General features: G+C 31.9%; 6 protein-coding genes and 1 pseudogene across 8 annotated transcripts; 2 read left to right on the top strand and 5 right to left on the bottom strand.

Annotated features, from left to right (window-relative positions):
• The first annotated feature begins 1,185 nt into the window (after positions 1–1,185).
• LOC118051862 (plant cysteine oxidase 4) lies at positions 1,186–4,694 on the top strand. 2 transcript variants are annotated; one of them, XM_073412346.1, is made up of 5 exons: positions 1,186–1,337; positions 1,897–2,254; positions 2,385–2,548; positions 2,685–2,832; positions 4,170–4,694. In XM_073412346.1, the coding sequence occupies exons 2-5, from the start codon at positions 2,155–2,157 to the stop codon at positions 4,451–4,453; spliced, it is 696 nt and encodes a 231-aa protein (XP_073268447.1). In that variant the 5' UTR covers positions 1,186–1,337; positions 1,897–2,154; the 3' UTR covers positions 4,454–4,694. The 2 variants fall into 2 exon arrangements, with proteins under 2 accessions (XP_073268447.1, XP_073268448.1); XM_073412347.1 differs by having other exon boundaries at positions 1,294–1,431.
• Positions 4,695–15,414: 10,720 nt separating this feature from the next.
• LOC118051846 (uncharacterized) lies at positions 15,415–16,128 on the top strand. Its single transcript, XM_035062590.1, has 3 exons — positions 15,415–15,751; positions 15,865–15,945; positions 16,049–16,128. Exons 1-3 carry the CDS (start codon positions 15,415–15,417, stop codon positions 16,126–16,128), a joined length of 498 nt encoding a protein of 165 aa, XP_034918481.1.
• Positions 16,129–19,641: 3,513 nt separating this feature from the next.
• On the bottom strand, positions 19,642–23,961 carry LOC118051861 (uncharacterized). 2 transcript variants are annotated; one of them, XM_073412214.1, is made up of 4 exons: positions 23,624–23,961; positions 21,299–22,639; positions 20,181–21,164; positions 19,642–20,078 (listed from the first exon to the last, which is right to left on the bottom strand). In XM_073412214.1, exons 2-4 carry the CDS (start codon positions 22,487–22,489, stop codon positions 20,040–20,042), a joined length of 2,214 nt encoding a protein of 737 aa, XP_073268315.1. In that variant the 5' UTR covers positions 22,490–22,639; positions 23,624–23,961; the 3' UTR covers positions 19,642–20,039. The 2 variants fall into 2 exon arrangements, with proteins under 2 accessions (XP_073268315.1, XP_034918494.1); XM_035062603.2 differs by having other exon boundaries at positions 21,299–22,616.
• Positions 23,962–29,907: 5,946 nt separating this feature from the next.
• On the bottom strand, positions 29,908–34,469 carry LOC118051860 (low-temperature-induced cysteine proteinase). Its single transcript, XM_035062602.2, has 5 exons — positions 33,914–34,469; positions 31,339–31,574; positions 31,078–31,215; positions 30,491–30,991; positions 29,908–30,330 (listed from the first exon to the last, which is right to left on the bottom strand). Exons 1-5 carry the CDS (start codon positions 34,386–34,388, stop codon positions 30,175–30,177), a joined length of 1,506 nt encoding a protein of 501 aa, XP_034918493.1. The 5' UTR covers positions 34,389–34,469; the 3' UTR covers positions 29,908–30,174.
• Positions 34,470–36,198: 1,729 nt separating this feature from the next.
• On the bottom strand, positions 36,199–38,557 carry LOC118051859 (low-temperature-induced cysteine proteinase-like; annotated as a pseudogene).
• A 5,405-nt stretch (positions 38,558–43,962) lies between these two features.
• Positions 43,963–47,048, bottom strand: LOC118051858 (F-box protein MAX2 homolog A). The gene is made up of 2 exons (XM_035062601.2): positions 46,552–47,048; positions 43,963–46,397 (listed from the first exon to the last, which is right to left on the bottom strand). The coding sequence occupies exon 2, from the start codon at positions 46,179–46,181 to the stop codon at positions 44,100–44,102; it is 2,082 nt and encodes a 693-aa protein (XP_034918492.1). The 5' UTR covers positions 46,182–46,397; positions 46,552–47,048; the 3' UTR covers positions 43,963–44,099.
• Positions 47,049–59,421: 12,373 nt separating this feature from the next.
• Positions 59,422–60,893, bottom strand: LOC118051857 (peroxisome biogenesis protein 7). The gene has a single exon (XM_035062600.2). The coding sequence runs from the start codon at positions 60,644–60,646 to the stop codon at positions 59,690–59,692; it is 957 nt and encodes a 318-aa protein (XP_034918491.1). The 5' UTR covers positions 60,647–60,893; the 3' UTR covers positions 59,422–59,689.
• Between the last annotated feature and the right edge of the window lie 55 nt (positions 60,894–60,948).

Raw genomic sequence — 60,948 nt, 5'->3', positions numbered from 1 at the left:
ATATCGGTGGTCAACACAATGTTAAGGGTTGGGTCAACGTTTTTTGAACATAAGAAAAAAATTAAGACGGCACTAAGATTTTTAAAGAAGAAAAAAATTAAGGTTGCTTTTATATATATATATATATATATAAGGCAACCTTAATTTAATAAAATGAAAAACAAAGCATACCTAGGTGAATATTTTAAACCTAGATTAACATTCCAAAATCATGACCTGTGAAATCTCATACATGGGCTTAATCATGAAGCCCAATTACCAACTAATTTAATGTTGAATACTAAAATAAAAAAAAAATTAATCTAAAAAACATGTCAAAGTAAAAAGATAGCAATAAAAATAATAAGAACCTACCCTAAAAGAAAAAAAAGAAAAGAAAAAAGAAGGATGAAATCACAAAAAAAAAATCAATTTTATAAATAATCTCAAATTAAAAAAATAGCAATATAAAGAATGAAAACTAAATCTGAGAGATAAAACATTAAAGAATGATGAATTTGAAAATAATTCCTAATTTGAAATAATGTTATTTTTTTTTAAAATACAATTAAGAGAAGAAGGGACCATACATAAAGGGAAGAGAAATCGAAGGGTTGCTGTGATTTGTTAAGGGGGAGCAAATAAATCGAGGTGTTAAGAAAAGAAAAAAAAATCAAGAATAGAAGGTATGGAATGTTTTCTCTATGCTATTTAGAGTTTTTGTTGATTAGAAAGTAGTAATTAATAATAAATTAGTAATTAGTAATAGTAATAAAGCCCATGGTTAGTTGCAACCAGGCATATACATATTAGAATCAAACCACACCTTAAGTCCATGACCCCAACCCAAAAGCCAAATCCTTTCCTTACCACTGACCTAACCTACCTTGCCTTTTCTCCATATGTCAAAATACACACGCTAGATAGTAATTTACTGCATATATACGTCCAACATTTTTATACATGTTATTTATTTCATATTTTATATTTAAAAGCAGAATTTTTAAATTTAGCTCCTTAATCGACCGATCCAAAGTTTGAATCAACTCTAATTTTTTATAAAATAAAATGATATTATTTTAATTAAAAAAATAAATAATTAACGAGTTGTAGCTAAATTTTTAACTAAATTCGGTGCAGTTCTAATTCTGAATTAACCGAATTATAAATCAACTCGAAAGATGGTACAGTGAAACTATGCTTAACAGAGGGAGGTGTGTCATCGGTGAACAGAGATGGTACATTGAATTTTTAACCTCGTGGGGCATTTCGTAGCATCGCCGCATCATTACTTGAAAGTTGAAAAAGCGAAGTTACCCAACACAACACGATACATCATATGATGACAGTTTATGCGGGTTAGTATCCCTCACCCCTCTCCATTTCTCTGTATCAGATGATTTTTAATTCTTTGTTTAAACAATTTCGAAGAACCTTCTTTTCCCTTTTCCGGTACTGTCCTCCCTCTCCTTCTACCTGCCCATGTATTTGCTTTTGTGATTTTGATCTGGGATTCTGAGATTTGGGGTTCTTTTTATCGAATATTTATGCTGTTATGTCGATTTTGGGGGGTTGTTTTTGAGCTTAACCATCGTTTTTTGTTTGTTTATATTTTGTTGATTTTTATTTGAATCTAATTTGGGGTTTAGCTCTTTTTAGTTGAATTTTGTTTGATGGGTTTGATTTTTTTTTTTTTTTTTTGTGTGGACAAGTTATTTTCGTACTGAATTTTCACACCATTTCTGTTCTGTTGCAAAAACATGTATGTAAAAGAGTAGACTTTAATGGAATCTGCTGATTTTGTTCTTAGATATTTTTGATAATTTTTTAGGTTTCTCAGGGAACAAAAAATAATATTGTACTAATATCGGTTTATGTAATTGGGACATCTTTGTTTTTTAAATGTTGGTTTTCTAGGTGATATAAGCTATCTGAGACTGGGCTTGATTAACCACAATGCATTTATATGGCTGTCCTTTCGGTTCGCATAAGACTGGATTTCGGAATTGTTGTAGAGAGAGAGAAAGTTGCTGCTGGATGCTTGCTTGTAAACTAGAGCAGACCAAGCTGTTTTTTTGATTTGGATGCTCTATTTTCAATACAAGATTGGTGATAGATAAGTGGTTTTTCCAGTTTAGATTGATTTAGTGGGTTAGCTGCTACATTCTTCGCATCATGCCAGTTGTTCAAAAACTGTATGATGCCTGCAAAGAGTCTTTCTCGGCTACCGGTCCCGTATCAGAAGAAGCTCTTGAAAGAGTCCGTGCTATTCTAGGTTTGTGGATATTTTATTTTCCTTTTTGCATATCAAATTAGCTCATTTGCTCTTAACATAACTCATTTTTTTAATCCACTAATTTGGTTTAAATTCATTATCTTAGCACTTTGATGTTTTGTTGTGTCAGATCAAATGAAGCCTTCTAATGTGGGTCTCGAACAGGAGGCACAGTTGGCTCGTCAATGGAAAGGTTCCATAAATGGCACCAATGGACGAAAAGGGCGCAATGGGAGTCTTCAGTACCCACCTCCTATCAAATATTTGCATTTACATGAGTGTGACAGATTCTCTGTAAGTGATTATTATCACCAAAGACTTTAAAGTTCTATTTGAATTGTACTTTGATTCATGTAGCGATATTGTCTCCAACTGTATGGATTGCTCATGCTAGTGAAATTGAATTCATGGACTTTGGACTTCGTTGCAGATAGGGATCTTCTGTATGCCACCTTCCTCCATCATTCCACTTCATAATCATCCTGGAATGATTGTGTTGAGCAAGCTTCTTTATGGCTCTTTACTTGTAAAGTCATATGATTGGCTTGATCTACCTGGGCATAATGATCCATCACAAGGTGCTCATCTTTATTTCCCTTCGTAATTTTGCTGGTTATGTTATGGAATTAGTTGTGGTGGATTTCAGTTTGACGTATTATCTGATATTGTATATTAAAAGCCAAATTGACTATAGTTGGTAGAGACTAAAAGCATATATTGGTATTACTGTGGGGCTAAAGCATGCCAATTGTATTGGTATGACACATTGCTTTATAATGCTAGTGTCTAGTGGTTTAGATGATGCTGTGTGTGTATCTAGAACTAGCCCCTGGCTGAGGTCCCACATCATGTTGAAAGATGTTAAGTGCAGTTGACTGATGATTTTAGCTTGTTGGTTCTTTAGGCCTTGTAAAGAAAGCTTATACATTTGGTCATATGACAATTAGATTTCTTCTTTTGGATTTGTAGAGCAAATTTTTATAGCACAAAAACTCATGCATGAAGGTGAGTGCAAACAATTGTCACAACCATTGACTTTTTGTGGTGTTTCTCTGCTTTTCTTTTTTTTTCACTCCTGCTTCATGCACAATTTTTAACCCAAATGGTATGATTTTGTTTTTTGATATATTGAAGACATGTAAGCCATATGTATATTGTTGCATTATAAATTTCCTTTCGGACCAGCAGTTTGGGCAACTGCTTGTGACTAAGCATCAGTTTGAATCTAGAACCATAGTTCGCACAAATTATATTAAAAAAATTAGTTGCCAATTTGACCACAATTCCAAACACATCCTTAAAGTCTGTTGAGCGAAAATGTAGGTTTTGAATAGTGAGTGTTTGGTGATTGTTTTAAAACCATGGTTTTGAAACCCAAGGCACATAGTTTGAAAATTCAATCCCAAGTTGTGTTTTGAGTTTCCTAAACCATGGTTTGCATTGAAATCATGTTTCCATTATTACAAGTGTCAAAATCAATGTTTTGAAAAAATTAGCAAACACATCCTTGGAATTCCAAACCTGGTCTGTGTCAGCTCTGCCACAACCTGGAACACACAGTAAAACAGCTTACATGCTCCGGGACAGGGGGTTCTTTTGTAAGCCAACAACTAATTCTAGGTGTTTGCTTTATCCATTTTAAAGTCATTGCCAACTCAAAGTATTGAATTCTCTTTACTCATTTCTTAAATTCTCATTCTCTGGGAAACCACTAACTTTAATGGTATTACAGGTTAAGTAGCATCTATGTATTTAGTGAGGAAAAATTAGTTGGAAAGCATATGTATTATAATTGCATATGAGATAACATTTCTTCCTCATTCATCCTGATAGAACAGTAATTTGGTTAAGCTTTTTTTTGGGTTGTCTTTTGCACCTTTCTTGAATGATCGAGTTTGTTGGTTGAAATTTACAGCAAGACCTGCAAGACTCGTTAGAGATTGTGAAATGACCGCTCCTTGTGGCACAACAGTTTTATATCCATCCAGTGGTGGCAACATTCATTGTTTCAAAGCCATGACACCCTGTGCTCTGTTTGACGTTCTTTCACCACCTTATTCCTCAGAAGATGGACGACACTGCTCTTTATTTCGCCGGACCCTTAAGCGAGAAACTGCCTGGTATAATTTTTTTTTTTACTTCTTTTCTGCCATACTCCAATTTAAACTTTTAAGCACTTGTAACCCCCCCCCCCCTTAAAATTGTAATCCTTTTTCTCCCCTGGCAGAAGGAACAGAAGAATTGTGTGGCAGTGAACCCTCCGAAATTGCTTGGTTAGAAGAAACTCAACCTCCAGAAAACTTTGTGGTACGGAGGGGTCTGTACAAAGGCCCTACTATTAGACGTTAAAAGGTTTTTCATTTTTTTTGGTCAGGATGTACAATACCATTAATCAGATTAGATGAACCAATGAAGAACCAAGGAATTGATTGCTGAAAAAGTTAGTTGTCAACTAACATGGACAGTAATAATCAGTTGTCGGCATTATCAAGGCATTATCTGTACATATTTTATGTATTGTACTGATAAATGGCAGATGGAAACCAGAAGAGAATGCGCTCCATTCATGTTCCTACATTTGATTGGTCATTTGTCTATAAATTAGTATTTAGAATATTTACCTTAGGCCCGTGTCTTTCCAAGCATAGATGATGCAAATCAGGAGAAGGATTCCCCATAGTTCCGTGATCAATGACTCCACGAACATTGGAGCTGTTATTTCTGCAATTCTGTTTCTTTTCTGTTTATTGCTTTCCTAGTAGGAGTTGGAGATTGGATGATTGGATTGATAAGGATGAAAATAATAAAGGCAGTCCTTATTTTGGCCATTTCATGAATTTGAATTCGAGTTTTCCTTGGAGTGATTCCAACGCCACATAGGGATTCTGTGTTTGCCTGCTCTTGGCTTTAGCGTGCGGTTGATCCGCTTGGCACAAATAGAACTTTTACTGTAAGGTTTATGCTAGCTAGATTGTTGCAGTGTTTGTGGAAACTTGGTGTCAGCATTTCTGTGATAAGATCTGTATGTAATGATTTATTGAATATCCTCTAGGCACCAGCTCGGATATATCTCGTGGGTGGGTGAGTAAATTGTGATGATACTTGAGCTTCAAATTCTCTGCAAATTGGAAGGCTGTTCATTGATTTTGAGGCCCCATAGGCTGCTGTCTCCGATCCTTGATACTTGACAGCATGGATCCTTTTTTCAACTGAGGGATCTGGTTATAGAGTAAATTGCAGGAAATCAGGACTAAGGTTTTGATTTTCAATTCACTTGTAATGTTGCGGTGTTAATATCTTTATTTTTATCTCTATTTTTTGGTTCTGACTTCTGTGCTCCCTGACGAACAACACCGCTGCTTTTCAATATCTAGGCCAGTCATACGGCGTTGGTGAGCTTTCCAGTATTAAGATTATTGAAACTGAGACTTTTCAATGCCGCCTTAATGACTACCACGTTTTGCATGCTACTGATGGATTTCTTGGTCGGTATTTAGACTCTGATTTTGCTACATAAACATTTACCGGCAATTATGGATGATAACTGTTTATTGAAAAACTTGTTAGTAAAACTTGTTAGTAATTCTATCAGTAGTAAATTAATCGGTAAATTTATAAATAGAAAAAACAAGTAAAAATAAAAATAAAAATTACTAGTATTATTTTGTCGGTAATTTATTTCATTGATGATTTATTTTTATATTACCGATAAAATTAACCTATTGGCGATGTATATAATGATTAGTGACATTTCATGTCATTTGTTTTCAACTTTTTAGAACTTTCTGATAGACCTAGTCCGTCTGTAATACTGTCAATAATGTGTTTAATATTTTTCAAAATTTTAAATAAATAAAATATAAAAAATAAAAAAGGAAGAAAAATTATCTTTTTATTTAATACCGGAAATACATCATACATATAAGTTCATAATCCATTTATTAAACAAAATAAAACAGTTTAGGAAAAATTTAGAACATATAAAATTAATGATAAAAAGCTATTTTATTTAAAATTGAAAATACATCTTACGAATAAGTTCATAATCCAATATATGAATGAAAGAATTTGTTTTTTGTATTTTTTGAAATATAGGCCAAATTCTCATAGCCTTAATAAACTAGTTATTAAATTAAAAATTACATGCAAAATAAGATGCTATAATATATATATATTGTATTTAGTTTTGAGAAACTTACCCATATGTAAAATAAAATAAAGATTGTATTTTTGAAAGAAAGATTTTTTGTTATTGTTTTTATGGAAAGAAAAACAATTCGTTTAATACTTAAAAAGAACCTCACATATAGGTCATAGTTTTAAATATTAAATATGCACGTGAGGGTAACAAAATAGGGAGTTAAATGCAAAATGATCTTTTAGAAATTAAAGATTTATTAAAAACTATATTAAGAACATGTTTGACAAGACGCAAATAAAATATTTTTGTCAAGGTTATTTTAACCATGATATCAATTCAAAATAAATTATCATTCATCAACTTAAAACGAACAACGCCAAAGATCCACATAAATTAATTTCACAAGCTTTGTTCAAATTGCATATTAATTCAAACGAAACAACATAAACCCAAACATGATTCATGCATCAATATTTAATGTAAGAAAAACAATCACAATCTAAAAAAACCTCATAATTCAACACAAATATTCAAATCATCTCAAAATCAATAACCCATCAAACCAAATTAAAAGTGTCCAACAATCCACAAATATACACAATAATAAGCATTTCTCCCAAAATTTCTTGACATTATAGCAATTTATCCAAAAGATATTTGAGGTCATGAATCGACCTTCCGAGGGTTGGGAATAGGTTAGAGAGGCTGTTGCAACCAAGAAACAGTACTAGACATGGAGGAACCATGGCGGAACAGTTGTAGCATGTCTGCTGCATATGCCACCATCACAAACGACACATGGGTTCACGTGCCACCTCAGGTGAGACCCAAAGAATGGGTGGATTTGGAGCAGCTTTCCCTCTTCTTACTTTGTAGTGAGTATCATTGTTACTTGCAACAAAGAAAACCACATAAACAATTGGTTTTATTTTCCTTCTTTCTTATTATGTTTTATTTTTATGATTCAATCTTCCTTTTGATTTGTTTCCATCAATTTGAGCAACTGTTGGTAGTGAAGAGGAAGAGATGTATTGCGATGTTGTGGTCGCACAAATTAATTACCATAATTTAAAACATAACACATAAGATAGTATAAAGCAAGCAAGGGGTCGATCCCACAAGGAAGGCTTAGTTTAGATTTTTATGCTATACATTATGCAATGGGGGGGTTTAATTTGTGATGATCTAAACTATGGAAGAAATTAAACTAGCAAAAAAAATAAATTGAAACTGAAATTTATCAAGAAAACAAACCTTGGTTGTAAGCACACATCCACCAACGGAAATTAGAACCGATCCTTGAAACCAAACTTCAATTTATACTTTGAATTTTTTTTTATCTTTTCTTTACGTTGGTTAATTAATGGATCGCCATATAACTAACCTTAACCAACAAACAATCACAATGTCCACATTAATGATTTAGTTCAATGGCAGCTCTAAGAACTAGATAAATTGATTAATCTGTTGACAACCAAGCTGTCCGCAGCTTGTGTTCGTTTGTTCGAGTGTTCTTTCTAAGTTTAATAATTTAGTTTCGCCACAATTATCAAGCTTAGTTGCTTCGTAAGTTCATATATTACAACTTCGGTTTTGATATCAAATTTAGTAATAGATTGTTTACAATAATAACTTAGAGTCTGCTCTATCAATCATCAATAACAATCATAGAAAATATGCATAGGAAAACAATCATACTCATTCAAAATATAAACTGAAAATAAAAGGAAGAATAAATCTTACGGTTCTTTAAATATGAAGGTTTGTTGTGTCCTTACAACCAAGAAAGCCAACTTAGCCTTGCATATCTATGAAACACTTACTTTTAAAGATAAAAGAAATCATTATTTCTGGTTTGTAGATATGAGAGTTTGTTTTTATTCACTTCTGGCTGCCACCTTCTTTTTTGCCCTCTTTCCCTTCTCCTTTTCTTTTTATGTGCTAAGAAACCCTAGTTTCTATTTTACAAAATAGTCCTCCCTTAAATTGACAATTTACGTTTAAGTACTTCAATAACTATTTTCCTAAAAAGAAGAAATAGCTTTGCATTAAATCTTCAAGCTTTAACTTAGAGGAGCTAAGTTGCTGAAATAAAACTTAGATACCGGTTTAGATGCTTTGAAACATGATTTGGACATGTTCCTTCACAAAACCTATTTGCTGGCAGAATTCAGTTGTCATTTTTGAAAATTAATATCTCCCTCAAATGACATCGTATTTTGCTGAAATTTGGAGCGTTGATAAGTCTTTAAGTCAGGAATCTAAACAAATTGTGTTTTCATCAATTGGACTTCTGCAAGCTTCCATATATTGAATTTTTTAATGGCCAAAGGTCAACATTGACAGATTACGAGATTTGACTTTGAAGGATGTGATTTTCATGATCTTTCTCTTTTTATTTTTCTTGCATTAAATTTCCAGAAAGGTATGGATATTAGCTTTTTAGTTCCATTGGAATCACTTCATTTCAACCTCTAGAACTCACGCTCTGTATAAAACATCAATTGAACGTCAAATCTGCCAATTACCTTCAATTTACTTCCTTTGTATCTTTTAGCTATGGCAGGTGTGGTAAGCTAATTGATATTGATGTTCATGGTCTTGATGAGGAGGAGATAATGATGACATTGGTCTTGAGAAAAAGGGTGGTTGTGGTGTTTTTTTTTTTAGTGCATTACAATGGTGTTGGAATAGGGAAGAGGTGATGGTTTATTTTGGGGTGATGGTGGTTGGTCACGATGGTGGCAAAAAGCTAAGGTGAATAGGTTTTTCAAAGAAAAAGGTTGTGGGGTAGGTAACTGATTGAACATGGAAGGAAATAGGGGGTCTTGGTTTTGGTTTAAAGAAGAAGATGAAATGCCAGGATTATTTTTGTGAGGGTGAAAGATGGAATGACTGGTACCTGTTATGTTTTTCTCTTGTGTGATTTCGGGTCCAAATCCTTGAGGCCTTAGGTATTAAATGGTGGAGAGGTTGATAATAGATGGGTCACATTGTGTGAGTTCGGGGAAGATTGTAGGTGTATTTTCTTTGTTTTTTTTTCTTTAGTGTTGGCGGATAGGCTTTTTGAAAAATAGATTTAAGGTTTTTTTATGTATGTATTTTTGGAGAGAATGTGTATACTGAAGAGAGTTTTGATATTTTTTTAAAAAGTTTGTTATTTTCAATTGCTTGGTTTCCAAGCAAGCTTGGTGACCAAGCAACTCAAAACTAAAATTGATGTCTAAAATTATTATACACTTAAAACAAAGAAGAAAAAAGGGTTTGAAAGCTTTAATTGGATATCCATGAGATCGAAGCATATGTAATTTAAACTCGTGGACAAGTTTTCTCGAACTTGGGAAGATTGATTTTTTTTTTTTTTCTATTATGCAATTTTATGTTAATAAATATAATTTTTTATTTAATCATTGAATTGTGATGAGATTTTGCTTGGAGATTCCAAAAGTCTTGTTTCCTATATAATTAAACTTTTTAGATATGAAACTATTCAATAATAAAATTTTAAATTATAATTTTTGTGCAATCGTTTTTTAATAGAACTTCATGTTTTTATACCTGCTGACTTTCTTATTTTACTTTTGTCTAATTCAGTTGACACTGATTAAAAGGATATGCTTCCTTTCTTAATTTTCAAGTTTCCAAACTTAGATCTAGCATTATAAAAAAATTATTAAATTATTTTAGATGCATTGAAATAGAAGACGCGCCATTAAGCTCATTCGAAAAAAAAAAAATACTTGGTTTCAGTTAATGGGCAATAGAATCCAATGATATCCTTTATCTTCGATAAAAAGAAAAGCAATCATGTAAAAAAGGGACGCCATGTGACTATTATATTCTTACTTTTTATTTGACCATCCTCTTTTTTTTTTTTTTTTTAATTAACATAATTATTTAAATTAATTTGTGTATATCTTAATTAATTCAATAAATCTTAAAATTAATAATTATATAAATTTATAGTAATCATTATATTAACAACTATAAAACTCAAATTTAAAACTTTAAAACAAAAATAAATTCTTTAATTTCAAATTCTTATCTACTAGTACCATCTTCTACACTGTTTTCTTTAGCCATCCTTGTCCAGGCGCTTCGTGAAACTGGAAGGCTCCTGTGCCAAAATCATTTGTCTTTTGGCTACATATGGCGGTTGCTAACATAAACTAAAGATTTATTTAAAAATTAAAACTATGGAGACTTCGATCAGAGAAAACAAGAAAATATTTTGAGTTGATTAATTTTTAAATTTTTTTTTTTACATTAGAAAATGAAGAAAAATTGAAAATAATTTTCGCTTTACGAAACTAGCTCGATCAGGCTCATAAAAAAACTTAAATTCACACACTAATATATGCATCTTTTATTTCCACGAGAAGTCTACATCAACGTCATGATCTCAGCACATTCATCAAATTTCTTTTGTCAAATGTTATGGAAACATGACTGGTTACCATTTCCAAAATGTTGAATGTGTTGAGAAGAGATTTGTTCGAATGCAAAAGTCCTACCAAAATTGACGAATGCATTCTGCTGATAGTATTTCTTCATCGACCGACTAATTATTTTTGGGTCAGATATCTCATTAAAATAGTATTTGAAATGTGGTTGTAATTATATTTTTTAATTTTTTTAATTTAAAATTAATTTTTTTATATTTTAAACTTATTTTGATGTGCTAATATCAAAAATAATTTTTTTAAATAAAAAAAATATTATTTTAATATATTTTTAAATAAAAAACACTTTCAACTACCACATCCAACATAATCTCCCAAATATCCCTTAAATCGGAGTCATAGAGCCACATACTCTGCACAAGAAAGCTGTAGACACTATCAATAAGAACATAGGGACAGGAAAAGGTTGTTCATGTTTGTAGAGAACAGAAAAACAATGAAGTCTTTGTGTTAGGTGGGAAGAGAGTTGATGGGTTGATGAAATGAAAAGGTACCACGTTTATTAATATTATTAAACACAAATTAAGAACATTGTCCCTGATTTGTTAGTAAAATTATACGAACATGAGCCATAACATAGGTCAAACATTTAAGATAATCACGAGAGGAATTTTGGAGGGACAACTGAGGAAGAAGAAGAAGAAGAGAAAGAAGAAAAAGGTTTTGAGTTACAAGATACTCTCAATAGTCGCATCTGTATCCATTTAAAGAGTACAAGTTGGACTGCCCTAAAAATCGTTGATTTTGCATTTACACTTCATAAATGACATATGAAAGTCTTAGAATATCGGGTGAACTTTGATTCCATGGTTTTTCAATCATACAAAAACATCACAAACCAAATACAGATAAGACATTGCCTCTGATCTCTCTCTCTCTCTCTCTCTCTCTCTCTCTCTCTCTCAATCTTCATGTTTAGGAGAGACATGTCAGGTCAGGATTTGTCCGGCGATATATATGTATGTGTATGCATGTATAAGCTGAAGTTATAGACAATCCGACCAACAACTTGTATGATCGTGGCATCATCATCACCAACTGAAAGCAAATATATATATATATATATATATATATATATATATTTTGAGGTCTTTGGTTTTAGCCCAGCGGTTGAAAATTCTCTTTCTCTTCCATTTGCACCTATCAAATTATACATTAACACACACACACATAAATACGTAAACCAAAGGCTTGTAGCCCAGCGGTTTGTAAGGATGTTTCCTTGAGATCTCTGTCATCTTGGTTCATACCTTAGCGTACGCATGTTACCCCTGCCTTATCGTATTTACTATGCAGAATGTTCAGTAGGTCCAAAAATTAGGGTCGTGGTAGTCAGGTAAGCTGGCCCGAATACCCACGTTAAACTAAAAAAAAAAAAAAACTGAGATATATGTTTTAATCTATATCAAGTATTAATATAACTCAGCTAAGTTAGAACTTTTCTTACACAGCAAAACAATCACTTGCTTGCTGCGTCTTTAACTTCTTATATAGGCACTAAATGGAAAACAGCTAATAAGTTCGATAGTTTCATGGTAATTATAAGCGCTTGGTACTGTTTTTATATATATAATTTCCTGTTCAAGATTCATGAAAACGAATCAACTTGTGCCTTTTCAAAAGTTAACATCCTAATTTATATATTTTCATGCCTTTTAAATGCTTATATGCTTAATAGCTGTATAAGTTTGAGCTTTCAACAGAAGTTTTACTTTCATTTTTCTTGATTTTTCTGAATGCAGACACGATCGTGAACAGAAAAAGGGACTCTCGGGAACATATCGTGTCTCAAAAGCATTGAAATAGCAATGGAAGTTTTGATATAAAATGGAACCAAAAAAGACAGAAATTCAATATCTCGTTCCCTCTCAGCAAATAATTGTTTTTTCCACGAGGGATAGTGGGGAAAAAAAGGGATATCTTGACATAAAATGATGACCCCATGCCTTTACCTCATTTCTCAGCAGTTTTCTAGCTTTGGTGCATATCGGAAAGTAATTTGGCATTTAACTTCTTTTTCTTCAGTTCTTAGTATGAAAAAAGTTGTACCATCTAGTCATTCACTCAATACAACATACGTCCACAATAAATAAGACCAACCCAACTCAACAAAATCTTTGATCCCGTGAAATTTGACTATCCAGCTTTTAGAAGAGTAATTTTTCAAGCATTTGTTGTTTGATGAGTCATTCTTCCTTGGATCTATACTCGTTAAACATCTTGCTAGGAACATCATAAATCGAAAACTGGTCTTCTACCATAATTTGTTTTGATTCTTTTTACCTAATTGAGTTACTCACTGATAGAGGTTTGATCCAACAATTAATGTATGAGAATGTAGATAACACAAATTCAATGTAGCATGTTAGAGAATAATAAAAATCATATTATGAGACCTTACCTAATAGCTTAAGCTATTGGGTTGAGATAGTTCTTTGATATGGTATCAGAGCTTTGATGATCAAGCAGTCATGAGTTCGAATCTCATCATTCCTTATTTATTTGATAAAAATTAAACACAAGATAATGTAGAACTATGCAAATTTCAAGCTTAAAGAGCTTTTACATGAGGAAGTGTGTTAGAGAATAATATAAATCATATCTTAGAACCTTACCTAACAGCTTAAGCTATTACATTGAGATGATTCTTTGACATAGTATATAATGCCTTGTTTGTTTCAAGGAAACTGAATTCCAGGAATTCAGTTTCCTCATTTTCCCATGTTTGGGAACCATTTGGAAAGTCAGTCAAAGGAAAGTGAATTCCGGTCAACAAATAAATTGCTTTTACCCGCAGGAAAGTGTTTTCCTTTCCTTGTCAAAAGGAAAACACTTTCCTTTATTGATAAAACACATCTTCCCCTCTCCTCCTCTCTTTGTCCAAAAACAGTTGAAAGAATTATAACAAAAAAAACCTTGATATTGTTTATTTGTTGCCTGTTCCGAAGAAAACAATTTCTCTGTATTTGTATTTGCTGCACAAACAATCCATCATTGTTGGGTAAGCTGCCTCTCAATTTTTTTCCCATACCCAGTTTGATTTTTCATCTCCTCGTCACATTCAAACAATCTCACAAAAAAACCCAACCAAATTTATCATAAGCAAACAAGTCATTAAAAACAAAATTTTTCTTGCACATTCGGCCCCAACCAGTCCTACCTTGTTTCCCGAACAAAGAGAGGGGAAACTGTCGGGGGGGGGGGATGAGAACTGGGACTGAGGAGCAGATCCTTGATGGGAAGAGAAAGAGAGCTGAGAGAGAACAACCCGAGAGAACAGCCGTGAGAGAACTAGGTATGCAGGAGGGGAAACCGAATGAGGGGAAACCCAGGGGAATGACAGGAGAATTTGAAGGGAAATGAGGGGAAACCGAATGAGAGGGGAAATGAGGGAGGGGAAACCGAATGCAGTGGGAATAAAAGAATTGGAATTAATAACTACAATTGAATATTTTGACAGTAATAACAATTGAAAATGGTAAGCTTATATTTCTTTAAGAATTATATAATGTTTGAGTGTTGAATGTAGAATAAGTTATGCACTAGGGGACAATAAATATTTTTGTATGTATTTATCTTTAAAAAATTCTTTATATATATATATATATATATATAAAACCAAATATATAACTCTTACCATAAACTAATTTGGCTTTCTTCATATGGAAAAAAAAAAAAAAACTTATTTTAAGCTTTTAAAATTGAAAAAATATATTAATAGGTTTTACATAAAAAATATTTCACAAGCTTATTTCTCTATAATATGATATGATATATATAGTTATATTTTATAAAATAAGCTATGTATGAATATAGGATATAATAAAAAAATTCATCATTATACTTTTTAGATTTTTTTTTTATTGTAAGTGATTAAATATTTTATATATATTAGATAAACTTGAAAAAATAATAATTTATTAATAAATTATTTTCCAGTTCATTTTTCATAACACAACCAAACACTGGAAAATGTTTTCCAGTTCATTTTCCATAACACTACCAAACATTGGAAAATACTTTCCCGGAATTCACTTTCCAGGAATTCACTTTCCCCGGAATTCACTTTTACAAAAAGAAACCACTTTACTACAAACAAACGGAGCCTAAGAGAAAATCGAAACACCATTCATAACCAAAATCATTAATGTAAAACTACTTCCATTTTTACAGGTTGATGATGCAGCTTATATTAAATGTTTAAAACAATAAACATCCTAACGGATTTCGTGTGATGTGCCGTGCCATAAATTTTTTTGGTATAGTCAATTGCTATATTTTAAACTATCTCAATGCATGCTGCCAAAAGGACATGCCAGCATTTGATACTTAGATTTTTCCAGTTAGAGATCTCAATTTCAAACCTGGTAACCCAAAACTATATATTGGGCCCTGAGTAAAAAAAACAAAAACTACAGCAATGCAGCTACTATTACTATCATCCCAGTTTTGACACTCAATGCAATTAAAAATGCATGCATGCCTAAGCTTGCGTTTAACTCCCTTCTCTTTTAAAAGAACAGCAGCTTCAGACATACAGAAGACAAGTAGCTAATATGGAAGAAGGGCTAGAGACACTTGATCAAGAAAAGATTGATGGTTGCGAGGGCCAAGCTGAAAACATTTCCTTAATGTCGTCCCAAAAGTGCTCATCCTACGATTTGAATGAAGAAGCAAGCAGAGCGGAGGATAAAGGCACCTCTGAAGCTAGTAATACTGATGGCGACAAGAGAACAGAAGGGAATTCTGCTGATAATGCTACATCTGCAGAGAGAAATGGACTCAGGCCTACAGTTAGGCAATATGTCAGAAAAAAAATGCCTCGGCTACGATGGACTCCTGATCTCCATCTCTCTTTTGTGCATGCTGTTGAAAGGCTTGGTGGGCGAGAGAGTAAGTTAAAATTGATAGAAATTTATAATGGTTAATATTGGATCATAATACTTTGATAAGAACCAATTGTATATTTCACTTTACATCCTTACACCTTCTTTGAATTGGTGAAGAAGCAACTCCCAAGTTAGTTTTTCAGTTAATGAATGTGAGGGAGCTTAGCATTGCCCATGTAAAGAGCCATGCATCTACAGGTACTTGCTATAACCATTGTTTTACCTTTTGTACTAGTGAATCTTGATTTGCCATTGTTCGTTTTCCTTACTTATTCTTTTCTCATTGTTCATATTACCGAAGTAAGGAAGCTTGATGAGGCCGTGACAGGGGAAGTATTGTCAATCAATTTTATTTTGATGAAAGACGAGAAATCTTATTAAGCTGGTCATCTGGTGGATGGAAAACCATCAAAACAAGTGAAAGAAGCTAAGGAGCTAAAATAAAGTAACATGTCTGAGAGTTAATGGCGCCTGTTACTCCAAGTAGTAAATATACTCCTAATTCCTTAACATATCCATACCAATATAGCTCAACCTATTTACCGATTATATATTGAGGGAATGGATCCAAGCTGTTATAACACACTCTTTTTTCCTTAACATATCCATACTAGTGTAGGTGGACCTATTATTGAAGAAATATTGTTTCTTTATGAAAGAATAGTCAAATAACTAAAGAAGAATTTATTTCTAGCTTACCAAATAAGCCAGACTATATCCTATAGAAAAATCCTTTCCACACCGAAATTTATCATAAACCAAGCCTTGCTACTAGTGAAAAAGATCGTTCAAGGATTGATGAATACATCATGAAAGACCCCACCAAATTAGGTATTTTATTACAAAAATCCCAAGAAAAAAAAAAAAACTAAGAGTGTATATGAATTATAGTTTCTGAACCAGATTATGAAAGGTTATAAGTCTTGTTATATTGCCATAATTTTATTTAAGCTAATACGGAGTGAAATCATAACCCATTGTGAATGGCTAGCCATAGAAGCTTCTCAATTTATGGAGGAAAAACACTCTTCCAAATGCTTGCAATGTATGGTTTTAAACCTGAATATAAGAGTCGGTCTAAGATGATAGAGCATGACTTGATTGTGTAAGAAACCTTGCTATCTAAAGTCCAAACCTTCTTATCTTCTTTATGTTTGTGCAAATGAATATGATTAATGACCTCCATTAAACTGTCAAGTTGACCCAAATCAATGCTTTTAATATTTCAGTTCCATTGAAGATTCCATCGCCAACAACCAGCATCATAAAACCTTATACTATCCACAATACCATTTTTTAAGTAGATAATATATAAAGCTTAGGCAAAGACTTTACACCAACCCAAACACCATCCCGAAACTAAGCTGAGGCACCATTCCCTACTGAAAATCTATAGCTATCTCTCAAAAGAACTGAAGTTTAATCACTAGAGTTGGTGGAGTAAATTAATACTTGATCAAATAAGAGATAGACAGTTTTTTTAAAAAAGTAAATCCATTCTTAAACTTTGGTTTATATTTTTTTTTATATAAATTATTCTCATTGTTTTCGATGCCAATTAATCTCTAAAGCCATTTGAGTTGAAGAGCTTTATTTTTTGCAATAATTGACCTGATTTCTAAGCCACCTCGCTAAAATGGGTTAAAAAATAATAATAAACAAAAATAGAAAAATAATAAAATGCTTCTAAATAAAAAAAGAAAAAAAATCCTAAAAATCTAGGAAACTAATACAAATCTTGTTCAGTAACTTCTAGACCTTATCGCAAGACTTTACCAATATCTGATCACTATGAAATTTTAACCCTTTATAAAATAAGACTTTTAGAATCTTCATGAAATATCTTAGCTTGGAATAACTGTTGTATGAAAAATTATGCTTGTCAAAGTAAAAATATGCATTAAAAAATATAAACCTAAAACCACATATATTGTCCTTAACTGACAAGGAAAACTTGTCAAGATAATCTCAATTATTGCCACCTATATTGTCCTTGTTGCAAAGGAATCCTTGTTAAATAAGAATTTCATAAATTATAAGGAAATACATAGCAAAACTCATATAACAACTTTTAGCATAACTTTAAACATCTTATTCTTTCTCTTATAGATGAATTAGTAAGTATACCATATATAGATGGAAAATATGCAGTGTCTAGTTTCCATCCCAACTATAATCCTGTAAAAACTCTACATATAACTCTAGATATAAGTACCCAAACAATACATAAGGGTCTATTTTGAAAGATTTGCAACCTATTAACCTAAATATCTAGAATCACTTAATCAATTCCTATTAGATATTCTTAGCTTTATATCTTTAATGTATTATTTAGTGACAATTGCTGACTTATATCATTCTCTTTCTTTCAAAAAAGATCTTACTTCTAATCATCACCTTACTTGAATGTTGACTCGATTTTGGAAGACATATTAACCAATTTTGCAATTTTTATCTTCTTTTTTTTTTTTTTTTATATATATAAATTTTAAACAACTAGATCATAAATAATCTTTTTAAAAAAACTTTTTCTACAAGTAGGTTCTAAATGACAACAACAATGAATAACATGAAAACTAAAAGATAAAGAGATATAACCTCATTTTAGAGCCATTTTCTTATACCAATTGACGTGAACCCCATGGATATAAAAAAAATAAAAACTTATAGTCAAATTAGCCCTTCCAAAAAAAAAAATTAAGTTTATAATTGAGTTTGATACAACAATAACCTATATTGAGGTACCAAGACTATAAAAATTAAACTTCCTCCCAATGCTTATGAAGATACATGAACAAGTAGTACGGAAGACACCACAAATAATTGATAATTCTTTTATAAGTCAGATAATTCATTGAAGAATCAAATTAAAAAGAATTTCATTTCTCACACACATTAGATTATTATTAAATAAAATTTAGTAAAAAAAAATTAAATACAAGATAAATAACCATGTATCTTGCTTGGCCACATTAAGCATGAGTACTTGAGGATATCTGTATGTAGAGAAAATCATATACAGGACTAGTGCAGATCTTTCTAAGTACTTGTCTCGAAGTCACATAAGCATTAGCATATTATTATTTTTTTATTTAATTCATTTTTTTAGAACATTTATATTCATCTTATTTGAACCAAATCACGCGGAATTCAATTCAATTCTACATAATTTAAATTCAATTGATAACTCATTATAATTTTTATATTTGAAACAAAATATTATACCATAAAATTGAGTTCAATTATACCTTTTTAAAATTCATGTAAAAATATTGAATTAGTAATCTTGAATATTTTACTCTTAATTAAATAATTGCATGATACTTTTTGTTTTCTTTTCAGTGAATAATTGAATTTTGTGACAGAAGAATTAAAAAGTTATTAGAGTATCATAACCTGATTTAGAGATTTGATAAATTAACCTGAATTAATTCGATTAAACTCAAGTCGATCCAAACTTTCTCTAAAATACTTTTTATATTTTTATTTATTTATTTCTCCTACATATTTTTAGATTTTTTTTTCTTTATTTTTGCTAGTTTTCGTAAGGGTTCTCTTTCATTTTAAACATAGATTGGTTGAGTATTTATTTAAAAATTATATGTTGTTTTCAGAATAATTTTTAACAGATTATTATTCAGAATTATTTTCGTTCTTTGCAAGAAACAAAGGAACAACAACATCTCAACCTTTTCTCTCTCTCTCTCTTTCTTTGTGTTTTTCTTACAATCCTAATTAATCTAGTTTATGGCTGCATCATTTATTGAATTAAATCCAAACCATCTTTCTTGAAAAATGGAGGAAAAATCCCTTCGTTAAATGGGATCTACTTATTAATTTTATTTTATTTTGAGCTTATTCACAGTAAATATGCAATGCCGCTAAGCATAGACATCGTCACAATTAAATGTGTAATTCCATTCATCAACATAATGAGTTACTGATTTCTATAAACACAGGGATCAACAGAATCCAAAACCATAAAAAGAGAACAGAAAGCTTAAGCTGTAAACCAGCGGTACAAGAAATATAATGGCTTATCAGCCAATCACCTCACCCCTGTATGAATGCGAGCAGGCATACCAAAAGGAGGGTTATGAAAACTTAGAAACGTCAACAAAAACTGACTGCTGAGTTCCATCTACCTACCATAGGAGGATTGAACAATTGGAGCATGGTCTCCCAAAAAAGAAATGTTGGCTGAAAGAATTCAATCGCCTTTGAGGATATCCGAGGGAAAGAATCCAAACGAAACAGTAATTGTTAAGAAAAAATGAAAGAGCTCTGCATCTCTAACTCTTGGAGTGTTCAGAAGCATGAGGAATTAGTTCCTGTAAGAGAATAACTACTGTTAAAATCTTCCATAACTTCACATGAAACCTTCTTTCTTGGAAAAGCAAAAAAAAAATGAATCTTGAGAGGAATGTCATTACCTCAGAATATCGTATATGATCGCTATGCAAATAAGATGATTTAACAATGGTTTCCCATTTGGTACTAGTTGATGACATCTTAGGATCCTGCCATTTTCTCTGAAAACTGCTTCCCTGATACAAATGCGAAGGTGGCTTTTGTGAAGAGATTGAAGGCAGAGTTCGCCAAAGCCAAGATTCAGATGGTGTTTTTGGTAGAATTGGAGGAAGAGGAGTCTGTACTATACTGTTTTTCACATTTCCTTGATCATCTTCTATTGAAATCTGTTCACCATCAGAATTAACATTTCCATCAGTGGTTGCACCTATACACACCAAAGCTTTAGATTGCTCGTCCATCATGTTTGCTTTATCTGAGAGAGAAGCTGAATCAGCATCTGCAGACCCGAAGACCTTATTTTCCAGTTCACTCTCTCCTTCCAGAAAATTCATGCATTCTGCATCTTGAAAAGAGGATTCTTCAGCAGCAGCTTCTTTTATTTCTCTGCTTTTCAATGGTGCCTTGAAGTCTCGTTTTGCAGAGTCCACGTACTCATTAACATTTGAAGAACGAGAATCTGGGAATAATATTCCTGCCTTATGTACAGTATCTACATACAATGTCTTCTCAACAATAGGGCTTGCTGGGCGAGACCATCGTTTAGACCCATAATAGGATGATAGTTCTTGAGACTTGCTAATGCCCTTGTACAGATTCAACCTACTGGATCTCAAATCTTCAGCCTCTTTAGGATTGCCCAGAGATCCCCTGCCACGTAAGGCAGATTGAGGCGCTTCATTGCGATGAGGAGATACACATCCAGCACGTCTAAAAGGAGATGTGCCAGCTGAGCGCCTAAAAGGAGATGTCCGACTCATTGTTTGACGGTCACTTCCATAGATGAACCGATTGGATGAACAGGACAGCTTGTTCTCAACCTCCAGCAGCTTAGGAGATTGCCCTCCACTATCTTGTTTTAGCTTATTAGCAGCATCTTTAAAGTGCTGAAAAGAATTAACCCCGATAATTCAAGTATTTTAGAATTGAAAAACAACTTCCATGGTTATAACAGAAACATTTGACACTAGCCGAACGACAAATGATTAAGGGAAAAGGAAAAAATGAGTATTATACTAACCTTTTTCACAGTTTGACTATAAGATCTGTTATGAGCAGCTCTGCTCAGTTTTTCAACATCAGTGGTAGAAGACATGGAAGCCTGAGTCCCAAGTTTCAACCCAGGAATGGGATTTAAGAGACCCAACGAATTCTTAAAGCATAAACGAGGAAACCAACCACAGGCTTTAGTTGATATATCGCCAAAATTTTCATACCCTTCACATTCATCTTCGCTTTCTTTCTCTTCTATATCCTGGCCGTAATGTGGGATAATAAAAGACTGAGATTTATTGGGAGGTGGTGTCCTATTCTCATGAACCACCTTTGCAATTTGTCTTGATTGTTCAATTACAATAGGTTGCTTTCTTGAAGAATAATGAGCTGGCTCTAAGGCCATTGCCTTGGCTGCAGGTAGGAAGCGACTCATCATGAAATCTCGTGTTTGTTGATCCGTGGTGAAGGTTCCTGATGGCTTCACAAGCTGAACATCAAAGCCACTCAGACCAGTTGCACTACAGTTCATGGAGATTGAATCTGTTGGGGACAACGTTTGAAGTGCATCTGAGTAAACATCATCATCATTGTCTGAATCCAAACCTGCTTTCTCATTTGCTCCCTCTCCAGAGCAATTCAATTTATTTACTCTATCATCGGATGAATACGCTTTAATTTTGGGCATGGACACGCTTTGATCTTTGGGTTTCGTTTCACTGTGGTGCTTTACAAGATCCAACACCCTTCTAGGAGGATTCCTTTGAGTGACAGATACATCCTTGGGGACTTTAGGCTCAGGCTTTTCCTTATGGTGCTTCACAACATCCATTACCTTTCTGGAAGAAATCCGTGGTGTAACAGAGGCCTCCTTGTTGGGGGCTTTAGACTCACGCTTTCCTTTATGGTGCCTTAAAACATCCATCGACCTTCTAGGAGGACCATTTGGAGTAACAGAAGCCTCCTCAGGGACTTCAGGCGTCTCCAAAGAATTATCCTTAGCTTTACCAGGGATCTGTTCCCAGTGGAAAGGAACAGCAACTGGTTCAGTTACCTGGTCCAAACTCGCATCTGGTTTATACAGAGGAAGGGTATGGCGTTTATTGAACCGGGAATTCTCAAGTTTCTTCGTTTTGGCTCCATCTGAAGTTGTTGCTATATTAGAGAATCGCCTCACTGATAGGAGTGGCGCATTTAAATTCAATTTCCTTTGCTCCATCACTTCTCACAACCAAACAAATTCTATCAGCTCACTCTTCCATGAAAGCTCACCAATCAAGAAAATGTGATTGCCGATGAGAAAGAACCGCAGGTGCAACCATGGCCAATTCCTCTAAATCCCAGCTCTAGGAAATGAATTGAAAATAAACTGAGTTACAGTTAGCAGAACAATCAAAGCATATTAATAGCTTATATCGTAGTAACTCGCAAACTTTATTTCTTCAACTATGGCACGAGAGAAGTCTTGGTTTTTTCTTATTAGCACAATAAAGAAAAAAAAATACAAAATAACACTCTTTGAAAACATTTTAATTAAATAGTATACTATTTTATCATATTTTTAAAATATAAAATTTAATAAATATCACAACACGACATATCTGTTTTATACTTCATAGCCTTCTTAAGTAGACTCAAGACTAGACTTGTATGTTTCTAACTTTGCATGTGCGGATCAGAATAACACAACATGCATGTCTCCCCTAATTAAAAAAGAAAGAAAATGAACATTCATGAAAATGTTCAATTAATTATTGCGGTTCAAAAATATAACTTCTAAAAATATATTATTTCACCAAGTTCTTTGATGTTTCATTATTTTACTTATTTATTTATTTATTTTGATGTTAACCCTAGAAATCAAGGTAGAGCCACATGTGCACTTTCCAAAACCGCAAGGCATCGTTATAACAGCACATGAAAAGCCAGAGCATTTATTGTTGTCTTGAACAAATTAAGAAAAAGGAATGTGAAGATATTTGTGCTATCCATTGCCGTATGAATGTCCAGGAAATAAAAAATTGCAAGAATATTGGGATCTGTGAATCAATAACCTCATCGAACAAACTATCTCAAAGATAAGGAAAATCCATTTCTTGCTTTCTTTTTCTTCTTCAATTTCTCGAAGGAAAGTTTTGTCAAGATCCAATTTTAAGCATACAGAATAAATCATCAAACTAGTATAGCCACACACGATTTCTAAGAAACAGTTAAAATGTCGTCCACTCATGAATCTTCAACCAAGAACCAGCAATAATCAATGAACTTCCAAAACCCAAGACAGAAAGTAACTGTAATAGGCAAATAAGCAAAGCTTAACATTGTTGAGCACAAAGAGATGCAAGGAACATACCTGAAAGGTCCAAAGATAAAGTTTTGGATCAAGTTCAAGAGAAGAAAGCGCGAGAAAGAGAGAAGCAGAGTAGAGAAGAACATTTAGCATATAAGCAGTGCAAGAGTGGGGCAAAGAAGCGAGGTTGGTGCTGCTGCAAGAGAGGAGGATCCTAAAATGAAGGCGATAATTTGGGGAATGAGTGAAAACGAAGAAAAGTAAGCAAAGAGTGAGAGAGAGAGAGAGAGAGAGCTTGCTGCTACTTTGCTTTTGCTTTCTGTGTATTATACAGTGAGAGAGACACAACAAGGGCAGGATAATGGGCATCATGGAGAGAAGCTGACTGAGCAGACAGGGATAGCCCCCTTCCTACGTTTTTTTAGGCTCTTGCTCTTCTCCTTTCAATCATTTGACTTTCGGCAATAATGTGCTTTATTTATTACCCAAAAAAAATTGCTTTATTCAATTATTAATGGCAGTAAATCCAACTTAAAACCCGGTTTGAAAGGTCTGTTAAAATAGAAGTTAGTTAAAATTTATTTTTTAAAAAAATTATATTATTTTGATATGTTATATAATATTTTGAAAAATAATTATTATCATATTTTTATACATTTAAAAAAATAAATTTATAAATTAAAAAAAAAAAAAACAAAGTTCACATATATTGGAAAGATAATTTAAAATTTGTTTATTTTTACGTTTTAAAAGTATTTTTAAAAAAATTAATTTTTTATTTATTTTGTTATTTGCTTCAAAATAATGTTTTGAATGTTTTTAAATTATTTTTATGTTTTAATATTAAAAATAATTTATAAAAAATTTTAAAAATATTATTTTAATATATTTTTAAAATAAAAATATTTTAAAAAACAATGATTATGGTGTCCTTAGTCATCTATTATAAAGAAACATAAATCCTGTGCAATACCAGGTTCTTTTTGAATTTCTTAGGTTTGAATGGACTTACAGCCTACTGCCGTGACCCAGAAAGAAAACAATTTTGTGGTAGAAATTCCGGTATGAATTGAACGATTAAATCATTTTGAGAGGGAAACTAACTCAGTCATTATGAGAGGGCGGCGTTGCCAAGGACAGACAGTTGAAAAGCTACGGTTGTTGAGCCGACGGCTTTAATTTGGTCCCCAGTCGGAGGGGTGGGGTGGACCGACCTATTTCGTTGACTATATAACCTCTTAGAGACCACGCAGCATTTAAACAATATTATTTTTTTATATATATAGAAAATATCATTAATAACATCATGTATTATTGAAAAATGGGTCTCTATTGTTAACATTAAATTTATGATAGCCTTGATTCACCCTTGAGCTATCCAATTTTTAAGAAAGCGGCAGACCCTCATTTTTTTCTTTTTTCTTTTTTTCTTTTTTCAATTTTACTTACTATATCTACCATAGTTTTTAGACCTAACCCGATTCAAACCCCGAATTCCACTTTTTTGACTGAGTCAATTTATTTTTTAAAAAAAATTAAAATGACTCTGTTTTAGTTAAAAAAAACTTAAAAGTAAACCGAGTCACCAGATCAAACTAGGTTTGTTTTATTATTTTTTCTTCAACTCAGCCTTGTTTTAGTCCCGGGTCAGCCGGATCCTAGCTCGACCCGCCAGGCCGGGCCGGATTTCAAAACTATAATATCTACCCAAGATCTAAAACATTTGAATGTTTTAGTTAACACGAAGAAAAAAAAAAGATTTGGATCATGCATGATGTGAATTCAATCCATAACAATATTATTTATATTAATAAAGTAATATAAAGAAAAATAATGAAGAGTTACATTATGACAATAACTACCGAGGGTTATAACTTTTCACCCTTATAAATATATTTGTTAATATTAACAGAATAAAAAAAACAGAAAAAAAAAAACAGAGAAGAAATGACTATAATAAGAAACTTTATCCAATTTAAAAAAAAAAAATTGTTTCTGCAGACAAAATATATTTAGACAGTGAATAATAAACATGAATTTTTATTATTTAATGCGATTATACTTGAACTAGTGATAGAGACATGTTTATTTTGTTTTTTCTCTGCTGCTATTTTTTTTCAACACGAGTATCAAAGCATGTTGTTCTTTTCCCGAAAAGGAGACTTAAAACTCATGTGCCATTGTTTGATCAAAACTGGCCCTTACTACATAGCTTGCCCGTGTTTTTGTTGAGGGCCGGCCTAATTTTTTTAAGTGTACGAAAATAAGGATAAAACGTTGTAAATGTTTTTCAAAAAACAAAAAAAATTACTAGCTCCACATCGTAGAAATAGAACCGAAAAAAATATCAACAGTCAATTCTCAAGAATCCCAACGATGAAAGTTAAATTCTAGAAAAAAAAAATCAATGAATAAAAAAAATAAAAAAAATATCAACAAATCCTATTATGAAATTGAAAAAACAAAAACTAAGATTATGAATCTTAGAAGGTAAGAAAAAGTTTAAGAATGAAACGAAAAAATAGCTAAAAATGAGGGAAAACCAAGCAAGTTTTTGTAAACTTTTTAAGCCCAGGTTAATCTCCTAAAATTACATACTGTTAAATTCCAAACTTAGGCTCCACTAAGAAGCTCCGTGTAAAATAAATTCAATGTTAAAGGTGAGATAAATGAATTTAATTAAAACATTTCTTGTTAAAAGAGCAAGATCTGACAAAGAGCACCAAAAAAAAGAGCAAACCAATTTAATATTGAAGAATGAAATAAATTAATTTAATCTAATTTAAAAAATCATTTTAAAAAAGGTAGATCCAACACAGATGAAAAAAAAAACTCGAGGCAACCGGTGTTACTCTAAAAAATTCTCCTTTAAAATGGAAAAAAATATCAGATGATCAAACAAAACAAAAACCTGAGTCAACCTATCTTAACTTTAATAACCCAATACCTGAAATATTAGATAGGGATAACCTCACAAAAAACAATCAGAACAAATCACGAAACTTAAGATCCAATAAATTAATATCAAATGAAAAAAAAAATCAATTATTAAAAGGGATTTAAAAAAAGACCAAACTTAAATCTAACTAATCATCAAAACTAGTGGACTAGGTCATGATTGTAGAAGACAAACACAAAAAAATCGAATGATCAAACAAAAAAAAAAAACCTGAGTCAACCTATCTTAACTTTAATAACCCAATACCTAAGATATTAGATAGGGATAACCTCACAAAAAACAATCAGAACAAATCATGAAACTTAAGATCCAATAAATTAATATTAAATGAAAAAAATAAAAAAAATCAATTATTAAAAAGAATTTAAAAAAAAAAAAACCAAACTTAAATTTGACTAATCATCGAAACTGGTGGACTAGGTCATGATTGTAAAAGACAAACACAAAAAAATAACAAAGTGAAATTCCAATCATAAGAAAAATTTGAAAAAAATAAAAAATAAAAAATGAATACTAAATCATGCACAAAACAATAAATGAAAGAAAATAATTAGTGATTAAATTGAAAAACAATAGAAATGATTACAAAGATTTTAAAAAAAAGAACAATAAAAAAATAATGACCAAAATTAGAAACAAAATAAAATTAAATTAAATTCTAAAGGAGGAAAAAAAAAACCAATTAATGCAAAGGATAAAAAAAATAGCAATTAAAAGAATAAGGATCAAATTGGAATAAAAAATAATAATATGAAATAAAACGCAAATGGAATGAAATTGAAATAAAAAAAAAAATTCAAAAAGCCTTAAAATAAATAAAAAAATCAGTACCAACTTTAAAACAAATACAAGCCAGAGGATATATTTAAATTTTTAAAGGTTCATGATGAAAACCAATACATATGAGAGAGAAAAGAAAGAGAAGGAGGAAAAACTTTCATTACTGTTAAACTGCCACTAACCAAGTCAAATGCACCCCTCCAATAGATTCGCCACCATATGACATAACAGTCGATAGATTTTAGCCATCGAAATACGTCTCACATGCTACTTGTTTGGTAGGGGGTGACGACATGCTAATATGTGCGTAGCACGTGTCAACCTTTTATATTGGTTTATTGATATTTTAATAATTAGAATCACTAAAAAACATTTTAGGGCATCCTAATATTACAAAACAATTCTAGGCAAAGAAGAAAATGCCCTTCCTTGCGAGACTTAGATATTTTAAAGTTAAAAGCTAGACATGTTATTTTATTATAGAAAAAATATACAAAAAAAAAAAAAAAAAACTTTTTTTTGTAAGGCCAAAACCTTTTTAAGCTTTTAAGGATATCACCATCCTTTGCAAATAAAATTAAAAATACACAAATAAAGTTGTTCCGGACAAAAAAAAACCTATTTTTTAGGTTTAAAGGTGACAAAGTAATTTTATTGTATTTTTAAAAAAATATAAATTTACTATATTACCACAATGAAATGACAAATTACATTTTGATTTCATGCAAAAGATAATTTTATCCCTGAAATTAAGACAATTGTTCAATGCATTAAAGGATAAAAATGATTAATATATTATTTCAATTCACAATGTTTCTTTTCTCATGCTATAAGAAAAAAAAAACAATCTATTTTTTTTTTTTTTTTTGGTAATAACACCCAAAAAATTTTTCGAGTTCGTGAACAAAATTCCTGCTACCCAGAACAAAATTCCATCCTAAAATTAAAGTCAGATGGTGTATGATGTCAAGACCTAGGATTCTTGTAACAGGAATTTGAAAACTGTTCTCTCTTGGTCACAAATGGCCTTGTCAACAAAAGGGTAAGTTGATTTTGGGCGTTTTCTTGAAGTACGTGATCTTAAACAGTGTTTTAGATTTTCATATAGTTGTTTATTAAAGTATTTTTTATTTAAAAATATATTAAAATATTTTTTTTTATTTTTAAATTTATTTTTCATATGAGCACATTAAAAAGATCCAATAATATAATATATATATATATATATATATATATAATTTGAAGAATTTTTTTTTTCAAAAAGCATAATTACACTGCAAAACAAATATTATCTTGGATGATAACTTTTCATCTTGAGGCTCCGTTTGTTTGCAAGAAAGTGAATTTCGGGGAAAGTGAATTCCGGGAAAGTATTTTCCGATGTTTGGTAGTGTTATGGAAAATGAACTGGAAAACACTTTCCAGTGTTTGGTTATGTCATGGAAAATGAGCTGGAAAATAACTTATTAATATTTTATTTTTCTCAAGTTTATTAAAATAATGAGGAACAAATCTTACAAATTAAAAAAGTTGAATGAGAATGAAATTGAAAAAAAATATATAATTTCATAAATTATCTCAAATAAAACAAATAATAATCAAAATAATAGGGATCAAATCTAAAAAATGAAAAAAATGAAAATGAAGAAATTAAAATAATAATAATCAACATTTCATAAATTATTTCAAATAAAATAAGTAACAATCAAAAGAATGAGGATCAAATTTGATAAATAAAAAATTTCAATAAAAAAAATGATAAGAAAAAGCAAATAACAATTATAAAAATAAGGACCAAAGTTAATATAAAAATAAAATTTTAAGAGATGAAATTGAAAAATAAATATTCAAAACAAAATATATATAGCAATCAAAAGTTTGAGGATCAAATTTGATATAATCAGCAAATAATGACATTTCTAAATTTTTCACAACTTCCGGAAAGTGTTTTCCCCTCAAATTTTTCAGGAAAACACTTTCCTGAAAACCAAGCCAAATTTTTCTTTTACTAGAAAGTGTTTTCCATTGACCAACTTTCCTACTGGCAAACAAACACAAGAAAGTTTGGAAAGTGCTTTCCCGGAAACCACTTTCCGGAAAACAAACACAGCTAAAAGGAAAAACACTTTCCTGAAAACCAAGTCAATTTTTTTGACTAAAATTGACCGGAAAGTGTTTTCCGCTGACCGGAAATTGTTTTCCGTTGACCAACTTTCCTAATGACAAACAAACACAGGAAAGTTTGGAAAATGGTTTCCCGGAAACTACTTTCCGGGAAACAAACAAGGCATGAATATATTTACATGAGTAGTGAATATTAAAGAATTATATAAATAATATCTTGGGATTTCATCTAATAATTTAAATTTTTAGAAGAGATAGTTCTTTGATATAATATCAGATTTTATTAACCAAGCGGTCACTTGTTTAAATCTCATAACTTTTATTTTATTTAATAAAAATTAAGTATAAATTAATATAAACATGTATAAATTTTAAGTTTAAATAACTTTTATTTAAAAGAACATGTTAAAAAATTATATAAATTATATTTTAAGATAATTAACTGTTCAAAACTGAGACAAAATGCAATTTTAAAGCATGTCAATCATGTTAAATCTCAGGAGCTAAATTAAAAGGAATAACATAACAATACTGAACATGGCTTGAAAATAAAATCACAAGCCACGATAAACAACGGAAAGTCTGCAAGGAAAAATAAAAGTTGTTGTCTCTATAAAGATTAAAAGAAACTCCAATCTCACTTTCCCTTATCTTATTCGTTCTGCTTTATAGGATGGCCAAATGCCTACTCGGAAGAAAAACAAGTGCTAAGAGTAATGAAAACATTGATTCGGCTGAAGGATTACGAACTCTATTCCATGTAATTCAGAGCATTGCAGCGAAGGCTCCTCTTCCATTGAAGAACAGGTTGGTTTGTTTCCTTTTTCTCCTCAAACTTGGTCCATGGAAACTTGTAGTTAGCCATGTGTCGCCGGCGCGCAGCCACTCCAAGGTGATCTCCCTGGCCCTGTCATGCATAAACAGGTTAGTCAGATTCCCATCAGATTTAAAAACCATGGCTTAATGATTTCCAAGATCTTGAAATTAATTTTGAGCTAAAGATCTGTCCCTGTGACACTCTTGCTTCTGCATCTTCAAGCATTCTAAAGGTCTGTTTGAAATCTTACCCTGAGGCAGAGCCCGTCATCGACATCACAAATCGGGTAATCACTAGGGCAGCAGTAGGTAGATTCAGCGCAGCAAACAGCGTTCTCATATGGGCAGCAACCATAGATTATGCAGGAACTAAATAGCTTGAGAATGCAACAACATGTCTCATCACTCGGACAGAAGGAGGAGTCTCCACAGTCACTTGGTTGAGGGCAGGGAGGAGGTGGAGCTGGTGGTGATGGTGGTGGTGGTGGTGGAGATGGTGGAGGTGGCGGAGAGGGTGGTGACGGTGGCGAAGGCACTTTTGTCGGATAAGAGGCGTCGGCGTTGATTGCACAAACACCATAAGGTTTACTAGTGTTTCTTCTTATATAAAAATAACCTTCCATTCCCCACTCCTTGCCCCATGAATTCTTCACTATCCAATAATCTTCACCATTTTCTGAACCATAACCGACTATCAGAACAGCATGATCAATGTCGTTCGGATCACCAGAGCAGTCACCGTCATAGATTCCCTGATCATGTCACAACAATCTAATAAACAAAACTTTCTTACAACGATCTGAAGTTCCAACCATGCAAGAGAATCAGAGATGCTTACACCAGTATATAGCTGGAAATCTAACGCAGAACCATCCATACCAACACTGATGGGTTGTTTCACAGAAGCACAGAGGAGGGCACTATCTGATATATCTACATCTACATACCCTTCAATGGATACCACTTTCTTTTCCTCCTAATCAAATAGAAGCGCCATAATAAGACAGAGACGAGATACGATGATTTTCTTTTCCAAAAACAAAACAATTTGACTCTGAATTAACATTAAGGAGTGGTTATATATACAGAGGAGCAAAACCTTTGTTGTGTTGCAGGTGCCATCAACACCCGTATAAGGATAATCAGCTTCTGTATCAATCCCACCATTGGCTATAACCCATTGGAACGCGTAGTCCATGTCGCCTCCTTCACACCCATAGTTATTGGTTGTATCACAATCCACCAGTTCCTGTTCTGAAAGGCTAATTAGGTCTCCAGTGACGATGGCGTTTATTGCTTCTATGGCCCCAGTTGTAGAGAATGACCAACAACTCCCTGTGAACATAAACCGGGAACGCACAATTGTAAAGTGAAAAAGGTTTAGACATCAAAGACTCCATACTTCGGGAACTACAATTTTACACAAGGAAGGCGGAGGAGCTATTAACTGGAACTAAGATGGAGAATTACTTAACTTTGGAAAAGTATATTTTAGTCCCTATATTTTATTTCTTATTTACAAATTGGTCCTCCTTTTAATCTTCTTTTTTTGTAGAAACATGGTTCGCTCTTTATAATAAAAAACTTTTTAAAGTCCTTGTACGATTATTTTTTAATCATCTAATGGTTTGTTTTTAAATTATGCAAATGTTGGTTACAATAGTTTTTTTTTTTTTCAACTACGAAAAATATTTTTCTAAAAATATATATGCATAATATTTTTCAAAAAATGACAGATATCCTAAATTGGTTACCAAAAAGTCCACCCTTCTCGTTAGATAAGAGAACTATGCCTAGGGACTACCTGAAATGTATATGAGGCCGAAGACAAGCCACACCGCAGCAACAAATCCATTTCTTTTTCTTAGCAGATGGACAACGGTAAATCTTCAACATTTATTTAATATTGGGCACTACGCCCCTACCAGTCAACGGAGAATGGGGGCTCAAGACTTTTACATCACCGACCAGAACAGCACAACAAAACTAGAATGCATGTATCTAGTGCCCAAAAAAAAAAAAAAAAACACACACAAAACCCTTTATGGTAAGGAGATGAAGAGGGTGCTCAGAGTAGAATATCAGCTACTTTTTAAGGTAATTTTTATTCTAAAATATATTGAAATAATTTTTTAATTTTTTTATATTAATATATTAAAATAATTTGAAAATATCAAAAACATATTAATTTTAAAAAATTTATTTTTTTTTAAAAATACTTTCTGACTGCACACTGTTAAAATATATATCTCTTTCTTTTTTAAAAATTGGTGTGATGAAATGAAAAAAAAAAAAAAACTGCAACAATGATTAAAAATGATTTTTAGAGTATTGTATGATTATGATGACAAATTAGTGGGAAAAGTTATGGAAATAAAAATGAAGTATAAATTTTACTTTTATTAAATTTTGGAAATGAATTTTCAAAAAAATAATATTAAAAGAATTACAAATAGGATCAGAAAAATAAGTGATGAGTGACTAAAATATAATTTTTTTTAGGAGTATGAATACAAAATAAGAATAGTTATACATACAAATCACAGACAATATAATAATGATTTTATAAATCACTTGCATAACATCATGCTTTATCTGCCACATACTTAGTAAGATTTATAACTTTTTGTGTTTGTATAGACTTTTTCTTATTCTAATTAACATTGTATTAGGTACAATGGGGCAATTTTAAATTGTTATATAAGATTTTCTCCTTGTTTGGTTATTTTTCTGGAAATCAAGGCTATAGCTAACATGAGTATATAGTTATAAAATTTAATTCAAAATTAATATAAAATAAAACTTAGGTTACATTTTAGAAAGGTTGATTCAGTTGTTGAATCAAATCAAGTTTTTAATCAGATAAACTAATTTATTTTTTTCAACCTAAACTAGTTTAGTTTTCAATTTAACTAAATATCAAGCTTATTTGTTTAGTCATGTTATCATCACGAGGAGAGGTGACGAGGCTTGAAATGACTATAAGAACATGTGTTGAGAGTAAGTTATAATTGTTTTTTAAAGTATTTTTTACTTGAAAATATATCAAAATAAAATTTTTTATTTTTTAAAAAATATTTTTTACATCAGCATATCAAAATGATCTAAATACACTAAAAAAATATTTATTTAAAGAAAAGAAAAGAAATAAAAAAAATTAATTTTTTTAAAAATATTTTTAAAACGTAAAAATAAACAAAAACTAACAATATATACAGAAGAAAAAGTTTTTAAGCAATAATTACTATACACAAGTAATATGTAGTAAATTGACATCACTAAATGAATAATCGATTTAAGCTTCCATTTCAAGTAAAACTCTCGCTTGTAATTATAAAAAAAGTGCCATATAAAAATAGTAAATAATATAATAACTTCTGACATTTTTTTTTCTTACCTTACATTATTAGACCAAATTAATTACCGAATTACACATATATTTATATAAAATTTATTTACTTTTTCTTAAAGCAACACACAGGTACAGAAACACACTCAAGTTTCAAGATATTGATTGACTTCAAAATTGAAGGGAAAAAAAGAAGAAACATTTTGAAATAAAGGAAGAGAAATGCTTGAAACGGTGCGCGCGCGGCTCAGTTCATTTTAACATAAAGTTATTAGCTATTTATTAGTTACTGAGTAAATAAAAATCTAAAGAAACAGAGAATTACCACAGTCGCCTTGGTCCTTAACAGCAGTGACAACCCCCTTGTTCCTCCAATCCAAGCTAGAAGGAGCATCGCACGTTTGCAAGTGTCTGTGCTTCCTCTTCTCTTCAATGGCGATGGGTTTTTTCACCTTTGACAAATACATTTCCCTGAACTCCTCATTGCTCAAATCAGCAAACTTATTCAGTCCCACCTTATGCTCCACACCTGATTTTCTCCTCCCGTTCTTCTCAATTATATATTTCAAGTTCCTTTTAAAGTTTCCGATCCTCCGTTCTGCCTCCTCTGCGTGCTTGTACACCTTCTGGTGCTTCTCTTTCCACAGTTTAAAGACTTCGGTGATGCCTTCCTCTGAAAGGCCCTCGTGAAGGTCGCTGCTCGCCGTGGAGTACTCGCCAGGGAGGCCGGAAGAGAGGCATGCCAGTGGAGCTAGGAGCAAAAATATGAAAAGGGACAGCTGTGGTTTCTGGGATTCCATTTTTCAGAAACTGGGTTACTGCTGATTTCTGGAGCAATCTACGTTCTGATTTATACAGCTAAAGCCTGGGAAAAGAGTGCCTAACTAACGGTCAGCATGCTCCACACAACATCTTCATCATTTCTTGTTTTCTGCTGTTAATAAAAATGGAAGAAAGTGGAAAGCAAAATCTGCATTTTGAAGTGACCAAAATGACACTTGAAATGAACAAATAGCAGGAGCCAACGAGGATAGTTTGGTTGTTAGGAACTGGGCAAAATGGAGACTTCCTAAGGAGCAAATAGCAGGAACCACGATGATATATTTATACGTAAATAAATCAATCAAAATTACAAATAGTAATTGTTCTAGATATAAGAAAAAATAAAATAAAAAAAGTAGCACTACAGTACGGAGAGAGATTAATCAGGAGGCAGTCCCTGTTACAACAAATATAAAGTGTTTGTGTAATCAGTAATTAAACCAGAAAACATGGAGAAAAAAACACATGGAAACTCAACTGATGATGCTTAACATGAAAAGAATTCCATTGAAGTGGCATTCCTGCAGTACTACGTGGCTTTTTGGATGCCTCTTTTGTATGATAACGGGCATAGTCTAGCGTCGTATCAATTTTATTTATTTATTTTTTTAAAAGTATTTTTTAATTTAAAAAATATTAAATAATATTTTTTTATTTATTTTAATTTGTTATATTAAAAAGTATCAAAACATCTCAAATAACTGTCTAAAAAATTGGATAAAAAAAAAAGTTAACTTAGTGGCAAATGGTATTTAGCTTAAGAGGTATGCTACTTTTTAGGTTCAGGTTGGAATTTTACTAGTTATATTTTTTGAGGCCATGTCCTGATGTAAAAAACTAGTGATTTATGTATTTTTGTGAGAAATTTCTGTAAACATAGATATAAGTCTAAAAAAATAATTTAATCGAGATGAATTTTAAATTAGTCTGATATTTTTAAAAAAAAAAATAAAAATTTTGACACATGAAATTTCAGCCACACTATTTTGCAAATTGAGTGGTTCAACATGGTTGCAACTAACATTATACAACTCGTGCTCTGTGCTGTTTTGGAAAATTTAAGACTTGGAGTTTGGTAGAGGTCGGAGTTACTAATTGAATTGATAAAGATTTTAACTCGAGAAAACCTGTTTAACCAGGTTAAAATTTTATTTTCTTGAGTGACGTGATTCACACATAAATAAGTCAATAATAATAATATTTAAAATTGAAAGATTTTTTTTTTAAAATTATGATGGTCTCTTTTGCATATTTGAAACTTTAAGTTTGTTTTGTATTTTGAATATTGGAATTATGTTTGTTAATTCAAACTCTTAAGTCTTTAAGTTTTTAATTAGATTTGTAAATTAATTAAAAATTGATGTTAAAATCAAGGCTAAAACTTGTGTTGAAAGCGAGGCATGTTTAAATTCAACGTGCCAAATTAATTTTAATATAATATATCATTGACTTATCGGATTGATTAGTGACAGAGATTCTTTTTCAGATCTATGTCTAGCAATTATACTTTTATAATTAGATGAATTACTTTATTCCTTCCTTTTTAAATTAAGTAAGAATCTGACATGTTATAATTGAGTTTATAATATCCCTCTCAAATATATCATCCAGTCAAGTTCTTACATTCATATTGACATAATAATATTTTTATTTTGAACATTTCTCTTGAACAATAAAATAAAATAATTTTATTTTTTTAAGAAATAGATAATGGCTGAGTAATTTTGAATATTGAAAAAGAGTCTATAAATGGAAAATGAAGCTAAAGCCACAGAAAACAAAGCAGAGTTGTGATGAAAAAGGAACATTAATATCCCCTGTAATTTTTTTTCTTCCCTTAATTAACCGCTGGCTGTTGCGTACATAAATAATTGTACATTAAAATAAAGAGATGCTCATAGCAGGAATGTCTGCCTGTGAAGAACATGAAACGGCAACGATGAAGGGATCTCAGATTCTACTCCATGCGTGTGTTTCACCGCATTGCATCGAAGGGGTTCCTCTTCCACCGGAGAGCATGCCGGTCTGTTTTCGGTTTTTCCTCTAACTTACTCCATGGAAACTTGTGCTTCGCCATATGTCGCTTGCTTGCCGGCACTCCCAGGAAATCTCCTTGGCTCTGTCACACACACGCGCGTGAAATTTCCCATAAAACACCTTTCCTTTATGCCATAAAATTTTATAGAATTTGGACAGACGATTTAAAGAATCTGAATTGATAGCTTGACATCTATCATTTTTGCAGCAAGATTAGAATTTCTTACCTTGAGGCAGAGCCCTTCTTCGACGTCGCAAATGGGGTAATCACCAGGACAGCAGTATACGGAGTCGGTGCAGCAGACAGCATTCTCATATTGACAGCAACCGTAGACAATGCAGTAGTCAAAGATCTTGAGAATGCAACAGCAAGTCTCGTCACTCGGGCAGTAGGCGAAGTCTCCACAGTCACTTGGTTGAGGACAAGGGGGCGGTGGCACCGGTGTTGGCGGCGGCGGAGGCGGGGACAGAGGTGATGGTGGCGATGGGGGGCTAGTTGGAGATGGAGAAGAAGATTCTTTGGTTGGATATGAGGCCTCGGCATTGATTGCACAAACACCATATGGTAAATCAGTGTTCCTCTTTATATAAAAATATCCCTCCATTCCCCACTCCGTGCCCCATGAATTCTTCACTATCCAATAATCTTCACCATTTTCTGAACCATAACCGACTATCAAAACAGCATGATCAATGTCGTTCGGATCATCAGAGCAGTCACCGTCATAGATTCCCTGTTTATGTCACAACAATCTACTAAACAACACTTTCTTACAATGTTCTGAAGTTCCAACCATGCAAGAGAATCAGAGATGCTTACACCAGTATATAGCTGGAAATCTAGCGCAGAACCATCCATGCCAACACTGATGGGTTGTTGCACAGTAGCACACAAGAGGGCACTGTCCGTTTCATCTACACCTGTATACCCGTCGATGGATACAACTTTTATTTCCTCCTGATCAAATAGCAACACCATTAATGAGGTTTTTTTTGTAAATTTTCTCAAGGAAGTTCTTAATCTTGTAAATTCAACATATTCAGTATAAATTAGAATTAATCAAGGGGTTATATATACTAATGAGAGGGACCAAACCTTGGTTGTGTTGCAGGTACCATCAACACCGGTGTACGGATAATTAGCTTCGGTGTCAATCCCACCATTATTGATAACCCATTCAAAAGCATAGTCCATGTCGCCTCCTTCACACCCATAATTGGTTGTATCACAATCAACAAGCTCTTGTTCTGAGAGGCTGATTAGGTCACCAGAAACAATGGCATTTATTCCTTCTATGGCTCCGGTGGTAGAGAATGACCAACAACTTCCTGTGAACATTTCATGAGCAGCGAATCCACATTATTGTTTTCTCACACAATTGCAGGTAAAGTCATTTGTTTTTGGAAAATGCCGCATATCGGGACTAAAAAAAACTCGTATTCAGGTAAGAGCATACGACGAAACTTACCACAGTCTCCTTGGTCCTTGACAGCAGTGACCACTCCCTTCTTCCTCCAATCAAGGGTGGAAGGTGCATCACACGTCTGCAAGTTGCTCTGCCTCCAGTCTCTTGCAATGCTCCTTTTGTTGATGGGTTTCTTCACCTTTGACAAATAAAGCTCCTTGAACTCCTCATTGCTCAAGTCCGCAAACTTGTTCAATCCCACCCTATGCCCCAAAGCTGCTGTTTTCTTTCCAGTTTTCTCAATTATATATTTCAAGTTCCTCTTAAAATTCCGGTACCTCTTCTCCGACTCTGCTGCATGTTCGTACACCTTCTGATGCCTATCTCTCCATTGTCGAAAGATTTCAATGATGCTTTCCTCCGAAACAAGCTCGCCAAAGTCATTGACAACAATGGGGTGCTCGTCAGGGTGGCTAGAAGACAAGCATGTCAGTAAAGCTAGAAGCAAGAAAATTATCAGAGACATTTGGGATTTCTTGGAATCCATTTCTGACACAAGTGAGTGTTTGATCTGCCTAGCTACTTTGTAATTTATATGGAAAATGTATAAGGTGGGAAGCTATTATTTGATCAAGCCTACCAGTCAGGCCAATAAAATGCCCTAATTTCTAATTTTCTGCTGTTTGCATTAAAAGTAGAAGAATTGAGGCATAATCTGAGTTAACAAAGACGTTATCATTAAATAATTTGTGCATATCTTTGTTATAGCAACAAACTATTTCGGGTATGGTGTTCATCTGCTATTCACATCCCTTGACTTGTGAGTAGTGCACCTGATGAGAGAGCCTTTAGACATCTACCAGTCAATCTGCCCCCGGGCATTTATAAATCTTTACAAAAAGTATAAGTGTCTGGGATAAATGATTAGAGTCAAAACACACACACACACACACACACACACGTGTATGTATGTGTGTGTGTGTGTGTGTGGTCTACCAACTAGTCTAGCAATAAACTGGTAGATGGATAGCTCAGTTATCATTTTTGTCGCATGGAAACCATGTCACTGATACAAAGTTCGATGATTCAAATACTTCATAAACAAATTCATGTAAAGCAATCTAGAACCTCTTTTTTTTTTTTTTTAATGAAAATGGAGAGGATATAAAATACTTAGCCACCAGGGAGATGACTAGGAAAAAAAGGTATATATCATTGTTGTCAAAATAGCAAGCTAAACTCGTAAATTATACGATTTTATAAGTTAATTTATATACATTGGCTAAATGCTTGTTCTTCCTCTACGTTAAACCTATGCTACCAGCTGATCTTTCAAAATCCTATGTGAGTAAGATATACAATAACATATAGAATTTGACAATAATACTTGCTTTTTTCCTAGTTTAAATTATATAAAACTTCGCATAAAAAAATTTAAATAAATAGATTGTTAGATTGCTAAATATTTTGTAAGTGTTGTTAAAAAAAATGAAATATATAAATTAAAAATTTATAAACAATAAAACAATAACAATTCAAAAGATAAATATAAATAATAATAAAAAAAGCAGTAACAATTTAGAGGACAAACAATAATACTTGTTTTTTTTTTTTTGAGCTACATAAAACTAAGCATAAATCTAAATATAATGAAGAATTCAACACCACATATGACTTTATGACCTCAATGACCAACAACATGAGATCTTGTCATGTAAAAAGTAGATTTTAGCTATCTCTATCACTAGAAATCAACATCCAATCTAATTAATCAAATTAATTAATTTATAAAAAAAATAATTAAAAAAAAGAAAGAAAAAAGGTTGGTCTTTAATTATTTCAACATAAGTCGAGGCTTTAGAGTTGTAGTTATACTATAATATTAATAATTATAGGATGATTAGTTAAGTTAATGACTAATAAAATAAGTTATTATAATCAATTTCAAGATTATTTGAATTGATTATTGAATTGCTAAATAAATAGAATTTAAAAAAATTAATAAAGATGATGTTGATATGAAGACTCATGGTATTGAATATAATTAAGAGATTCAAATTTATATCAATCCAGATAATTTGATGAGTTTTGTGTTAAATATTGTTGATAATATTAGTGTTGGTGCCGGTATATAATAATAGTATTACTAATATTCATAGTACCGGTGTTGGTATTAATAATAATAGTAATAATCCTCTAGATAATAATGATCTTGATGATTATTTTAAGAAAAATAAAAAAGATGAAGATAATAAGACTGATTTTAATTTACATGAAACACTAGCAAATTATTTATATTATATTTGTTAATTTTTAGTTCATGAAATTCTATGGATATAATTATATTGTATTTAAACTACTTAAATTATGTATAAATTTGATTTAAACTATATATTTTAAGGTACTTGAACTTTTCTATTATTCATTTCATTTTTATTTTGATTGTGTTATACATATTTTTATTATGTACTACTTAGCTGAAATTATCAATATATAATTAATTAAAAAGATGTATATTTAATTTTATAATTTTACGATTTGATTTTATAATTTAAATTTATATTATATTTTCTATATCAGTTAAAAAAATATTTTTAACAATACATAATCCATACTCCAAAGACTTAGAAATTGAAAAAAACAATATCAAAGACAACTTCTAGCTAGATTAGCCCACTGCTGAATGCTTTCTGCACCACGACGAAGATAATTTCCTATGTAGATAATGTGCTCATCAATTTGCTTTTCCTAAAATGCTAATTTAAGAAATATTAAAGCATAGATGGACTCCCAATCCGACACCTCTTCATTAAAAACCATAGCATTTTTTGCTGGCTAAATTCCGCATAACTATAAATTTACCTGCTGGCTAAATCAATTTTTTTTTTAATTGTAAAATATATATTGAAATATTTTTAATGTATTTTCAAGTAAATATATATATTTTTTAATCATAAACTCAAAATCTAATGTATATATTTAATAATATAAATTGAGGATTATATATGTTAATAAAAGAATCTTGACGCTAACTAAAATTAAATTGTGAAAATAAAAAATAAATACAAATAAAGATATTTAATCTTGTGCTGCAGGGAGCTCTTTCAATTTTTTTCACTTAATTATATTACCCTAAATTTTTTTATATATAATAAGTTAATCCATTGGAACAAAGTAATTTGCTAATAAAAATCTTATTTTTCTTATTAATATCTTTTATTTCAACCAAAAAAATTTATATCATTTATTTAATAAAAGAAAAGGCAATCAAAATACATACACAAAATACTAGACAATTTAAAATAAAAATAAAAAAATATATCTTTCTAAAACACTTTGTCTCAATCTATCATTATTTCAAAAGCATGTCTCATTTGTTTTTTTAAAAATATTAACATTTTAATAATTTCTATGAGAGTGTATTAGAAAACATGAGAGTAATACAACAATTGTGTGTTGTCGTGGTGAATATTTTGACAGTGTTATTAAACCATGCCAAATGATTCAGTTTTGAAACTTCTTGACTCAACTTCTTATATAGCTTGAGTTTCAAATTAAATAATGTGAAGTTGACTTATTATAACCTAATCGACTTGTTGGGTTAAAAAACCCGAATGAATATATATATATATATATATATATATATATATATATATATATATATATATATATATATATATATATATATACACACATTTCAAGCTAAATTAAATTTCTTTTAGATGTAAAAAAAATGTTCAAATCTTCCTAATGTATTTTCAAGTAAATATATATTTTTTTAATCATGAACTCAAAATATGACATACATGCCTAATAATATAGATTGAGGATTATATATGCTAATAAGATAATTTTAACACTAACTAAAAACTAAGTTGTGAAAATGAGAAACAAACACTAATAAAGAAATTCATCAACCAATCTTCAACAATTTCCTAAGTATTCTCATGTATTCTTCTTATTGATATATTTTTTTAATTTTCTTCCAATATTGTTTTCATTTTTTTTTTGTATTTTGTATTTTTTCCTTTTTATTTATTTATTTATATAGGGATTCAAAAATTGATAACAACAATAAACAATTAACCTTGTTATTACATAAAAGTACATATATACAAGGGTATCATGAAGAATAAAAAGAGAACAAAACCATCTTTTGCTTATATTCCTGTGACAATCAAGCCCAACCAAAAAACATCATTCTTTTATAAAAAGGCCCAACACTCCTATCTTTAAGGCTTGTCAAATTCCGTTATACAATCAAAACCTTAAAGACTTAATGGGAAAACCTTGTTCCCTCATTTCTTTCTAAGATCCACATATTCATATACATGAAAACTCTAGAATTCATGACATGCACCTCCTAAAAGAAAGAAGCATCCCACCAAATTAAAGCCAAACCAAAGTACCACGGGTTTATAAATTAACTTGGTAAGGGATTTCACTATTCATTATAATAAGGTAAGTCATAGGAAATAAGGTTGATGCTTGTGGTGTTTTAGCTCTTTAGCTAAGAATTTGTTATTGCTATATCCTTATAGAGATTGATCTCAAGGTTATGATAACAGTTTTTTTTTTTTTTTTTTTTTTTGTGATTTCAAATCTAGGCTACTCTTTTCTTTTTCTTCCACTTCTTTTCTTTTTCTTTTTTATTTTTTTTTCATGTTACTAACTTTTATTTTTTGTTCTTGCTGCTTCTTTTCTCTCTTTCTCCATATTCATTCCTTTTTCTTTCTATATTTCTTTCCTCTCATGTTCCTTTTTGTTTTCTCTTTATACTACTCTTTTTTCTCTCTTTTTTTATGACTGCTTACTTATTTTCACTTTAATATTTCTCTTTTATATTATTATTTTTCGCTCTATTGTTGCTCTTTTTTATTTCTCTCTCCTTTTCTCCTCAATCTAGTTAGACTTGGGGCCATTTTAAAGAGGTTTGGGCACGTTATAAACTCTTTCATCATGACCATTGATCCCTCAATTGTTTATCCTAACAATTAAGATATATCCAGTAGGATTTCTACCAAAGGTGCAGTGGGTTTGGATGGGTATTTTAGACAATTATATGCAATAGGTTCAAGGCTAATTCATTACTCACATTATAATTTGATATTTACAAGTTAAATTTTTAAGAAGAAAATAATGATATATGTTTCAAAGAAAAAGAAATGTAATACGAGTTTGTGTTAAGCCCATGAGCAAGGTTTGACCTTTTCAAGTTTTATTTGACTTTAGTCAAACTGAGCCCATTTTTAGACCTAAGTTGACTCTTTGGGCTTTGTTTGACTACAGTCAAATCGAGACCAATACAGGGTTATGTTTGATTTGATCAAACCAAACCCAACTAGGATGTTTTAGACTCAATTTGCCTATTTCATGCTCGGTTTGGCCATAATCAAACCTAGTCTAACCAATTCTTTTGGGCTCAATTTGACCCATTTAGGCTTGGTTTGACCATGATCAAACCAAACCCAAATATTAAGATCATTTTGGGCTCGATTTGACTCACTCAGGCTCGAGTTGACTCTGGTCAAATCAATTTCAACAAAGCCCATTTAGGGCTTAATTGGATTCATCCAGACTTGATTTGACCTTTATCAAATTAAGCCCAACCTAGGGTTTAGTTTGACAACTGAACCCACGTTCAACTCAATTTGACTCTTTTTAAACTTAGTTCGATTGGATTTTTTAGTTCTCTTCTTCACTTTCATCCCTTTTTTTCTTCTTTTTTTCTGTAGTTTATTATTGTTTATGTCAACAACCTATATGTCAATGCATGAGAATGTCATGTTGTTAAGACTACATCGATCTTCATCTACACTTCACCTATACCATTTAGTTGTTATGGTATAATGCATATGTATGAAGGATTGCACTGTCTCAGCTACTCCTTACATTTTTTTTCTGATGTAAGTTTTATAAATAAGGTAAAACAAAGAATAGAAAAAGATGAATCTTTTCATTCACAATTATATATTGCAATTACTTTCTTTATCCTAGAGCCTAAGCAAAACATTCAAATGAAATAACAAACGAACATGATGGTTGAGAGTTTTCATAGTTATTTAGTTTTGTTTGTTATTGCTTTCAAAACTTTAATATTTTTAAAAAATAACTATTATAATACTTCTAGTAAATATTCTTATTACGATATGGTCACATTTACCACAATTTTTACATTTTATTATGTTTGACTAATATATATACAATTCAACCAGCAAAGGTACAGAATCCTGAGCTCCCGATTAGTCAATCAGGTATCGCACGCCTGTTGAGAGCATCCTCAAATCTAGAGCAAGAGTCTATTCTCATCTCTGTGCTGTTGTCATTCTCCGGTGCAGGGTAATAATCTTCTCTCAACTGGACATCTCTGAGAGTTTGTACTTTCAAAAGAAACATCATGAAATGTTCATTAGCTGTGCCATGAACAAATAGCTTCCTCATAGTCCTACACTGTGCAAGCAACCCCGCTGCTGGGAGAGATAGGCTCCTTTTATTATAATCAATGTCCTGTGGAGGCCAATAGTTGAGCTCCGTGAGGTTCAATCTTCCAATCCCATTAAGATAAAACCTCTCCCACGGGCTCAAATCTGCATGTCCAGAAGGAGCAGTAAGAGCGTATCCTATGGCAGCTTGACAGTCTATGTGCATCTTCGAAAGCCGAGGGTAGCATTGAAGGAAGCTGAGACCGAAACCATCGGGGGAAAGCCTTGACTGATGCCTACAGTCACCTTCAACTTTTATTTGTATCTCCTCCAGCATAGGGCAGTCATCCAATATTCCTGCCAAAACCAATGGATTCAGCAGCTCGCCGACAGCAATCCAAAGTGAAAGACACTGCAGTTTTGCCCATGTACTAGAGGCGTATCCATTCTCGTTGTCATTATACTTGTATTTCTTCTTCAAGTTTGCGTCTTCCCAAATGCCACGTCTCTTGTCTGAACATTTGAATCCATCATATTTAGCTGAACTGGTAGCCCCCGATCCTGATTGTTCAACCATTTCCCACACGCAATCTATGTGCAATCGTTGTAGACAATCTCGGATCGGTTCCAATGCCTGCAACGAGGTCACGGTGTTGAGATGCTTGCAACAAGAGATTTTCACTTCAGTTAAAGTTTTCCTCAGAATAGAAGCTAGTTTTGTCATCCCTAATTTCGTGATCTTCTTACAACCCTGGACCTCAAACTTGGTGAGTCTTGGGCAGCCAAGGGAGATTGAAATCAAACCAGAATCAGTCAAGTCAGCACAGTTCTTGATTGACAATGATTCCAATCTGCTGCAAAGTGCAATCCCATCGGGCCGTGCATCTATTCCCTTACAGATTCCGTGAAACTGTCCCAACTTCAAAGACTTGAGCCTTGGGCACTTGGAATTAAGCATTTCCAGTGCTACCCCCGTATCCCTAACATTGTGGCAAACATCAAGAACCAATTCTTCAAGCAATGGCAATGCAGAAAACATTTCAATTAGCATAGTTTGTCTGATTCTAGCATCCTCGGTCGTGTATCCATCATTATCTGGATCACCCCTGGCAGCAGACAAGGAACTAGAATCGACAAGGTGAAGAAGAGAAAGGCGAGGACAATTTGTGGCAAGAGATAGCAAGGTTTCATCTCCAACAAAACCAATGTATCTATGGTCAAATATACAGGCTGCTAAAAATTCACGGAGATTTGGGCATGCAGAGGTAATGGCAAGAATCTCATGGGACTTGAATCCCTGATCTGCTGAAGTGTAATTAAGGACATTAAGATGGCTTAAAGAAGCAGCAATGGAAGGGTATGCTTCAAGGGCTGGAGGTAAATCTTCTGTCCAGCAATAGAAATGTGAGAGATCAAGTGAGGCAAGTGAATGGCAATGCTCAAACAATGCAAGAAAATCAGAGCCCAAAGTAGTTGGAGATCGCATGTGCCAGCGAACAAGCTTAATCCGGCGTAAGTTAGGCCATTGAGGAGCAAGAAGATGAAGGATTGAAGGATTTCTTGCATAAACAGTGAGAGTTACAACAGAGGGAAAGGTACAATGGAGAACTTGAGCAAGAAGGGTAGTGTTTGGTGAGGAATCAAGAATTGGACGCCCCCAAGGGGAAACCAATGAGAGATCAAGATTAGTTACAGCTCTAAAGCAAGTTGGGAGAAGAAAGAGGTCACGGATATTGCCTCTAAGAGAGAGACAAGTGCGTGTAGAGCGCTCTATCAAGTGCCATTTAAGGCACACAAGGGACATAGCGTTGCGGCTACGTGTATCTGTTATCAAGGAGAATATACTGGAAAGGATTGCATCTGGTATGTCATGGAAATGAACATTAGTGTTAAAGTTTCTAGCCATGTCTTCTACATGTACATGATCAGTAACCACTTACGTTCGTGGAGTATTTCTTTCTGTGGATCCTCTATATATGGATAAAATGATAACGAGAGACAAAGGATGATGATGAATAGTGTATCTTTTTTCGTGGGAAGGTGATGGTTATACACAACAACTTGAAACTGTGTTCTTTATATATACACGGAGCTGCAGGGACTGGGAGCCCGGATTTTCTACCTAAGGAGATGAGTGGGAAAAAGAAACAGAAGAAGATTAGATTATTCAAGAGCACAAATTGGTGGTTTGTGTTGAGAGAGAGAGAGAGAGAGAGAGATAAACGACGTTCAAATCTTTTATGTAGTGTGAAAAAGAAGATAAAGTGAAGACAAACCTAAACCTGGTGTGAGATGGAGAACGGAGATGCATCTCTTACACCCTTGCGCTATGGTGAAGACGAAAGATTCCAGAATAGAGACAGACGGATTATCACAGATATAGAGAATTTCTTACAAGGTGCCAATATATCGAAGATAAAAACACTCAAGTGGAACTGGTTGCCTGGAGTTGGAGAGAGTATCATGTGTGTGTATAGGTGAACTGTAATTTAGAGGATGAAGACAAAGACACAGCAGGCGTGGAAAAGTGGTGGATTCAAACTTGGAGAGAGAGAAAAGAAGAAAGGCTTCAATGGTGAGAGCTGGTGGCCTGCACGGAAGGAGAAGGAGGAGGAGGAGGAGGAGGAGTTTGTGCATACATATGGTGAGGTGTAATGGTGAGGATGGAGATAACGATACAGAAGCAGATCAAGCTGGTACTGGCCTTGGAGACTGAGAAAAAGATAGAGAAATTAAGAGGGCCTGTATTGTTGAAGACAAAGATACAGTATAGACATAGTGTTTTTTTTAGAGCAAGTGGTTGGTGGGCTGCCACTTGCTATGACCAGTGCTCCTATTGATCATTATCCATTCCTCTTTTATTATTCCTTTTTATTATTTAAAAAATAGATAAATCTTCCTCCTACCTTTTTCCTGTGACATTTCCGGTCCTCTTTGTTCCTCTTCTGTTTCTGAAAATATATAAATTATCGTCGTTACAGGTTAAGATTGTACATCATTCATAAATTGAACTCTCAACTGCCTTCTAATCGGAAGCTACTGAGTTCCTTAACTATTTTGACCTTCCACCCAAGGTTTCACACACACACACACACACACACACACACACAAATAGGTTATAATATCACAGAACGAAAAACTTGCAATTATTAATTATTTTTTTGTGATGTTGGGGATGGATGGGAGATGGGATTAGATTAGGTTAGATTTTGCAAAGTGATAACAATCCATTATTTTCTTGCAATTTTAGTGGTGAAAGGAAACCACAAATACAATAAAGTGGTTGATCCTCTCTCGTCATAAAGCATTGGGAGATATTTTCGTTGTACAAACTATTACAAAAAGGTGGTGTCTCTCATAATTCTTTAGCCGATCAAGAACTTGTTCAAAGGGAAGGATAAAATTTGGAAAGATTCGAGCAAATAGCAAGTTAATAAAGATAGGGAATGGAGAGTTGGGGTAATCATAATAGGAAGATGCTATATCTTAGCACACTAAATATATATATATATATATATATATATATATATATATATATATATATATAATTTAACCATATAGTTTTTATTTGTTTTAATGGCAAATATAAATAACTTGTAACAAAACCTAATATATACTTCTTGTCGTTGTTTTGGCGCAACTCTTTCCTTCACGTAGCTTTATATATATATTGGAGCCTTCGCGTCCTTCCTGTTTGTTACCATTAATTCCTCACTCTTGATCTTCTATTATAGAGTGTGAAAAAGTTGAAGAAAAACAGAAGTGTGTATAATTCGGATTGGTCAATAGCACCATATATACTCTATATATCTTTAGTTTATGATGTTTTATCTTTTACATTAATTAATGAGGATTGTTCTTTGTGGAAACTTTTTATCATGTTAATAAATAAATAAAAATTAATAGCTTGTGGTTAAAATATTTCAAATTTGTTTGTTTTTATATTTTAAAAGTGTTTTTGAAAAAAAATAAAATTTTTTTATATTTTTTATTTTAAATTAATATTTTTATGATTTTTTTATATTGTTTTGATATATTAATATAAAATAAATAAATTATTTTAATATATTTTTAAATAAAATATACTTTAAAAAATAACTGTTATTATAATATCAATACCAATATCGTCTCACAGTGGTAATAGTAAATATATAAGATGCAATTCTATTCATGGATGACAGTTTGTGTGGCATTTGGTTCCTAATGTCTCCCCTTCTTCTTTAGTTACGTCTTTTCATTATCATGTTCTTCTTTAACTATATACTAATATATTTAATGCATTTTAAATAGAAAAAAATAAAGATAAAATTCTTGAAAGTTATATCTCAAATTGTTGGTTCCTAAATGCCATCCACCATATCATCATGGGTCCTATGGTAGATTTCATGTAGGGTATGTTATTTTTACTCCACTTTTTGTTATTCTCACTTAATTATTTATTGTAGAGAATAAAATAATTTAATTTAATATATTTCTTATATTTTATCGAAATCTTCAAAGTAACAAGTCTTGAAATAGTATTTCTTTACGTCTCTTTTTTTTTACAATAATAATAATATACAAGAGAATGTATATATATATATATATAAATATTTATGACTTTATTCTTCAAAAAATCATGCAATATGTTTTTTTTTCCTTGCAAACTTAAATTGAGTTGGTATATATTACAAATTTCATGAATAAGTCTCTCAATATAATGTAATGATTATATATATTAGAGATTAAAAATTATAATGATTATATATAGAAACCAATCCTCTAATTTTACATCTTCTAAATATATTATTTAAGAAATATATGTTGTAAAATACAAAACTTGATCAATTGAGGATAAAATAAAACTCTTAATAAATAGGGTTTTCTTTCTTGTTTTTTTTAACCATATGCTTCTTTCTTCTTATTGCTATTTTGGAAAAAAAAAACATAAAATTAATATATTCAAATAAGGTCATATTAATTATTACATAAAATGGAATATTGGGATAGCAAATTATGGAATGGAAATGAAATTAAGAACGAAACTGCACAGTATGTATTAATCAAGATGAAAAGCACTACTCTCAGTAAGGAAAGAAAAGAAATATATTAGCGTAACTTTAGATTTTGTACCATTTCTCTTATCATAATCAACGTATAAGAAAAAAAAAATTAGTGATTTTTTATTATTTCAATTATGTAATTAGTGGATTTAGTAATGTAGAATATGGTAATTTTTAAAAATAATTTTTAATTAAAAATACATCAAAATAATTTTTTTAGATATTTTTTAATTTTTAATATTAACATATCAAAACTATCAAAAAACATATAAAACTATCAATTTAATATTTGTTCAAGTGAAAAAAACAATTCAAAAAAACAAGTTTAACTATAAAAACAAACACTTCCTTAATTATTTTATTAATTACTTCATCAAAATAGAGTATATATCCATCATCTTAAACTCAGTGCTAATGGGAAAACTAGGTCTTGCAGAAGAATTGATCAATCTGACAATTGAGTGTATACATCCATAATCTCATATTTGATGCTTATCAACGGAGAGGAACACGGATACTATCAACCTTTAAAAAGATTGTAGCAAAAAGATCATCTTTCTTTGTGCGCGTAGATGTTGTTTAGCTTGATTCAAAAGTCCTTAAGGGATGGTCTTCCTGTTTGAATTTTTATAAGCCGAAGACGCCCAAGTATAACTCATTTTTTTCTTTCCAAATGATAGCTATTATTTCCAATTGGGTGCTATTCAAGTCTTAGTGATGTGAATTTTTTAATTATGTGGTTAACCAACTTTCAATGAAGTAGATAACAATCTATAAAATTGAAAGTTAATTTTGATAAAACCTTAACCCAGAGGTAACTCTACATCAAAGAACCAAAAAGTATTGAAAAAAACCTTGGACCTATAGATAACCTTATATCCAAGAATCCTAAGCATGCGAATGACGCAACAAAGCCAATTAATCTTCAATAACTCAATGTATGATCTTTGTTCATGTAAATAAAAGTTTTTGCCACAAACAAACAAAAAAAAACACTCATGTTTATTCTCCAATTTACCGCTGAAATTTACAGCTAAAAAAACATACTATAGTCTCCTCTAACTAATTTAATGAGCCTAAATTAGTAATTAACTAATATAAATACAATAATGAAATAAACCCCAAAACAATGTCTAATGAGCCAAAACAAACCTAAATTAAAAATAATTATTCAAAAATAAATAAATAAAATAAATAGAAAAATAAAAATAAAGTTTTCATTTTAAAATTTCTCCATGTAGCCTGAATCTCTATTTTTCACACATTTTGAGGAAAATTTTCAATTCTAACTTTAAACATGTTGTTCTCTCTTGTCTAGATAAATTATCAAGCCTACCATATATGATTGGAAATCTTGAGATATCTAGTTTCTATACCAACTTAAATCTCAAACATATGCCACCTATAGCTCTAGATATGTCCCAAATAATATATAAAGGTCTAGTTTGACAAGTTTAACAATATTTGTCTAGTAACTTCGATCCTCTACAACAATATATTCCTAGAATCCATTTGACTTTAACCTTTACCAAATATAGTTCCATATGTCTAGTATCTCCCTATAAAATTTCAGCTTGTTTCGATGTATTTTTTGAGAGATATGTCTAATCTCACAAAACTGGTCAGCAAATATTGTAATGCCAAAATCGGACTTAACTTGGTTTGTACTATCCTCCCATTCTTTAAAAAGATTTGACCTCGAATCTGTATCATGGAAAATATCTTCTAAGGTCAACAAATCAATACCAAGCCATAGCATCATCATCAAAACCAAGAAGAACTTTGTTAGCCAAAAAGGTTTCCTAATATACAAGCTCTCTTTTTCAACCATCTTTTTATTCTTCAATTTCAGTTGCTCCTCGTATATTTGCTTAGGTGTCAATGATACAAGACTTATAGGTCTTTCATTCATCTTAAAGGAATACCTATATGTCACTCTACTATGCATAACTTTCATATCATAATATCATGGTCTATTAAGCAACAAGTGACTAACTTGCACTGATACAATATCACTTAACACCTCATCACAATATTTATCGATAGAAAAAACAATTGAAACCTATTTTTTCACTTTCACTTCACCACAATCATTCAACCACTATAATTTATTAGGTATGAGATGTTTAGTAGTGTGAAACTTTAACTTTCTCACCAATTCAAAACTAGCTACATTAGTTAACCACCACTATCTATAATTAAGTTACATATCTTAATGTGAACTTGGTATCTCATGTGGAATATGTTCTCCCTCTAACCTTTTGAATCATCCACCTTGACATGCAAATTGAGTGCTCTCCTAACCACAAATGTCTCTCTCAACTAGATACTCAACATAGACATCATTAACATTCTTCAATGGTGGCATCTTCTCCTCTTTATCCTCCCTATTGATCTTAACCTTATTATTAGCTTTCATAATTTTTATTTTTATTTTGACATTGTGAAGCACTATGACCAAAACCTAGACAATGAACGCATTTAATGACACGATTATGAGAAGTAAGAGTAACATTGTTACCTTTAACAATGATTGAAGTGTGTTTCTTCTCTCTATAGTATTTGACCTTGCCCTCCTCATTCTATTGTGATGGACCACCCCCAATGTTAGCCTTCCAATTAGGTCTTCAAGTTTTCAGAGGGCTTAATAGCTGGCTTTCCCAAATGGTACCTTTTTGTTTAAGATGTTTCTCTACCATAATGCCTATATACACCATCTTCTATAACTCTATATAACGATGCAACTCCATAATATGAGATATAATATGATTAAGGCCATTAATGAATATATACATAGTAGCCTCCATATCGAACTCAATATTAGATTAAATAATGACAAGTTTCATCTTCTTGAAATATTTATAAGCACTTTTTGTACCTTGACTCAAACTTTGAAACCTTTCATACAATTCTCTATAAAAATGGCTAGGCATAAATCTGCTCCTCATAAGGGATTTCATCTCATCCCAAGTATTAATTTGGGATGAGATTTGTCACTAAATGATTTCACCACATAATGGTATAGTTAGTAAAAGCAATCGCAGCAAGCTTGACTTTCTTGGGTTTTATATAATTGTGACATTCAAGAATCCACTCCACCTTTTTCTCTTATCTAAATAGATTTTAGGATCATTCTTCCCCTGAAAAGCCGGTATTTTCAGCTTAATTGTACCCAAATCTCCACATAACTCAGCATTATGGTCCCAATACCTATAATTACCCCTCGGACAAATTTATCACCCACTCCCTCACATGTTTACACTCCTCTCGTGTTCCACTCAAATATAGGCTTTATACTCAAATATGCTCGCTATGCCTTTTTCCTCTTGTCTCACATTTCTTTGACTCTTGCATAATTAGAATCAACACCAAATATATCAGTTGTAAAAGTGTATCCAAATATATATATGACTCAAAAAGCAAGAAAAATATTAAAACAAGCAAAGAGGAAACTATGATTATAATTTCACGATCAACAAGTGAATTTGTACGAAAATGAATGTTTTTTATGATATGAAAGAAAAAACATGCAAAGGTTATTTAAAAAATTTAGATGAAAACTATAAATTATGATGTTATTATACTATCATAATTGAAAAATAACAACAGCAAAACAAGTTTAAATTACTGACATGAGTTAAACTTATTATGATAAATTCCAATCCCGAATTTAGTTCCTATAGAAAAAAAAAAAAACTCTAAATGACCTCAAATTTTATATGAGGTGCGAGAACCTTGAAACCCAACATAAAAGATTTCAGAACTTTCTAAATTTATTTGACTAGAGATTCTCTTCTGATACAAATCTGACCTATTACGATAAGTTTTAATCCCGATTTTGATTACTATAGCAAATGATTTCCAAATAAGCTCAAATTTTATAAGGGGTGTGATTAGAACTCCTAGAACCAGTATAACTTTGAGAATCTTATGAATTGATTTGGTCTAAATTCTTCCTTATTTATGTTTTGTGGCAGATTCGATAAAAGTGACTTTTGGACCTATTATGATGAAACATTTTTTTTCTTAGTACAAAAAAAGGTGCTGGCGCTATTAATATTTTTTGACCATCAAGAAAATTTTTACTATACACTAAAAAGTTTATTAGTTTATTCAAGAATTATATATATCAATAAATAAAAATAAATTTATTGATTAAAGTAAAAAAATTAAGTTGAGAAGCTAAGATAAAAATATTATTTCTTAAAAAGAAAAAAATAACTAAATATTTTTTTTAGTTTGAAATTGGATCACAAAACTTTTAATTGATTTAAGTCAATTAAATTAAATTTTATTTTGTCAAATTAAGCATTAACTCGATATCAAAAATTATTTTTAAAATTATAAAAGCCTTATATAAAGTCAACCGAAATAAAATATTAAAATTTAATTCCAATTCAACCTAATGTGAAAAGGTTAAATTGAGAATTAAAAAAAATCAAGTAACAAAAACAATTAAAGAAAAAATTGTCAGTATATATATATATATATATATATATATATATATTCAAAAGAGAGGCTTCTGAGGTTTATTAACCAATTATCAAAGAAATTATTGTTGAATCTTATTGTTTAGTGGGAAAATTCTGGCGGGATTTTTATGTTTTAGGATTTTGGGTGTTAGAGAGAGCCTAAAGAGGATATGTTAGGGAGAAAGGTGGGGAGGGAAGATGGCTTGAGATATCAATCTGCCTCATTTGTCAAGCTTCCATGGTGATCCTTCACAGTCTCCCTATCATATTAGCCTTGACAACTTCATTAAGGTTTGATGGAGCCTTGATAAATAGGACTGCATGTTTCTAGATCCAAAGTCTCATTGTAGGGTTTCGATGTTAGGAATACAAAGATGAGGAAGAATAAAAGTGGAAGCTAGGGTTTTTTATTTTTATTTAATGTTGAAGTTGTAATATGTTATATAAGATTATTTTAGTTATTAAATGAAAAATAATTATATATTTATACATAATTAGATGTTTTTTATTGATTATTTTTATAAGGATATTATGTGTTAGTGCATGTATAAAGTTTAGGATACAAATTATAATTTTTCAAAACTTGATAAGATAGTGTAATTTTGATCAAATTATAGAATGTCATGGATACTTTTTTTATTTTTTATTTAATTATATTTTAATACAATAAATAAATAATCACTTGAAAGCCATCAAATAATATTTTTGAAAAAAAAAAAACAATCATGATGGATGTACGAAACTAACATTTGCTAATATTATAAGAAAACAACTATAATATTATTAAAAAAAAATAATCAATGGTATCTATAAAAATAAAATAAAATATATATTTTGAGTCCATTTAAGAAATAGACAAAATAATATTTATTTATTACTATTTAAAAAAATAAATTTAAAGTTAAAATTAAATGGAAAGATAATAAAAGTTAAGTCCACGGCCTAGTGACCTAGCATATTTGGACCATTATAGATTAGGCGACGTGTGTGGGCATAGCAACATAAGCTCATGAGCGTAGGCCTTTTTTTAAATGGGCTATTTTTTTTTCAAAAAAAATAGATAATATATCATTTGCTATCATAGACAATACATCACCTTGTTTAAATTTTATTATATCTAGCAGCTAAAATATCGATGGCAAATCTACACCATCCTTTTTTTATCACAAAAAAAACCTATTTATCAAAAAAATTTAATCTAAAAACACATAAAAAAAAATCTCATAAACTTCAATAAACTCATATCTAACCTCAATAAAGTGTTTAATTAGTAAGAAATCCTAAATAAATCATGATTCAAATATTTCCCAAGCCATATATACATTTTTTTATATATAAGATGAGGAATAACGAATATTCCAATAAAACACCTATTATGAAATGGAACTCAATAACAGTAAGAATGATTTTTTTTATTATTATTACTAGAACTTGGGCAAACAATAACTTTCTCTCTCCTAAGCTATTTTTAGTTACTTTCTCTCTTTTTTTCTCTAACTCAATGATTGAAATGTAAATAAAATAAAGTTCTAGATGAAAATATAAAATCATCAGAAAACAAAAACAAAACACAAAGAAATTAAAAACTTTAGGGACCAAGATACTTAAAAATGTCCTCAATATAGTAAAAACAAATAATAAGAAAAAGAGGTTGGAATCTTATTTCATTGTAAGTTTTGGTCCTCAAAGTTTTAATCATGTTTACTTAATCAATTTGAATTTAATTTTGCCAAATCAAACATCAATTTAATATCAAAACCTATACCAAGTTAAACGAAATATATTATCAAGCTCAATTCTAAATAAACTAAAAGTAAAAAGAATCAAATTATAAGAAAGATTAAGTAACAAAAAGAATCCAAGTGCTAAAAAACGAAAACATAAAAGAGGGCATGTTTTTCATGCTACTCAAAGGGTGTTTATAAGAAGAGGTATTATTTGGTCATGAGTTCAAGTCTTTTTAAAGTTATTAAAGACTTACATGATCATTAATTTCAGGATTTATGGAATTAGTCAAGATATGCTCAAATTAGTTCGGACACCCATTTTAATAATAAAAAAAATATCATCCTACATATTAGGTAAATATTGGCATTATTTTGGTAATTAAACCTTTTCAGACGCCATGCAAGAGAAAAATAGCCAAGTGAAGCTTACATATTCCAGATTTGTTTATTTATTTAGTTAGAAACAATAAAATATCATTATTACAATCAAAGAACAAATTTATTGACGAATCAGGCGTGCGATCACAACACCCTTTTCAATGTTGGCTTAAAACAAATACTTGATATTCCTACTTAGAAAAAACATGATCTTGTATGCTTATCAAAAAATGCATGTTTAAAAAGATATTTACACGAGTCAAAAGAGCTTTTTTTTTTTTTGTAAAAACAAATTTAGAATTTTCTAAATTGTAATTTTAGAACTCACGAAAATTACTAGGATTCCATGCGAATATCTCTATTATATTCTTTTTTCTGCCTTCCCTTCCCCAAGGCTCAAATCCCAATTGCAGTCGAGGAAAAGTATAATAGAGAGGAGACTAAAGGAGAAAAGAATATACATAGTCAAAATATTACAGGGAAAGGTAATAGAATAGAATAGAAAAATGCCCTCCTATCTTGTTAGTTTAAGTTGCAGTGAGAATTTCCTATCAAACAAAAAAAGAAAAAAGAAGTTGCAATAAAAAATAGGAGTAATCATTTCAAAACTATCGGCTTCGTCCTTGATTTTGTGTTTGACACTGTAACTTCACTGTTTTGTCTCCTTTTTTTTGTGCTCTTTTAAGCTTTGGATTCTGCTTAAGATTTAGCTTTAATGAGCATAATATCTTTTTAACAACGGTCGATAGATATATGTATAGATATATATACACACACGCACATACAAGTAGGCATAGGAAGATACCCATCAATTAGGTCTCTAAGTTGGAGGAACCACAAGGAACTGGACTATTCCATGCTTCGATTGATCATCTATAGTCGCAAGTGGTGTGTAAAGGGAAAAATACTTTTTTAATATGCTTCCTAATCAAACCATGAGTTTATTTTTATTTTTTTAATCCAAATTATAAGAGCCTTTTAAATTTATTAGATGCCACAAATTTTTTAAATCTATCTCAATTATCCTCTATAAGATACCTTGGTTTATAATTTTTTTCACAACACTATATCAGCATAGCCAGCTCTGTTTATTGCATATTTTTTAGAATAATACCACAAATCACACACAACCTGATATAGAAATTTGTTAAACAAAAATTATACAAGGACATAAAGTTATAATAATATAACATTTTATTGCTTTATACTTAACTAATTACACTGTATTGTTCCTACACTTTCTTTACCACCCTCTCGTTTTTCATGTCCCAGTAAAAGTTTTTTTCAAGAGTCAATTCATACATTAATTAGTTTTTTAAAACTATATAAAAAAAACTATAAATTATTAATCTAACTAGACACACCTTAAAATACCGGGGCAGCATCGATAGAATTATTTTTCTGTCAACTTTTCCATTGCCATTTACTAATTTTCTAGTAGTGGTTTGAGGTATTTCATGGAGTCCATCACTAAAACACAATTTTTTTGCCTGGACTTCTATAAGATCACCTTAGAACAGGAATGCAAGGGTATCCTCAACAGATAACACGTGAAAAACATACTTCAACACTGATAGCGGTGTCGAATGAGTAGATAAAAAGCAAAATTATTCGAAATGGAAAGACCATACACAATTAGCTAAGTTTTGGAGTTCGGCAGCTTTACTTGACTCAATTACTTGAAGAAATGCATCCATAGAATTTCCGTTTATATACAAATTCTACTCCTGTAATTCAACAAAACCACCAATTTCATTTGTCACTTGCAATAAATGCCAGTTCAGCTGCATCAACTTGGCCTGATTCATCCTCATAGGAGAACTGTATGCATGCTCAATACCTCATGGTAAACAAATCTATAAACAGACCAAGCTGTAACTGCACATTTTTCTAATCACTCCAGACTGCAAGTAAAAAAGATAGCTTTCTGAGATGCCACTTTGCTAATCAGATCCCTACTATGCAGAGAGACAGCATCCAAATATTCTCATTAAGAACACAAGAACACAGCAGATTTTGGCAAGAGGAACTGTAACAGCATGTTAATTTTACAATGCGATCAGTATGAGCTAGTGTACACGAGTTTCGTTCAACCTCATCTCTCAGCTCTTAGTGAACAAAAGCTTCTATATGTACTGGTCTGCTCCAAATCAATTTCAGGGAGCTTCTGCATGTACATGTCTGAGGGGTATTGTGTCAAGTAGGAGGAAGATACTGATCCAACTTTGAAGCTGGGTTGGCTTTCAAGCAAAACACAACTCACTGGTTACCAACAGGCCTTAAAAAGTCATCATCCCTTCATGCTTTTGGATACCTAAAAAACACATGGAAGCTATTTATATAAACAGTTCACCTAATACACACTAAAGTTGGTTTGAATTTCCAACCGTTAACCAGAAATCACTTGGAAAACCCTCCAAATGCCACAGTCAAAGATAAAAATACTTGCAAATTTTTTGATAAACATATCTCGTAACCAAAAGTCCAACGTCTTGCCAAGTGATTGGAAGCTAAAATGTGAAAAGTTGGCTTTCCCTAGTATAGAGACAATTCTCTCTCCATAGGATTTAAACCATCCCTTAGGCTAAGACAGTTGCCTTAAAAAGAGTAGAGCTCAGCAGACTTGATGCATAATACTCAGGAGGTATGGTGTGGTCCATTTCAGTGCCAGGAACAAATCCACCCATTGTCTTGCTTTGTAAAGAAGAAATGATATCTCTCTCTTTCTCCACTGATACTCTATTCAACTATCAAATTTCTTTATAAAAGAACTCAAACTTAAATATAACATGACGCCCGATCACAATCTCATCGTTTTTCTTCTCCTTTTTGTTATGAATTATCAGCAATGGCACAGACATAACCACAAAGCATAAGAGTTGCAATGGCAAATGCAAATATTTACCCCTAAATTTAACATAAGAATATGGCAACAACCCCAGATTCATTTCTGATCTCACACACGATCTGTAAATCCTGTACATGAAACACAAAGATTTGCTAACAGAGGAATGTTAGCAATTAATATTTATCTAAAAGAAAAGGGTGCTATTCGAGGACACAGGAAATAAGAGATAGGATGATAAAAAATTGCAAAGTAAAATCAAATCCACTAGATACACCTTAAAATCAAAGTAGAATAACAACAGATCAAAGCCATAAACCTGATAGAAAAGAAAAATGGTTTTCCAAACCAATTGAATTGAGTTGCAGCATGACTCTGCCTCGCCAGCAAAACACCCCCCCCCCCTCTCTGATGTAAAGTGCCAGGATTTAATGCATATAGATTGTTGAATCAGCCAAACACAATGTCATGGCAATGCATCTAATGCAACAATAGAGAGGTGGATAAATAGCCTTATCAATTCATGCACAGTTCATTTCTATTGTACACTGAAGGGTGATCGACTCCAACAGTCATGCTTTAATTGACATGACAGCACACATTCAATCCGTCAAAATTCACACTGAAACCATGTGAAACATTCCTAAATGTAAACATGTCAATGAAGATAAAACCCCCAAAATTCATCAAAGCAGAAAACTACACCACCTTTTTGTGTTATTAAAACTGATATGCAGGGCTGCTTAGCACATTATTAAACAATGTCATCCATTCAGACATATATCGCAACTATAAGATAAATAAACAACAATTACAACAAAGATAGCTTCCACATTTATGCTTTTACTACTAAACATACGAATTCCATTCAAAAATACCAAAACTCTAACAAAGAACAAGTTAGAAACAATTTTTTTTTTTTTTAAAAAAAAAAAAAAACCTTCCCTTTGTCAAGGTGCTCTCGGGTCCGTCCCATGCTGCCAAACATAAACCAACTCATCCCACCCTGTGCTTGCCAACAACCCATCAACTAGGACACTCATATCAACCCCCACAGCAAACTCCGTATGATGATCATACCTCCCAACCAATGCATCCTCCACCATAAAGTCCCACATACAAACAGTCATATCATAAGAACAGGAAACCATAAAATTCCTATGATGGGGCGAAAACTTAACTTTTCTAACGGCATACCCATGTCCGTTCAAAACCGAAATCGGAGCTCTAAAACTCCGCACATCCCAAACTCTTATACTCTTATCCACCGATGCAGTAGCAATAATACAATCATCATATTTATTCCAATCACAACACAAAATCTCAAAATCATGACCTGGAATTATCATCGTACTTCCAGGCTCACGCACGTCCCAGATTCGCACAGTACAATCCCCTGAAGCAGATGCAAAAACATCCGTATGCCTAGGGTTCCACGCAGCAGAATAAACACAGTACGCGTGTTCTTTAAACGTACGAATGCTCGCCGGCCTGTCAAGGGTCCATAATTTAATGGTATCATCCCAGGAAGAGGTGATGAAAGAATCGCGGCGAGTGGGGTTGTAGTCGACGGAGTGGACTTCACGCGTGTGCTCCTGGAGGGAGCGAAGCGGGTTTTGTGTTGGGGGTAAGGCGGTGTCGTAGAGCTTGACAGAGCCATCGGCCACAGCGGCGATTAAGAGGGAATCGTGGGATTCAGACCAGGCAAGGTCGTAGATGCCATCAGCAGTATCGAAGGAGATGAGTTCGGTGAGTGGGGAGGAGGGAGTAGGAGGCAGGGATAGAACGTGAAGACGGCCATTTCCGAGGATTCCGAAGTTCTGGGAAGTGGCGACGGCGAGACGCGATTCGTGAAAAGGGCTGAACTTGACGGAGTAGCCGTTGAATGGGGTTTTGAAGATTGGCATAGGTGGTGGTACGGGGATTTCTGTTGTTTTCAGCCGAGAGTGGAGGAGTGAGTGAACAGTAAGATTACAAGAAGAAAATGGGCTAAACTATACTAGTTTTTTAAGGCCATGAGATTTCGATCTTTCTTTCTTTCTGGTCTCAATTTCTTATCACCAATGATGGCCTTCTACACCTGTTTTTTTTTTTTAAAAAAAAAAAAATAGAAAAGAGAAAGCATTATCTTGTTTATCCAATCCAATCTATTTAACGCTGAGTTCCATGGTGAATACTTGAATATCAACCCTTACTATCTCACTTCTGC

Source organism: Populus alba, chromosome 11, assembly GCF_005239225.2.
Source record: "Populus alba chromosome 11, ASM523922v2, whole genome shotgun sequence".
NCBI lineage: Eukaryota > Viridiplantae > Streptophyta > Magnoliopsida > Malpighiales > Salicaceae > Populus > Populus alba.
Note: the sequence above shows the minus strand (reverse complement) of the source record. Positions and strands in the feature narration are given on the sequence as shown.

Bases quoted from the DNA above. Each gene is read 5' to 3' on its own strand.
- LOC118051862 (XM_073412346.1), top strand. From the start codon at position 2,155: ATGCCAGTTGTTCAAAAACTGTATGATGCCTGCAAAGAGTCTTTCTCG. The intron at 2,549-2,684 runs GTAAGTGATTAT...ACTTCGTTGCAG, and splicing joins ATGAGTGTGACAGATTCTCT to ATAGGGATCTTCTGTATGCC. The intron at 2,833-4,169 runs GTGCTCATCTTT...TGAAATTTACAG, and splicing joins GCATAATGATCCATCACAAG to CAAGACCTGCAAGACTCGTT.
- LOC118051861 (XM_073412214.1), bottom strand. From the start codon at position 22,489: ATGGAGCAAAGGAAATTGAATTTAAATGCGCCACTCCTATCAGTGAGG. The intron at 21,165-21,298 runs GTTAGTATAATA...AATTCTTTTCAG, and splicing joins ATAGTCAAACTGTGAAAAAG to CACTTTAAAGATGCTGCTAA. The intron at 20,079-20,180 runs GTAATGACATTC...ATTCTCTTACAG, and splicing joins ATCATATACGATATTCTGAG to GAACTAATTCCTCATGCTTC.
- LOC118051857 (XM_035062600.2), bottom strand. From the start codon at position 60,646: ATGCCAATCTTCAAAACCCCATTCAACGGCTACTCCGTCAAGTTCAGC.
- LOC118051860 (XM_035062602.2), bottom strand. From the start codon at position 34,388: ATGGAATCCCAGAAACCACAGCTGTCCCTTTTCATATTTTTGCTCCTA. The intron at 31,216-31,338 runs GTTTTGCTCCTC...CTATTTGATTAG, and splicing joins GCACCTGCAACACAACAAAG to GAGGAAAAGAAAGTGGTATC. The intron at 30,992-31,077 runs GTAAGCATCTCT...TGACATGATCAG, and splicing joins ATTTCCAGCTATATACTGGT to GGAATCTATGACGGTGACTG.
- LOC118051846 (XM_035062590.1), top strand. From the start codon at position 15,415: ATGGAAGAAGGGCTAGAGACACTTGATCAAGAAAAGATTGATGGTTGC. The intron at 15,752-15,864 runs GTAAGTTAAAAT...GAATTGGTGAAG, and splicing joins AAGGCTTGGTGGGCGAGAGA to AAGCAACTCCCAAGTTAGTT. The intron at 15,946-16,048 runs GTACTTGCTATA...ATATTACCGAAG, and splicing joins AAAGAGCCATGCATCTACAG to TAAGGAAGCTTGATGAGGCC.
- LOC118051858 (XM_035062601.2), bottom strand. From the start codon at position 46,181: ATGGCTAGAAACTTTAACACTAATGTTCATTTCCATGACATACCAGAT.